General features: G+C 38.1%; 3 protein-coding genes, 2 long non-coding RNA genes and 1 pseudogene across 5 annotated transcripts; 3 read left to right on the top strand and 3 right to left on the bottom strand.

Annotated features, from left to right (window-relative positions):
- The first annotated feature begins 3,059 nt into the window (after positions 1–3,059).
- On the top strand, positions 3,060–5,936 carry LOC132623459 (protein HYPER-SENSITIVITY-RELATED 4-like; annotated as a pseudogene).
- A 14,437-nt stretch (positions 5,937–20,373) lies between these two features.
- Positions 20,374–28,232, top strand: LOC132621695 (proteasome subunit beta type-1-like). Its single transcript, XM_060336049.1, has 7 exons — positions 20,374–20,531; positions 20,652–20,759; positions 24,675–24,756; positions 26,220–26,349; positions 26,436–26,578; positions 27,514–27,600; positions 27,724–28,232. The coding sequence occupies exons 1-7, from the start codon at positions 20,485–20,487 to the stop codon at positions 27,796–27,798; spliced, it is 672 nt and encodes a 223-aa protein (XP_060192032.1). The 5' UTR covers positions 20,374–20,484; the 3' UTR covers positions 27,799–28,232.
- A 1,509-nt stretch (positions 28,233–29,741) lies between these two features.
- On the top strand, positions 29,742–33,865 carry LOC132621694 (AAA-ATPase At5g17760-like). Its single transcript, XM_060336048.1, has 3 exons — positions 29,742–31,221; positions 31,789–32,132; positions 33,302–33,865. Exons 1-3 carry the CDS (start codon positions 30,561–30,563, stop codon positions 33,758–33,760), a joined length of 1,464 nt encoding a protein of 487 aa, XP_060192031.1. The 5' UTR covers positions 29,742–30,560; the 3' UTR covers positions 33,761–33,865.
- Positions 33,866–43,695: 9,830 nt separating this feature from the next.
- LOC132624268 (uncharacterized) lies at positions 43,696–47,346 on the bottom strand. Its single transcript, XM_060339072.1, has 4 exons — positions 46,855–47,346; positions 46,360–46,699; positions 44,540–44,619; positions 43,696–43,836 (listed from the first exon to the last, which is right to left on the bottom strand). The coding sequence occupies exons 1-4, from the start codon at positions 47,344–47,346 to the stop codon at positions 43,696–43,698; spliced, it is 1,053 nt and encodes a 350-aa protein (XP_060195055.1).
- A 14,039-nt stretch (positions 47,347–61,385) lies between these two features.
- On the bottom strand, positions 61,386–63,461 carry LOC132623076 (uncharacterized). Its single transcript, XR_009576090.1, has 3 exons — positions 63,277–63,461; positions 62,444–62,500; positions 61,386–61,675 (listed from the first exon to the last, which is right to left on the bottom strand). It is a non-coding gene; the product is annotated as an uncharacterized LOC132623076 (long non-coding RNA).
- Positions 63,462–69,252: 5,791 nt separating this feature from the next.
- On the bottom strand, positions 69,253–71,328 carry LOC132623011 (uncharacterized). The gene is made up of 3 exons (XR_009576073.1): positions 71,144–71,328; positions 70,311–70,367; positions 69,253–69,542 (listed from the first exon to the last, which is right to left on the bottom strand). It is a non-coding gene; the product is annotated as an uncharacterized LOC132623011 (long non-coding RNA).
- Between the last annotated feature and the right edge of the window lie 761 nt (positions 71,329–72,089).

Here is a 72,089-nt window from a genome sequence, read left to right as displayed (position 1 = left end):
ACTAAATTTTGAAATTTATCATTCCCTTATAATTGTAAAATGTAGGACAATGTTATGGGTACTGGTTAGATTAAGATTTGAAGTATGTTATGTGAATATATATGCTTAAATATTGCCATAAAATGAGAAATTGTTATAACTTAAATAGATATATAGCGGATAATTTTGATATTTATATTTGTACCTATGAGGAAAAAAATTAGTTAGTGTTCAAACCAGATGTACCAAAACTCCTCATAGGAAAATTCGCTATGACGATATTAGTGTTTTCGAAAAGTTTAGCTTATCCATAGGTTGCATATACTACAAACCTCTTGATGCTTAGAAGAAATGGAGACCTCACTTCTTTAACGTGTTCATTCTTTTCATTCATGAAATTTTTTCATTATTCTTTGCATAAGAAACACTTACTCAATGAATTTATTTTAGGGAAATTTACCTTGTTTGCCCATGCGGTCTAAATATTACTCAAAAAATAGCTATTTTAAAAAAATACTATACTGCATATTTATTTAAATAAGATTTTTACAAAATTCGGTAAGTATATGTAGTTGTATACCTTCAAGATGTGCAATTCATTATTTTGTGTACCATTAAATAGCTTGAATCAACTATTTTTATCGTATTTTGTATACATTGCTCTCCATTAAAGCCAATCATCTCTGCTTTTTATTCTATAACAGTATGTGATACATTTTATGAAAGTATTAATAGCCAGGAAAAAATTATTTTAGCGTTTAAATAATAGGTGCAACTAAAAATTAGACACAAATTAAATTAAAGAGTAGACACAAATTAAACTATATCCGAATTCGAAATGTTGAGCCCGTGCTATGACGGGCGAACCTCATCTAGTCTACTATATATAAATGGGATAAGAGGACGAACACATGCAAGAAAACTTGTACTTTGTGTTTCATTTAAAAGACATTCCAATTTTCCATTACTTTCATATCCTTTATCTTTTCCTATAAATACTTTTGTATCCTTCTGCCTTTTCACTGTTAGCACGTGTCTTTCCATAAAATTGCCATCATCTCTATCCCTATCTACGTGTGACCCTAGCATTTAATTTGTATCCCACTCAACATTATCTATGCCACTTCAACTTTGTTTCATATTTTTCTGCCATATATAAGTGTCCAAGAGGGACGAATACAACAACAACAAATTATATAAAAAATTGTTTGAGTTGTACACTAAATTTAGACTTATTTCAATTGTACTTGGTTTCTTTCCTTTTATTTTCATTTGTGGGTCCACTTCATTTAACAAGTACTACTAATTGGTTTGCCACCTGTACACGTGTATTCCACTTTACATTATCATATTTCAAGTGTCCAAGAGGGACGAACACAACAACAACAAATTGTACAAAAAGTTGTTTGAGTTGTACACTAAATTTGGACTTATTTCAATTGTACATGGTTTCTTTCCTTTTTTTTTCCGTTGTGGGTCCACTTCATTTAACAAGTACTACTACTTGGTTCGCCACCTGTACACGTGTATTCCACTTTTACGTTATCATATTTCTTTACTTCTACACTTCATTTTATTACTCTATTAAAATAAAAAGCATAAGATATTGTACTCTAAGCAGGGACTAACATGTGTACATTTCAGAAGATTAACATTAATTCTACTTCTTATGTGTTTACTTTTTATGTCCCCATGTGTCTGCGGTGTCTCAATTGTCCTTTCATTTCCTTCATTTGTCATGTACTCTCTCTGTCTCAATTTAAGTGTCTAAGTTTGACTAGACACAGAGTTTAAGAAATGAAAATATACTTTTGAATCTTGTGATTCTAATTTAAAAATGTGCATAATGTAATAAAATATCCTTTGAATCTTGTGATTATGAACTTGACATGTAGGATATTTGAATTGTCAACTTACTAAATATAAAAAGAGGTGGACATAACCAAAATAAAACAAATTTTAACAACAATTAAGAAATTAAGAGGAAATATAAGAGGAAAAGAAACAAAATATGGAGACTTACTAAGAAGAATCGCAGCATCCTTTGCAAAATATAGAAATCATAAAGACTAACTAAAGTGAGTAACCAAATTAATTATGTTGGGCTACATGTACTACTATACTTGGTTTTCCACATGTGCAAGTGTATTCCACTTTTACGTTATCATATTTCACTTCCACACTTCATTTTATTACTCTATTATAAAAAGCACATGAAATTATACTCTAAGCAGTGACTAGCATGTGTATATTTTAGGCCCCCACGTGTCCGCAGTATCTTAATTGTCCTTTCATTTCCTTCATTTGGCATATACTCTCTCAGTCTCAATTTAAGTGTCTAAGTTTGACTAGACACGGAGTTTAAGAAATAAAAATAGACTTTTAAATCTTGTGGTTCTAAATTAGAAATGTGTATAATATAATAAAATATCCTTTGAATCTTGTGATTATAAACTTGACATATAGAATATTTGAATTGTTAACTTACTAAATATAAAAAGATGAGGACATAACCAAAATAAGATAAAGTTTTACAATAATTGAGAAATTAAGGGGAAATATAAGAGGAAAAGAAACAAAATATGAAGACTTACTAAGGAGAATAGCGATATCCTTTGCAAAATATATAAATCATAAAAACTAACTAAAGTGAGTAACCAAATTAATCATGTTGGATTCCGTGAATCGCACGTGCATGGTATAATAGAAAAATGTCAAAAGTTTGGCCACTTATTGTATTCTAATGGAGTACTACAAGTCTATAACTAAGGCACCAGTAATTTTTTGTTATGTTGACGTTCACATGGAAATTATGTCTATAATCGTTCATTCGAGTCGGCATGGAAACTTCCTCATTAAAGAAATGGCGAGGAAGCTAGATGTGCTTATGTGAATGGCTGACCTGGATATATAGAATCTTCAAAGTCTAACAGTCTAAGCAATATGACTTGGTCTCTAAGCAATGAGACTTTGTCTCCTCTGACTGCATCTTAAAAAAGAAAAATCTGGTTCCAAAAGTCTTTCCACATGTTGTTTTATATTCACATATTCTTTTTTCACTATAAATTAACACTTCCGCTTTAGCCATTTTGCATCCAATCAAACTCCTTCTCCTGCCCCACCCCCAGCTCCTTTCAAAAAAGTTAGAAATTGGTATTCTATATCTTTGATATATACTTGGCTAACTAAACAAATTTCAATAGCAAAATCTTGAATACCCTTAGCCGCAGAGAGACAAGTTCCTGTTAGGAAACATGTCTTCTTCTGCAGAATCCAAAATGGCAATGGCCAAGACCGTTTTATCGACAGTAGGCTCTGTTGCTGCAACAGCCATGATGGTTCGCTCAGTAGCCAATGAATTCCTTCCTCCAGAATTGTATGAATATCTGTTCTTTGGCCTCAGAAATCTCTTCAGCGGGTTCTCAAATTAGTTGACAATGGTAATCGACGAATTTGATGGCTTGGTCAACAATGAAATATATGAAGCAGCTGAAATGAACTTAGGAAACAAGCTGTCACCCAACACCCGTCGAGTTAAAATCAGCAAGCCTGAGAAGGAGAAACAATTCAATATAACCCTGGAACGCAATGAGGAGGTGACAGATGTTTATAATGGGCAGAAATTCAAGTGGATTTGGCTCCGTGGACGAGTAGAGTCTAGAGACTTTTATGACCCCAGAGACATGAACTCCACTCCAAGATCTGAGGTCAGATCCCTTGAGCTCACATTTCACAAGAAAAACAAAGACCTTCTTGTTAATTCATGCCTTACATCATAGAAGAAGCAAAACTGAAAAAACTTGAGGACAGGTCAATCAAGATTCACACTGTAAATTACCTATGTATTTATGGTTTGCATGATATATGGGAGCCATTGAATCTTATCATCCAGCAACCTTTGAGACTCTGGCAATGGACTCAGAGCTGAAAGACAAAATTTTGAAGGATTTAGACAGATTTGTGAAGAGAAAAGATTATTATAGGAAAGTGGGGAAGGCATGGAAAAGAGGGTATTTGCTGTATGGCCCTCCAGGGACTGGAAAATCCAGTTTGGTCGCTGCCATGGCTAATCACCTGAACTTTGATATATTTGATCTGGAGTCGAGTGAGGTGATGACGAACTCCGATTTGAGACGGTTGCTTGTGGCCACGGCTAACAAGTCCATCTTGGTGGTGGAGGACATAGAGCCTGTTTGGATGGGCTTATGGCTTTAAGCTGAAAACAGCTTATAAGTCAAAAAAAATAAGTTGGGGTAGCCCAACTTATTTTTTTTGGCTTATAAGTTGTTTTCAGCTTATAAGCTGCTTTAGATAAGTTAAGTCAAATTGACTCAATTATTTTTTTGAGCTTATTTTAAATACAAAATGACTTTAAGCTGGTCAGCCAAACACTCAAAAAAGCTAAAAACAGCTTATAAGCCAACTTATAAGCCAATCCAAACGGGCTCATAGACTGTATCATTGATTTGCAAAATAATTTGGCTAATCGAGCAGATGATTCTCCTTCAGATAGTTCTGATCAGCAACAAACCAAGGTAAGTCCCTTCGATTTTAGATTGTCTTACTTTAAGTGTGTGTTTGGTATATGGAAAATGTTTGGAAAATATTTTCCCAGAAAATAACAAGGTTTCTTACTTATATTTTAGTCTTTCGTTAGTAAGCAGAAAATGCTATCCCAAAAATATTTGATATTAATTTAGGCAACAATATGGAGGGTCGAGGTGGATGGCAGGAGTGTGGGGATGGTGGGAATGAGCGTGGGAGAACACAATTAATGTGGAAGGTACTTATGGAACTTGGTTTCCTTACTCCTATTAAGAAAGTCATTTTTTTCATTTTTAAGGAATTTATTTTCCAGACCAACCAAACATTTAAAAGTTCGAAAACATTTTTCGAAAAATGCATTTAAAAGTTCAAAAACATTTTTCGGAAAATGTTTTCTTTCATACCCTCAAGGCATTTCGATTCCACCACTAAGCTTCGAGGAAAATTGATTCTGTAGTTGTAGACATAATTAAACAATAATTTGCTGCAAGAAAGAACCAGTTATAGGTACCTCTGTAGTTCGTTCTAAAACTTGAGGCGCCAGAGAATCATTTTCAATTAATGTCTGTTTTTTGGTTTCTGATAAAAGGACAATATTGACTCTCTAGAGAAGAGCCAAATGTAAAAAAGTATACTAGTAATTGGGATTTTAACATTGCCATGTTAGATTTCTTTGCAAGTCGTACCAATATTTTATTGTTTCGTTGCAGGTGACATTATCCGGTCTGTTGAATTTCATTGACGGATTATGGTCTAGCTGTGGTGACGAAAGGATCATAATTTTCACAACAAATCACATAGAAAAGCTTGATCCAGCATTGTTAAGGCCTGGTAGGATGGACATGCACATTCATTTGTCATATTGTACTCCTAGTGGCTTCAGGCTTCTTGCTGCTAATTACTTGGGAACTAAAGAGCACAAATTGTTCGAACAAATTGAAGAACTGATTGAAACAGCAATGGTGACGCCGGCCGAAGTGGCTGAGCAACTGCTGCAAGAAGATGAGGTTGAGGTTTCACTTAATGGATTAATTAGTTTTTTACATGTAAAGATAAAAGAAAAGGAAGATGCCAAATCTAAGAAAGTAGAGGCAACACAAGTGGAGAAGGATGAGAAGAAGGAAAGTGATGAAAATGTAATTGAAGAAAACTTGGAAGAAAAAAAGATTACCAAATGAGGGAAGAGCCACAAAGAGAGTTGACTCTACCTAACATGTTAATATTGGATAATGACTTCATTTTTGTTTTTTTAATTGGTATATGAAGAAGCTTATATGGTTAATCACAAAGTAATTGGTTATTCTTTTTTAGGAGATAATTTGTATGCCATGATAAGAACTGATATGGATTCCACTACCGACTATGGATTTTACCAATCTAAATGTTAAACGTATGGATCTATTGACTTTTGAGTGTTTTTGCTTTTGATTAATCGTTCATGAGCTCTTAACAGGTTAGAAGAGCCAGTTTTCCAAAAGAGCAAAAAGATTTGAGTTACAAATTTCAAAGGTAGGTTAGCTCCGTTTACTAATGACGATAATACTTGTTGGAATACTAATCACATATGGAAGCAAATTAGAAATGAGAAGAACTGCTATAATTTACTGAATTTCTGACACCAAATTTCGCCAGGAGTGAATATGTTGGCATACCACGAGTGTCAAATCACATAGTTTAATTAAACAAGAGAGGGAGTGAATTTGGATATATTATCAAAATGGTTAGCTCCATTTATATTAAAAAAAAAAAAAAGGTAAAAGATCTTATAATAAAGTCAATTCCGCATTTTCATTTTAGAATTATGTAATTAAAGGACTCTTCTTTTTTATGTTTTTTCATATTTTCGAATGTTAAAAGAAGTATAAATATCTTCATATACCAAACGCTCGCGAATAAGTATTGCATCCTTAGATTTGTTACCCTCCCACGGCATATAAGGATTTATGTTTCATCTTCCGTTTCCTTTTCATTTGTTTCGAGAAATCTATCGATCAATTCTGATTCTGATCCGATCCGCAAGGATCATGATTGAGAATTGTTTGATTATCTTTCTCTGAGGAAGCATCAAAATAGAATCAACTTGAATTTGAGACTGGACTTGTTTAGTATTGAATTAGAACCAAGACACAAAAAAAAAGTGCTACTTGTGAAGAAGGTCGTGCTTGTCAAATATCAAGAGGACCAAAATCAAAATTTACCAATAATTGAGGGACTAAAATTAATATTATACCTAAAACATATTTTAATATACAAATATTATCTTAAGAATAAATTAATGTAATTCGATTTTGTTCTAAAATCTTTTTTATATTAACCTTCAATGCATGAAAATTGTGTGCAAATTAGAAATGAGAATATTGTCTTTTATTTTGGGTAAAAACACAAAATGAGACTATAGACAATTTATTTACGCAAAAATACCTCTTCATAAACTATTTACATGAGATGTCCATAGCATTTTTTTTGCGCGGATTGCCCTTCTTTTGGGGTGGTCTTTAAATTTTGCCCCTCATATTTGTGGTCTTTAAATTTTGCCCCCCATATTGCTGGTCTTTAAATTTTGCCCTTCGCGTGGCAACCCTGAGCTTCGCGCAAAAATCATGAGGTTCTGGATTCGAACCCCTGCTCAAGCATAAATTTAAAAAAAAAAATCGCAAGGCAAGGTATGGATCGCGTGTATGCCGGACCCGGCATACACTTGTTAAGGAATAACCAAAGTTATGCCGGGCCCGGCATACTCATGCCTTATGGGCAGACTCGGACGCGACCAAATCGACCGTGGAGGAGCTGGAGCAGATCATCCTGTTCGAGTTCTTACCGAACAGAAAGGTATACCTGGGCACGGGGCTCACCCCGGAGCTCAGGCGCAAATTAATTGAGTTTCTTCAGGCTAACGCCGATTGCTTTGCGTGGTTGCATATAGATATGACAGGTATATCACCAGAGATAGCATCACTTAAACTCAGCTTGGACGGGAGGTTTCCCCCGGTGAAGCAAAAAAGGAGGCCCATGGCGGAGCCAAAACACGCCTTCGTCAAAGACGAGGTAACAAAGCTTTTAAATATAGGTTCCATCCGGGAGGTAAAATATCCGGATTGGCTCGCTAACGTGGTGGTGGTGCCCAAAAAAGGTAACAAATTTCGAATGTGTGTCGATTATAAAGACTTAAACAAGGCATGCTCGAAGGACTCATTTTCGTTACCTCACATCGATAGAATGATCGATGCGACGGCCGGACATGAAATGTTAAGTTTTCTCGACGCTTACTCCGGGTATAACCAGATCCGGATGCACCCGGAGGATCAAGAGAAAACGTCCTTCATTACCCGATATGGGACTTACTGCTATAATGTCATGCCTTTCGGATTAAAAATGCCGGTGCTACTTACCAACGCCTAGTTAGTGAAATGTTCGAAGAACAAATAGGGAAAACGATGGAAGTTTATGTTGACGATATGGTTGTCAAGTCCCTGGAAACAGAGGACCATTTAAAGCATTTGCAGGAAACCTTCGATGTGCTCCGCAGATATGGCATGAAGCTTAACCCAGAGAAGTGTGCCTTCGGGGTAAGGTCCGGTAAATTTCTGGGTTTCATGGTGTCAAACTGGGGAATTGAAATCAATCCGGACAAGATCAAAGTCATCGAGGACATCGAAGTTGTGAACAACATAAAAGGGGTGCAAAGGCTCACCGGAAGAATAGCGGCGTTAAGTCGCTTCATATCAAGGTCCTCCGACAAAATTCACCGTTTCTTCTCCTTGCTCAGGAAGAAGAACGACTTCGCTTGGACACCGGAGTGTCAAGAAGCTCTACGGGAGTTGAAAAGGTACCTGACCAGCCCTCCGTTGCTGCACACGCCGAAGGCCGACAAGCCGCTTTTCCTCTACCTAGCTGTCTCCAAAGTAGCGGTGAGTGGCGTTTTGGTCCGGCAAGAATCAGGTACGCAATTCCCTGTCTATTATGTAAGTAGAACTTTGGGGGATGCGGAAACCCGGTACCCTCATCTGGAAAAACTGGCACTAGCATTGGTGAGCGCTTCCAGAAAACTCAAACCTTATTTTCAATGCCACCCTATATGCGTAGTGACCACTTACCCTTTAAAAAAAGTCATGCACAAACCGGAGCTGTCCGGTAGGTTAACAAAATGGGCTGTAGAAATCAGCGGTTACGACATCGAATATAAACCACGAACGACCATCAAATCCCAAATCTTGGCCGATTTCGTGGCAGACTTTGCCCCAGCTATGGTCCCCGAGGTCGAAAAAGAACTTTTGCTCACCTCGGGAAAAAGCACGGGCATCTGGACCCTGCACACGGACGGAGCCTCGAACCTTAAAGGTTCCGGGCTAGGAATCTTCCTTAGAAGTCCAGCCGGGGATGTCGTTTGACAGTCCATTAGAACTGCTAAATTGACTAACAATGAGGCCGAGTATGAGGCTATGATTGCAGGTTTGGAGTTGGCTCGAAGTATGAGAGCCGAAGTCATCGAAGCTCAATGCGACTCGCTCCTGGTCGCAAACCAGGTGAACGGCGTTTTCGAGGTCAAGGATGAGCGGATGCAGAGGTACCTCAAGAAGACCCAGGTGGTACTTCACCGATTCAGAGAATGGACCGTGCAGCACATACCGAGGGAACAAAACAGCGAGGCCGATGCCTTGGCAAATTTAGGATCCTCGGTCTACGGGGAGGAAATCAACCCCGGGACAACGGTGCACCTGTCAAACACGGCCATAGAAAACGGACACGCCGAGATAAACGCAATGGGCCTAACTTGGGATTGGCGCAACAAGTACATTGACTACTTGTGTGATGGTAAGCTCCCAAACGACCCAAAGGAATCACGGTCGTTAAGGACAAAGGCAGCCCGATTTTTCTTAGTAGATGGTCAATTGTATCGACGATCTTTTCTCGGCCCCCTGGCTAAATGTTTGGGCCCCGGCAAAATGGAGTATGTTATGAGAGAGGTGCACGAAGGAACCTGTGGCAACCACTCCGGTGCCGAGGCTCTGGTCCGAAAAATCATCCGGGCCAGTAATTATTGGAACTGGATGGACGAGGACTCTAAGAATTTCGTCCGGAAGTGTGACGGATGCCAGAAACACGCCCCGATGATTCACCAGCCCGGGGAGCTACTGCACTCGGTGGTCTCACCCTGGCCTTTCATGAAGTGAGGAATGGACATTGTGGGCCCGTTACCACGGGCACCAGGTAAGGCCCGTTTTATTTTGTTTATGACTGACTATTTTTCTAAGTGGGTTGAAGCGCAGGCCTTTGAAAAAATCAGGGAAAAGGAAGTCATCAACTTCATATGGGACCACATCATCTGCCGATTCGGCATCCCTGCCGAGATAACTTGTGATAATGTCCCTCAGTTCGTAGGCAGCAAGGTCAACGGTTTCCTCGAAGGCTTGAAGATCAAGAAAATCGTATCAACCCCGTATCACCCATGTGCGAACGGGCAGGCAGAGTCCACGAACAAAACAATAATCCAAAATCTGAGGAAGAGACTTGAAACATCAAAGCACCATTGGAGGGACGTGTTGCCGGAAGTGCTGTGGACCTACAGAACCACATCCAAATCGAACACCGGGGAAACTCCATTCTCGTTGGTTTACGGGGCCGAAACCCTTATCCCCGTAGAAGTCGGTGAACCGACCCTCCGTTTCAGGTATACCACCGGGGAGTCAAACGAGGAAGCCATGGCCGTGAAACTCGATCTCACAGATGAATTACGCGAAAGCGCGTCTGTCCGCATAGCGGCCCAAAAACAGAGAATGGAAAGGTACTACAACCGAAGAGCGAACTTTCGACATTTCCAAGTCGGGGAGTTGGTGCTTCGAAAGGTTACCTTGCACACCAAGAACCCCAACGAAGGAAAGCTGGGTCCGAACTGGGAGGGCCCGTACAAGGTAACCGGTATAACGGGCAAAGGATCGTACCAATTGGAATCAATGGACGGGCAGCGTCTGCGCAACAACTGGAACGTGGCCCATCTAAAGAGATACTACTGCTAAGGTATGACCCGTACTCTCTCATTGACTTTTCCCTTTTGCAGGGGGTCGAGAACGGGAGAAAAATAGAATTTAGGTCTGAAAAACACGTGTTGCACTCTTTTCCTTGGTGCGGTTTTTTCCCAAAAAGGGTTTTCCGACAAGGTTTTTAATGAGGCAACAAGTACAACGTGTTACTGAACAAACAAGAAGAACATAACAGCACTCACCCGACCTAAAAAGCTCGGATCAGTGCTGGGGGAATACTATGCCCATACCGAAGAAGACACCGATCAAAGTAGACGGGGAGACTCAACATCTGCTACGGTAAAACAAAGGCCCGGCCACTGGCCATAGCCTTCAATATAAGGACCAAACGATCATAATGAATCGTGTCCCATCCGATACTTGCTACGGCAAAACAAAGACCCGGCCACCGGCCATAGCCTTCAATGTAAGGACCAAACGATCATAACGAATCGTGTCCTACCCGATATTTGCTACGGCAAAACAAAGGACCGGTCACCGGCCACAGCTTTCGATGTAAGGACCAAACGATCATAGTGAATCGTGTCCCATTTTTACACTTGCTACGGCAAAAGAAGAAAAAGTCAAAATTCTCATATGAACAAATGTTTTGCAAAATCAAAATTGTCAAAATTTACTAAAGTTAGCAGTTTTTACTAAGGCCGAAACTCGGCAAAGGCAACTGGCCAAAATTTGACAAACTCCCCAAAGGGGGGCTGCCACATCAAAACTTTGCTAAGCCAAGGCTGAAAAGACACCGGTTCTAAAATACAGCCGAAGAAAAATATCGGCTCTAATAAGACGCTCCTCGAACATTCGGAGACGACGGAACTACCGAAACATCGGCCAAGACCCAAACGGGACCGATGGATGAATCAACGACTACGAGTCACCTCGTCCCAAAACAGACCGGCAACAAACAGTCAAAACGAGGAAGCAGAAAGATGCACTTTTCATTTATACAACGAAAGATTCTTTACATCAAAAGAAGAACAAAGCACTATGAAAACAAAAATACCAAAGTACTGGCCCTATGCTACCCGGCACGACTAGAAGAGGATGAATGCTCGGACTCGGTCCGCTCGGAGTCGTCTGACTCGGACCCGAGGGCAAGGTTAGCCTCCTTCTCCATTCCTTTAGCTTCAAGTATCAGGGCCGGAAGATCCTCCAGGCCGAGCTCAGCTTGCTCGAGAGTAAGACGCCGAGACTTCCATTTCTCATATTCAGCGACAATAGCGGTATGAGCCTCGGCCGCCTCCACACTTTTCCAAGCTTCCTCCAAATCGGCCTCAGCCTTGGCCAGTTTGGTTTCCAAATGAGCTCGGTTCCTCTCAAGATCATCCCTCGTAAGATTGGCCGCATCCAGCTCGGCCTTAAGGGTATCATTAGCGTTAATCGCCTCCTCAAGCTCAGTTCTAAGGCCCTCGCATGACCGAGCCCGCTCCTCGACTTTCTCTTCGAGTACCCTGCTGCGCTCGTTGAACAAAGCAGCCTCGGACTCAAGCTGCCGGTTCCTCTCGGTCAAGCCTGTAGCATCAGCCTTCACCGAGTCAAGTTCTCCCCGAAGTTGGGAAACCGTGGTCTCGAGTTCATCTAACCGCAAAGAAAATTGGGTTTTATCCCGGCAAAGGCCGATCTTCTCGGCCTCGAGGCTCCGATTGTAATCAGTCATGGCGGCCAGATCACTCTTCAATCGACGGTTTTCGTCCTTAACCGCATCAAGCTCGGGGCGGAGGTTGGCCAGCATGACCGCCCGGTTTAATTCTTCTTCCTTCTCCCGAAGAAGGTGTTGGTATTTTTCAGTCTCTCGGCCCTGAGCATCGAGTTGGCCCCGAAGATCGTCTATCTCATGTCGGGCACGGATGAAAGCCTCATTGACCAGCACCACACTCTGCAGATGAAACAAACCAAAAGACTTAGGCAAGGAAAGGATGACATTCTCAAAATGAAATGTATAAGAGGGGCTAAGAATCTTACCCGGTTGCCCGCGTGCATGCCCTCGTTAATAAGGCATTCCCAAGTAACCCCGGTCATTTTGCGTCTGTCCGAATCTGATACAAGGGGACGCAAATAGCTCGCTACGCCCACCGGACGTGATAGGAAGCTGCAGTCCTCGGGGACGGTGACCACTGCTGATCGGGTTCTCCTTGGCTCCACGCTCGGGGCTGGGAAAATGTTCACCAAGCTATCCCTGGCACCGGAATCGGAGGCCCGATAAGCCGGCCTCGTGGCTCGAGGGATAGGAAGGTGACCGAATCCCGCTGCTTCACAGGACGCGAGGGGAGTTCTCGAGAACATATCGTCGAACTCATCCACCCGCGTAGCCGGGGCAGATGAACTTGGAGAAGCCTCAACAAATTCGGCAAAGGCCGAGGGCTCCACAGTTGTAGCAGGCTCGTGCTCGGGAGACGGACGCGCGCCTGTGGGGGCTTCGATCTCCAGTACTGGTTCGGTCCTTTTTTCGGTTTCAACAGCAACCGCTTCCCCGGACCTCTTTCTTTGAAGGGGAGCATCTTCCGAAGAAGTTTCACTTGAAATGTCGACAAAGTCAATCGACCGAAGAGGAGCTGGTGAAAGTATTTCTTCCGCACCTGGATGGGGAGCGGGAACCAAGAGGCCTTCGCCAATGGAAGGAAGGGGCGGAACGGAGATCGCCTCTTCCGGCATTGAAGCCACGGTGGGGACGGAGCCGACCCTCCGAACAATGATGTCGAGCTCTGCCTCTTCCCTCGAGGGGCGGGCAACACTCCTTGCTTTCTTTCCTTTCGGTGTCTGCCCCTTTTCGGAGGGCCGCTTCCTTTTTGCGGCCTCGGAGAGGACGCGGGAGGAGCCTGCTGTGTCAAATTCGGGCGCCGATGCTGATGGGGCGGTCACCGATTCCGACCTAGGGGCTACCGAGCCCTTAGGCAAACCTGAAAACACGAGAGGTTAGCAGAAACCAGAGGGCGAAACGAGTAAAAGAAGAATACGGTAGGATAAGAATAGAGGGTTACCGTGATTTTGGGCAATCCATCGGCCACGGGACAAGTGGGCCCATGTCCGGTCTTCGTAGGGATGCTGGGCGAGAAACACTATGACCCAGTCGTTCAAATCCCGGATGACCGGAGGAACGTACCCATTGGCTAGCAAAAGTAAAGAATTTCAAGGAATGATCAAAATTTGACAAAGCAATGCTAAAGCAATTATTCGGGGCTTGGAACTTACGCTTGTTATTCCATTTCTCCGGGAAAGGCATATGCTCGGCCGGAATTATGTCCTCGGTCTTCACCGGGACAAACCGCTCCAACCATCCCCGGTCTCTGTCTTCGTCCATTTTCGCAAAAAAAGGATTCCGGCTGCGCTTGGCCAGTTTCATTACGCCACCCCGGAACATCCTCGGGGAGTATAGGCGTATGAGGTGGGCTAGTGTGAACTCCTTCTCGGCATTGTTGTCCAATGACCGGAGACACGCTACGACCCTCCAAACATTCGGGCCAATCTGGGCCAGCGTAACGCCGTAGGTGCGGCACATGTCAAGAATGACCGGATCCACCGGAGGGTTTAGTCTGAGAGTGAAGGGGTATGTGTAAACGTACAAAAACCCTTCACGGTGGTCGGTAACGGATTCATCAGGTCCGGGAGCGAAGACCCGAACAGGACGCGTGTCCCACCCGCAATCGGCCCGGACTGTGTCAAGCTTCTCCTCGGTGACGGATGAGGGATACCGCCTCACGTCGTATCCCCTGTCTGAAACGGAGGAAGGCTTTTCGACCTCAAGGTCTTTGTTGAAATTAAACTTGGCCGGTATGATATCCGATGCAGTGGGCTCGAATTTAACCGAGGACGCAGGCTCGGCTCCCGAGGACGATATCAATGGGGCATCATGGGAAGTCGATTCGGACGTCCTGAAAATATGAAAGAAAGAAGGTCGAAGAGAGGGATTTAAGAAGAACGAAGGAACTGGTGGTTCAAATAGAAGGCAAAATTGAAACAACAACGCTCGAACAAAGGATACTCGACAGCAGCAGTGATGAGGTTGACTCCTGTGCACACGATATAAAGCAACAGATCAATAGGGAGACCAGATCTGAAGTTAGGTTGTGTGTTGAGCAAGAAGAAAGAAGAACACAGAATTGGAGTAGGGTTAAAGAGGAGGCAAAAACGTGAAAATGGCAAAATAAAGGGGTAGAAGGCCTTATATAGGCATGTTAGGGAAGGAACGGCTCCCGAGGGCGGCCAATCAGATGGCGCCACGTGCCCCATCATTAATTTGAAGCGACTCGAAACGACGTGAAAAAGGCGGTTGACAGAAGCGGACCAACAGGGTTGAGACACGTGGTAGGTAAGGGGCATGCGTTACGCGCTCGTTCCCGCCAAAATACGAAGGTGAGGTCGGGATGAGAGAGCCACCGATTTAGGAACTCATCCACTCCCCGTCACTCCGATAGATCGGGGATCCGGGGAGTGGAGGGGCTATCTGTATACGGTGAAAACCGGATATGAGCCAGAACGGTGATAAGGTAAATTGGTGATGGAAAAGGAGCGAAAACATACCGGATCTGTTCAGTCCTACCCGGAGAAGGCATTTGTACCGGGGCTAAACGAGTCTGTCTTCTCCGTCATCGAAACGGCCAAGTCTGCTGATCCGAGCGTCTGTGGCCGTTGCCCCGAATAGCCGTTTGACCGAATATCCGTTTGACCGAATGGCCGTTGGACCGGGTGGCCGTTGGTCCGCGTAACCGTCGCCCGCGGGCCCCGCACCAGTGGCGTGCTGTCATAGTCAACTACCTACCATGCGTGTGTCAGACGGCGCCGTCAGTCTAATCCCACCAAATCCGTGCAGGGCTGTCATTGTCATGATTATTTTATTAGTCTCCATTTGTATGAGATCCAGAAGGTGGCACTATAAATAGGGCATGTCCTCCTTCCTTAAGGAGATTGGTTCACACATTTCTCCAAGAACTCTTGTAATAGAATAGCCCATATATACAATCTTTCCTTCAATTTCTGATCCGGTCACGACCGTTTTGTTCATGTTTTTAGCATATTTAATCCATCAAGCCTTCTACGCTGTTCATAAGTATTTGTGTTCGTAAACAAACCGTCATTATTAGCCATTTCATTAAAGAACTCTTATATATATATATTTTCTCTATTTCATATATATATTAAGACCCAAGCACATATCCTATACCCGCTTACAAATTTAATTGATTATCCGATTTTGGGGTAAACAAAAGTAATTGGTTATTCTTTTTTAGGAGATAATTTGTATGCCATGATAAGAACTGATATGGATTCCACTACCGACTATGGATTTTACCAATCTAAATGTTAAACGTATGGATCTATTGACTTTTGAGTGTTTTTGCTTTTGATTAATGATTCATGAGCTCTTAACAGGTTAGAAGAGCCAGTTTTCCAAAAGAGCAAAAAGATTTGAGTTACAAACTTCAAAGGTAGGTTAGCTCCGTTTACTAATGACGATAATACTTGTTGGAATACTAATCACATATGGAAGCAAATTAGAAATGAGAAGAACTGCTATAATTTACTGAATTTCTGACACCAAATTTCGCCAGGAGTGAATATGTTGGCATACCACGAGTGTCAAATCACATATTTTAATTAAACAAGAGAGGGAGTGAATTTGGATATATTATCAAAATGGTTAGCTCCATTTATATTAAAAAAAAAAGAAGGTAAAAGATCTTATAATAAAGTCAATTCCGCATTTTCATTTTAGAATTATGTAATTAAAAGACTCTTCTTTTTTTATGTTTTTTCATATTTTCGAATGTTAAAAGAAGTATAAATATCTTCATATACCAAACGCTCGCGAATAAGTATTGCATCCTTAGATTTGTTACCCTCCCACGGCATATAAGGATTTATGTTTCATCTTCCGTTTCCTTTTCATTTGTTTCGAGAAATCTATCGATCAATTCTGATTCTGATCCGATCCGCAAGGATCATGATTGAGAATTGTTTGATTATCTTTCTCTGAGGAAGCATCAAAATAGAATCAACTTGAATTTGAGACTGGACTTGTTTAGTATTGAATTAGAACCAAGACACAAAAAAAAAGTGCTACTTGTGAAGAAGGTCGTGCTTGTCAAATATCAAGAGGACCAAAATCAAAATTTACCAATAATTGAGGGACTAAAATTAATATTATACCTAAAACATATTTTAATATACAAATATTATCTTAAGAATAAATTAATGTAATTCGATTTTGTTCTAAAATCTTTTTTATATTAACCTTCAATGCATGAAAATTGTGTGCAAATTAGAAATGAGAATATTGTCTTTTATTTTGGGTAAAAACACAAAATGAGACTATAGACAATTTATTTACGCAAAAATACCTCTTCATAAACTATTTACACGAGATGTCCATAGCATTTTTTTTGCGCGGATTGCCCTTCTTTTGGGGTGGTCTTTAAATTTTGCCCCTCATATTTGTGGTCTTTAAATTTTGCCCCCCATATTGCTGGTCTTTAAATTTTGCCCTTCGCGTGGCAACCCTGAGCTTCGCGCAAAAATCATGAGGTTCTGGATTCGAACCCCTGTTCAAGCATAAATTTAAAAAAAAAAAATCGCAAGGCAAGGTATGGATCGCGTGTATGCCGGACCCGGCATACACTTGTTAAGGAATAACCAAAGTTATGCCGGATCCGACATACTCATGCCTTATGGGCATACTTGGCATAAGTGTGCCGGGTCCGGCATAACTTTGGTTATTCCTAAACAAGTGTATGCTAGGTCCGACATACTTATGGACAGACTTTTAGTTAAGCCTCAACTAAAAGTCTTTTCCTAGTTATGTCTTATGGGGCAGACTTTTAGTTAAGGCATAATTAAAAGTATACTCCTAAGGCGGAATTTTTCCTTAAGGCATAAACTTTGCCTTTTAAGGCGGAACTTATAGTTATGTTGGGTCCGGCATAACTTTAGTTATTCCTTAAGGAAAAGTTCCGCCTTACAGGGCATACTTTTAGTTATGTCTTATGGGGCACACTTTTAGTTAAGGCATAACTATAAGTTTACCTTGAAAAGTAAAAATATATATATATATATATATATATATATATATATATATATATATATATATATATATATGCCTCAAGGTAAAGTTTGCCCCCATCGGCAGACTTTTGGTTAAACATAACTAAAATTCTGCCGGTGGGGGCATAACGAAATTTAAACTTTGCTTTGCGAATTTTTTTAAAATTTTTGATTGAGTGGGGGTTCGAGCCTGGAACCCATGGGTTTTAGCCGAAGGGTAAAATTTAAAGATTACAAATATGAGGGGCAAAATTTAAAGACCACCCCAAAAGAAGGCAATTATGCGAATGGCACATAACAATCAAAAAATTGCGCGGGTTGGCCTTCTTATGGGCTGGTCTTTAATTTTTGTCCCTCAAATCGCTGATTTTTAATTTTTGACCCAACTCCTCGTTTAATGAAAATTTGTGGGCCAAAGTACCTTATTTGTTGGCGTATGAAGTCAGAGATTCTGGGTTGGTACCCCAGCGGAGTTAAAAAAAAAATCGTAAGGCAAGATTTTCATTGGAACTATGCTATTCGGGGCAAAGTTATGTCTTAAGGCCCTACTGGACAAGGCATAGAAATTATGCTGGACAAGGCATAGTTCTGTAGGATAAGTTAATTTCTACAAAATTATATTGGACAAGACATAGTTTCTATGTAACTTAATTTGTACCGAACTATGTCAAACAAGGCATAGTTTCTATGTAGAACTATGTTGGACAAGGCATAGTTTCTATGTAACTATGCCTTGTCCGGTATAGTGTTGTAAAAATTAAGTTATACTACAAAATTATGCCGGAAAAGACATACGACATAATTATGCCTTAAGGCATAATAACTTTGCCCGAATAAGCATAGTTTTTATGAAAATCTTGCCTTGTAATTTTTTTTCCTATTCTGCCCGGATTCGAACCCAGAATGTCGGGGATATTTTTGGCCACTTTTTTATTACTTAAAGTGCCCAAGGCAAAAATTAATGACCAGCGATTTGAGGGACAAAAATTAAAGACCACCCCAAAATAGGGATTTGTGCGAATGACCCAAAACAATTACCCAATATGGCCATTCGATAATAGGTTGCTGCTTCATTTTGTTCTGTGATGGATTCCGGCGACAGTGTGTTCCCCCCATGATGGGCCACTACTACATCTTATACCCAACGTCCTCGTGTGTAGTTATTTTTTAAAATTTCTATTTTGTCCTTTTTAAAAAAAAAAAAAAAAATGCAAAGATAAAAGTATTAGCTAATTATTTTAAACTAATAATAATTAAATTAAATTAAATAATTAGATTATAACAGAAGTAATTAAAAGAAACGCTAAAGTAAAAATTAACTTGCTAAAATGATATAAAAATTAAAATATTAAAATAAACTTAAAGGAATGAACCTGTCCTTTGTGATACCCTCTCAGTATATATATATATATATTTAATTACACAATAGGGGGTAGGGGAAGGGGATTATAACGTAGGGATTTGAACCTTCAACAACAAGGTGAGAGTTTAGGTAGCTAACCAATTGCGCATGTGAACTATCCTAAACTCCTATCGTAGAGGTAAGAGCTAGAAGTTATGCCTAATGGACAACAAAAGGCTCTTGCCTATAAGGCAAAACTTGTGATCAATTGAGCAGTTCACTATCTTGAAATATCCTGAACTCCTGTCTTAAAGGCAAGAGCTAGAAGTTATGCCTGATGGATAACAAAGGCTATCGCCTATAAGGCAGAACTTGTGATCAATTGAGCAATTCACTGTCTTAAAATATCCTGAACTCTTGCCTTAGAGGAAAGAGCTAGAAGTTATGCATGATGGACAACAAAGGCTCTTTCTTATAAGGCAGAACTTGTGGTCAATTGAGCAGATTTTCTGTCTTGGAATATCCTGAACTTGTGCTTTATAAGCAAAACTAATTTATGTCCCCAACTTATACTCGATGGATAACAAAAACTTTGTCTAGCAAAGTTTCTGAAGCGGATCCATTTTTTAAAAATTTTGTTAAGCGGGGCCAAAAATCAAGACCACCCCTTATGGAGTCCATTTGTGAACTCTACAAAACAAAGAGTGAATAATCTCTTCATAGGGTGCTAGAGCTGTACAACCATAGTATTGTACGGATGGTGAGAGTTCAGAAGAGCCCGTAGTTAGATAACTCTTTAAATACAATTTTTTGCACGGATTTTTTCTTTATACGGGATGGTCTTTAATTTTTGTCCCGCCGGTCTTTAATTCTTACTTCTACTTCTTATATAATGAAATTTTTTGGGCTACAATACCCTTATTCTCTGGTCTATGAAATCAGAGATTCTGGGTTCAATCCCCAGCATAGTCGAAAAAAAAATCACAAGGCAAAGTTTTTTCGGGCAAAGTCGCGTAGAAACTTTGAATTCTGTAGAAACGAAGTTATCCGACATAAGTTGTGTAGTAACTAATTCGCTCGGCATAAGTTACATAGAAACTATTCCATGTCCGACATAAGTTCTGTAGAAATGAAGTTATGCCGGATAACTTAATTCCTATAGAACTTAGGCCGAACAAGACAAAGTTTCTATGTAACTTTGCTGCCTTGCGATTAGGTCATACATAAGGGTAGGCCAATTTTTTTTTTTCGATGTCAGGAGTATTTTCGACCACCCTTTTGTTACTTAAAGTGCCGAAGAGCAAAAATGAAAGACCAACGATTTGAGGAACAAAAATTAAAGACCACCCCAAGATAGGGGGTCATTCGTGCGAATTGCGACAAGACCGACAAGAGTTGGGCTGGGGCGCTGGGCCCAACTTGGAAAGCCCAATAAGAAAAAGGCCATCCAGTACTTACAGTCGGATGTCTTGCTGAAGACGAATCCATCACTCTTCCATCTCCTTTAATCTTCTTCACTCGCAATCACACACACACTCAGAGCTAATCAACATGACGAAGCAGCAAGCTAACTGGTCTCCTTATGACAACAATGGAGGGTAATCTGTTTTTTATTCTATTAATCTATTGTTAGTTTCTATTTTACTTCTTCCTCTCCTTTTTTTTGTTTTTTTGTTTTTTTAAGCCGATGCTAATATTTAATCCGTACTTTGTTACAGAACATGTGTTGCGGTAGCAGGTGCAGATTACTGTGTAATAGCAGCAGATACCAGGATGTCCACTGGCTACAACATTCTAACTCGCGATTATTCCAAGATCATTAAACTGTATGTTCTTTAATTTGCATTCATTTTCTCTACTTGTGCTGGTTTAATGCTTTATCTCCTTGAAATTGCAGTACTTTTGGATTAGCCTTGTTGTATCTTAGGTAGATATCATCGAAGTATCAATATATTAACTCAATCTCCATCCCAAACTAGTTGGGATAACTTATGTAAAGATGATAAGTTGGATCCAGGATTTAAATTTTGATCGGTTCAATCTTACCATTGAACATATGGAATTATGGGTTTGCAATTTAGTATTTGTTGAAGTATTAGTAAATCTTACATAGAAACATATACTACTATGTATAAAAGGTGATGAGTTCTATTGAACCCTAAGTTGCGTGGACTCTTCTTTTTTGGTGCCGATCCTGTCTCGACACGGGTTGGGAGCGGAATACGTCCGGGATATGGTCAACCAAGTTTGGATACTTTGACCGGAGTCCATTGACAAATTTGGGGGAAAATTGAGATTTTGATTTCTCAAAATTAAAGATAAAACAGATCTAAGATAAGGGAAATGACATACCTTAATTATTATAGTACTTTTGTCTCATTTTTGCTGCTTCGTGTTTCAAAGAATATGCATGTAAGTTTTTCATAGAATATCTCTCAACATTTATAGCTTTACGTTTTATAATTTTGAATTTTCTTAGCCGAATCCCCGCACCCGTATCCATACCCGGATCCGCACCCCCGAATCTTAAAATTTAGATTATGCCGAATCCGACACTCTGATCCGTACCCGTATCGGATACCTGCACTCGAGTCCGAGCAACTTAGGTTGAATCCGTAGCAAACATGCTATATCTGCCTTTGTCCTCATATATTCTGCTTTTTTCTGGAAAACCTCGGTAATTTATAAGGCATATATGTATAGTGCATACAAGTTTCTAACCAGTCCAAAAAGACTCCTTCAAACAACAAATTCTAATCCAAGTATAACAACAATAGCTAAGTCTTAAGAAAAGGAATGATGAAGTGATAGATGAAGGGTGTGGCCTAGGGAAATTAAGTTGGAATGAAGATAATGATAGGCGTCGTTCAAACCATTGAAGTAGCAAAAAAAGTTAGGTGATTCCTTTCCATCTACCTTACCGGTGAGAGAATACGAGTACCCTATAAATAATCGAGGTACGCCATGGCTGGACACCACTGTATATAAAAGAAGTCCTAAGTGAAGTAATGTAACTACGAACGTGGGTAGCTAAGGTGTTCATCTATTTGACATGCGCGAAGTATGTCAGCCTTTTGTTTACGCAACACTACTAGATAACAAGAAAGAATTGCTATTAACAAAGTTGAGAATTTGTCTTGTCCGCCTGCTATGCTGGAATGCTTGTAACCATACCCATGTGAAGAAGAGGATTTTTTGAACACCATTGCATGTGTGTGCTATGGATACTGGATGGAGAGAAAGTACAGATGCTTTGAAGGAAAGGCTGAAATCATATGTAAATTAATGTATGGATGTTCCTAACAGTTAGATATGTGGTGTAAGTTCACTGATGTATATTACATAGATGCTCTACTATACCTTTTAGCAAGTTCTCATGAACAGACACGGATAGATCTGCAAATCTTTTGTTCCTCTCCCTACAGTTTATGGTTGATCAACAAAACGTGTCTTATATCAAAAGAAAAGTAAAAAAGAAAACAACAAATAAGCCTTAATCCCAACTATTTGGAATCATCTATATCGATCCTTTGCTTCCATCTTTTTTGTTCTTATCTAAGTCCAGATTGATGACAAAAGATTATATGCCTTTTCGGATAATTTCTACCGAGGTTCAGTTGGGAGGAAGGGATAATGTGGAAGAAAGTATCATGGCAAATAATTGATTGGTTAACCTCTGAAGCACAGGAATCTGTAGATCGACTTATGGTGTTACTGTTTTGGAGGAACATTTGCAATTTATGGCATGCATTGCAGGATTTAGTTAAATTGGGAATATGCAATGGAGGGAAAATAATGATATGGAAGGATGCATGGTTGGAATATTCTCTTTTGATGGTGACCTTCCCAGATTTATATGCTTTGCATTGAACAAAGAAGGAACTTTAGCTGATTGTAGTGTAGGGAACAAATAGAGCCTGCAATTTAGAAGTTTCTTTGATTAGGAGATTAAGAGGGTGTCATAACTCATTGGAAAATTGGAAGCTTCAAAATGATAGATTGATCTCGAATGCAAAAAGAGGATGGAATCTTTATACTACAGTCATGATATAAAATATTAAACAGCACAGTACGGGACAATCGATGGCCATGAAAAACCTTGTGAAAAAGTAAAGCACCTCTAAGTTTCGCAAGTTTCAATTGGAATTTTCTACATAGAGCTTGTTTAACCCAAGGAAACCTACAGGGGAGGGATAAGATTGTGTAGCAGATGTTTTTTTGTGTGAAGCATGTATTTTGCTTTGAATCAGAAGATTAAGAAGCACCTTGAGGAAAAGAGCACCTACCTCTATGCATATTATGGACAATATGGAAGGAAAGGAATTCCAAATGTTTGAAGGCAAAGCATCTGCATTCCATTGTATAAAACATAATAAATAGTACGTAACTGTTTTTGGTGTTTCGGTGTGAGATGAAAAATTAAAATATTTTGATACCTATAATAAATAGGTATTTTCATAGTTAAGAGTTGTTATTCTTCTCTGATAAGCTCCCCCCCCCTACTCCCACGCTCCACCGGCCTCGGGAATCTCTCGGTTATAAAAACAAAGTCCTGCTCCTACACTTTGGCCATGGAATGCTATTTGGAAAAGCAAGGCTCCATACAAGATCAAATGCTTCTCTTGGATGGTAGCATACAAGAGATACTTTGGACAACTTCCAAAAAAGGCATGCTTCATTTCTTTTCAACATTACCATTCTCAGAAAAAAAATAGATGCTCCCTCTGAAGGAGTGAAAAGGAAAGATGATAGTCACTTATTCCTCCATTGTGACTTTACTAGTCAGATTTGGAACTTTTTACTCAATGTTTTTGGTGTCAGGTGGTGCATGCCAAAACATAATGCGGAACTCCTTCCATCTTGGCACAAAATGGATATACTTAAATCCTCTAGCAGCATCTAGTGGTCTATTCCTGCAGGATATGGTTGGTAAATGAGTTATATGGGCAAAGAAATGCTAGAGTTTTTGAAGACGGGAAAGAAAGTGTCATTAATCTTAAACACAAGTGTATAAGATTAGTTTTTGCTTAGTATTTGGTGCAATAGGGCAGCGACAAATGTATTGGACTAGATGCCCTTGTTGACCTTCTTAATTCTTTCCTTACACACACTGTAAAGTTCCTTCTTTTGGATGTGCTCTCCTCCAACATTTCCTTGATGCTGGATATTACATTAATGTAATATTGTTACATTACCTACCCAAAAAGGTGGGTGGTAGGCATACCATTGGTTGCAATTCACAAGATTGATGGTCAGATATATGACATCCTTCTATGGATTGTAGTGATAGGATATGAGTAATTGATATCATTCATTTCACAAGCAGAAACTTTTTCTTCTACCTTATAACACAAGTAGTTCTAGGTTTCCTCCTTGTGATCTTTACACATTGCTGAAGATACTTTTAAGTAAATAAAAGTTTGTTCTCTCACACAACATAAGCTTTTAGATGAGAGGGTCACGCCCTTTAACATGGTATTGAAGAAGGAAGAAGACTCAAGAGGTCTTTGTTCGAGTCTCACTGCCACTTATTATCAAAAAAGAATTATCATGTGATTGGCCCATGAAAAAGAATCAGGCACACAAGTGAGGGGTGGTATCGAAGATATTATTGAGTAAATAAAAGTGTGCTCCCTTTGACAATTTAAGCTTTTAGATGAGACAGTCACACACTTTAACACAGACCAACCATGTTAACTGTGGCAGCCTTTTCTATTAATTAATTCTTTGTCGGTATGCAGAGCGGATAGATGTGTGATGGCCTCCTCAGGATTTCAGGCTGATGTGAGAGCTTTGCAAAAGGTTTTGGCATCCCGGCATCTGGTAAAATGTTGACTATTCTAAATAATCCTCTACTGTATAGATACTTCAATATGGAAAAAAATTCTTGTTTGCAATTCTACTGATTTTCTGTGGTTTGCCTCTTTTCAATATGAATTCTTTTTTCTTAGTTGGGATTACATATGTGGGGTGCCAAAGCCTTCAATTTTTTTGTGGGATAAGTCATGTCAGAGCCAGAGAGCATTTATTATTCTCCTAAACTGGGCTCTTTTATTTTGTTATGTATCAGCAAGACAGAAAGTGTTTATAACCTGAGAAGTTTTAGAACTCTTCAATTTATGGCCATGATTGAGAAATTACTCCTGTAACATGAACTGGTATGGAACTTATGTTTACTAGATAGGACACAGCGGGGAAGGCGCAAACTTGCCTGCACAAAACAGTTTTTTTTTTTTTTTGGGGGGGGGGGGGGGGGGGTGTTCAAGTGAAGAGCAGGACACCTGGAGTAGCAGCAAAGAAGAAAAGAACAAGAGAGGAAAGAAGTATAAGGATAGGGAAAAAGGGATAGCTTAAAGCGAATTCCCCTCAATTTTCAAGTCTAATCGTCCATCTTCTTTGTCCGTGTTTCATATATTAAGGGATCAAAATATGATTAGAAGCCAAAGTTGATGGATGAACAAATGTTCTGAAAAAGAAGGAAACAAGAAACCGACAGTCATGTCCTAGAGCTTATGGGTCTCGCTTCCTTGTAACCTTTCTCTCAAACAATAAAAAAGTATTAAATGAAGAAATAGAGATCCTTTCGTACATTGATATGAAGATAAATGATAGAATTGAAAAGCATGTCATTGTGAAAACAGTAACACTAAAATCACTTGTTCATTAAAAATATTTTGCAATGAAAATGTTGGTACTTATGTTTGACATTTTACTTTTCATTATTTAATTACTTAATGGTTTTAGTTATCCAGAAAAAAAAAAAAAAAAAGGAAGAAAAACTTTCCTTGTAGCCTGCTGGATCTCCTGATACATTGTTTCCTTCTGAATTAAGTAGCAATGATGGCTACTTCTGAAGACTTATCTAATGCAACTTGTTGCTTCATTTCTAAATTGAATCTTTTTTTCATTTACTTTCTAAAGATAACTTTCCTTGAAAGAAAAATCTTAACATTTATTTTCACAACAGAAAAGTTGTGGAGCACCCGTTTTCACTCCTCTCGTACAGTTCCTTCCCTCAAACTAAACTGTAACCTACACCTGACGTGCTCCCTAGAATACCACAATATGCTACACATTTTCTCTTTTTTCTCTTAATATTGTGCAATCAGGAGCAGGTCATCTTAACTTGCAAAAGAGGAGTATTATGTACTCTAGATGTATGGGGCTTATATTTGAATGAATGTGACTTTAATTGTTGAAATCATATGCTATTTACACTTTAGGATTTTAATTTTTTATTTAATGATATTGGAATTAATATTCTACTGTTTGTTCTTTGAGAATAGATCTATCAGCATCAGCACAACAAACAGATGAGCTGCCCAGCTATGGGTCAGCTACTTTCGAACACTCTTTACTACAAACGCTTCTTCCCCTACTACTCCTTCAATGTTTTAGGTGGCCTTGACATTGAAGGTAACTTATTATTGTGGAAATGATCTCAAGGTTCTTATTATGATTCTTGGCTGATAAAGAAGCTTATTTGTAATAAAACCTTGTAGGGAAGGGGTGTGTTTTCACGTATGATGCTGTTGGATCCTACGAGAGGGTAGGTTACAGTTCTCAAGGTTCCGGTTCAACACTTATCATGCCTTTCCTGGACAACCAGCTAAAGTCTCCTAGCCCTCTCTTGCTGCCTGCCCAGGTCTGTTCAATACTGCGTTTGTCAGGCTTTGGATTAAATTAATTTGGTTCCTGGTTTGATTTTAGAGAGCAGCTTTTGAGAAACCAATTGTGAGTGTTTGGATTTTGATAGGCAGTTGGTTTTGGGAAAATTGGTGTTGGGTCTTTTGGGGGAAGATGACATTGAAGCCCAAAGGAGTTCGTTGAGAATTTGGCATGGGTGAAATTAATAACATGCTTTGAATATATTTTCGAGTAATGGTGGTGTTCGGGCCATTTTGCACGCACCCAAGAAAACAAACCAAGTTTGATAACTAAAATGTTTATTCTAGAAGCAAACTTCTTGTACCCGCAAGGGTGGCTTAGTTGGTTGAGCATGGGGCTTTCATAATGGAGGTCTCAGGTTCGAAACCCCCTGCCTACGACAGCAGGGGATTTGCCTTCTGGGTCAAGCTCGTCGCACGGGGCTTGCCTAGTGCGGGTTATCTCTCCTGTGTGATTTGCGAGCTATTGCATAGGAGCTGGGTTTACCCTGTGCGCACCCAAAGAGTAGCGGCTGCGGGTTCCCATGTCATCAAAAAAAAAAAAAGAAGCAAACTTCTTGTTAAGATGGGTAGAGAAGGAAAAAAAAAAAAGAAGGGAAAAGTAGAAATGATTTTCTTGTTTCTTGGAGTCTCAAGAAAATGGGATAATTGCTTACCAGTTTCAAAAAAAAATTCTCTGTCTCTTCCTTAAGGGAGGAACAACAGTGGATCCAAAATAAAATTATGTCCCTCTTCAATTTTATTTCTCTATTCTCTCAAGTCTAACCGAACTAGCAATGAAATGTTTATCACTTTCTACTCTTTACCTAGTTCCTGAGCTAGACTGTCTACCACATCTGTCTATTTCATCCAAAGAATGAGGGGAAAATGAAAAACGTGCTCTCTGACTAATAAAATTTCCATTACCGCACAGGATGCTGTTACACCACTTTCTGAATCAGAAGCCATTGATTTGGTGAAAACATGTTTTGCTTCAGCAACAGAAAGGGATATATACACCGTAAGTCAATTACGTACTCTGCCTTTTTCTATTGGTTCGATGGTTTCCTTGAGGTCTTGTTCCAGATGATTACGGAACAGTTCATTACATCCAATTTCTTGAATGTGTTGCTTCTTATTGCAGGGTGACAGTCTGGAGATAGTCATATTAAATGCCAATGGTATTCGTAGGGAAGAAATGGATCTCAGAAAGGACTGATTTCTCACATCTTGTTCTACTGGTTCATGTTTGAACTAGTTCAAAGGCCAGAAAGCGTAACCGGTGAATTCCTGCAGTATTCATTTGTATGACTATTGCACTTCAGTTAAAGATTCTATTTTGAATGAATGTATTGCACATCAGTTATGGTTCAATTATGAGTGAACGTGGTATGAAGTGTATTTCCTATTAAGTAGAATTGTGTTACTAAAAATAATGAAATTTAGCAAACTTTCTTTGGCTTGAAAAAGAAGGTAAGAAGGTCAGAGGTGTAGGTGGGATTTTAGTTCCCAATGAAATGGGGTCCTTGAATGCTATTTGTGAAGCATTTCAAAGTTGATTTTTATATTCAGTAATCTATGATCACTGTTCAGAAAGTAAACTTTGTGCTAAGTAACAGTATTTGAGGTCACAATCCAAGTTTTTTTTGTTTTTCCTCTTTTTAATTATTGTCATGTATACTTCCAGAGGTTGGTTGATCTCGTTCAAGAAGTGACAATATTGTGAAAAGTATGCGGAAATATGAGTCACTGTTCTCATCAAGGAGTGGTGAAAGTATTGGAGTTTGGTAATTGATGATGACCTTTCTACTAAAGTTGCCAACTAAATTGTATGATTTTTCTTTTGAATTAGTGACCCTTCTTTTTAAAAGAATCAGCCTTGATGGAAATGCAAATCATTATGTGTCGGATGCTTCAGTTTTGGCATATTGCGGTGTTCCTTGTGGAGTACCATCACCAGAACAGGGATGATTGTGATTGAGATCAAGCAATATTTGCTTCCATATAGGGCACTGTACAAGACGCGCAAATCCGCATTGAAACAGTGATATCTTATTTTGAAGTGCAACCCCTCTTCTTTTCAACAATTTTTATTGGATAGAAATAACTTTTTGAAATTTTAAAAATTGTCGTTTTCTTTACTTGGGTAGAATTCTAATCATTTAACCATTGAACTTGTTGGACTTGGAACGTGCATATCTAACCATGTGTTACATTAGTGGTATAGTTTTCAACTAGCAAACGTTTCATCACACAGAGTCTAACGTGTATAGTACTCTTCTTCTGTTCCAATTTATGATATATATATATATTTTTTTTTTAAATTTTAAAGTCAATTAAAAAAGAATGACACTTTTAATTTGTCTTAGAATTTTTGGTTTTAATTTGTCACCAAAGAGCATAACTGTGTTAATTTATACAAGAATGACACATTTTTAAATTTAATGCATTGGTAGGAGCGTAAGGGGTCGCATGGTGGAGCGTATAAGAATGGTGCTGAATAAGGTGTATTAGCAGCGTATAAGAATGGTGCTGAATAAGGTGTATTAGCAATGATGGTATTAGTTATGTTGACATTAGATATGCTGAGATTATTTTTTATCCTCTATTTGGTGTGGTGTATTAAAATGACATGCATTGCATAGTTAAAAAAAATTGATTTGTTTACAAAAATATCCTCCACATTCTTTAGCTTTGAGGGACTTCAAGGGCAATTTTATCTGTAACCATGCTTATGCATGCATTAATAGCCTTGGTATTGCTAATGTCATTGTTTGCCACGAATCAAAGCGACTTCAAGGGCAATTTTATCTGTAACCATGCTTATGCATGCATTAATAGCCTTGGTATTGCTAATCTCATTGTTTGCCACGAATGAGTTATACATAGGATAATGTGTATAACTAATACTTGCGTTAGTTATACATAAGTTGAAAAATTATACCAAATAAGAAATTAGTAATACCAAAAGTTAATGCATGCATTATTTTTTCTAATGCATCCTACCAAATGACCCCTAAGTAAGGTGTGGATCAATTATTCATCGAGTACAGTCCTGGTATTCGATAATTTGCGATAGTAGAAAAAGAGAGAGTAATGCAGCCCGTGATGTGATTCCTCTTGAGCACATTTCTTTTATTAGTGGTTAGGGTACTCCGACATGATTTGGACCACTTCAGGTTCCTTTTTCAATAGTACAGAAATAGTATATATATTAGGACATGTGTCGACCTCGGACTCTATATATATATTCCTTTAAAACATCCAATGGTAGTGAACTTACCAGCTCATCCTATGGCCTCGGCTTCTTTTGCCAACTTCCGAAAATTTCTTTTGCATCTGCTGTCTTTTAAATACGAAGTGGCCTCCAGGATGTGGAGTACTTTTTATGGATTTAATATTCACAAGAAGTGCGAAGAATCATATGTATAATTTAATATGTTGTACGTAACATGTTATTAATCTTATTTTTAGGGATGGTTAAATATTATCGTTTAGGTAATCTGATAATATATACTCGTAACGTATAAAAGTTGATTTTTTTTTTTTAAGTTAAGTACCTATCAATATGTAGTTCTTCACATGGACGGATATAGCATGAACAATACGGGTTCGACATGTTCAATAGTTTGGTGCAAATCTTATATATGTATTGAGAAATTAATTGAATATGAATTTTATTGAAATTTAAATGTTAGACCTATCTTTAATTCTTCTTGATAACGAAAAAAATAAGATAATAAATATGTTATAGTCAATATGAAATTGTAATAACGATTATGCCCCAAACAAGTTAGGATCATATTCCTTCATTCAACTATGCTAATAGTATAAAAAAGTATTTACATGGTAAGTCCATATACCTCAGATCCTTTCTAGATTCCACTAATAGTAGAAAAGGGGAAGTTTCTTATTGTAGTAGCAGAGTACACTACTTACTACCTTGTGAAGGGGTTGCTAACTCAAACACCTTGCAGCAAGATGATGAACTTCTCAGGATTGCCTTCACCTTTCTCAATATTCTCTGCCTATGCTTCAATGTCTGCTTCAATTATGCTGTTTCAAACAATGTTAAATCAAGTGCTTCCCCGTCAAGTCCAAGACTACATTTTCTCAAAAATTCATCATTATTTTAAGCCTCTTTCTTCTTCCACTATTACTCTTGTCATTGAAGAAAGGGATGGCATGTCTAGCAATGAAATCTATGATGCTGCAACAACCTATTTGTACAACAAAGTTAGCCCTGAAATTGACCTTTTCAAACTTAGCAAACGCCCCAAAGAGAAGAAATTACGTGTCAACTTTGCTAAGAGTTGGAAAGCTGTTGATTCTTTTGAAGGTATTGAGCTCATTTGGAGGTTTGTTTCTGAAGAGTGCAAAAAGACTTATGAGGATTTTGAGAATGATAATTTGGTCTCTGAAAAAAAACATTTTGAGCTATGCTTTGATAAGAAGTACAAGGACAAAGTGTTAAACTTTTACATGCCTTTTATATTAAAAGATGCCAATGTCATAAATGCTGAGAAGAAAATTGTCAAGTTGCATACTCTTGGTTGTGTTTCTTCTTATTCATCATCACAGTTTTGGGATTCCATCAACTTTGAACATCCTTCAACATTTGATACCTTGGCCATAGATGCAGGTAAATGTGACAAATGGGCGGATTTGTTCAAATTTGAGCAGGTGATTTACAAGAATGACCTTGGAAATGGTTGGTCTTCAACTTTTGATCTCGCTTGCCCGATGAGCATAACTTTAAGTTTAATAAGTTTTGACTTTTAACCTTGAAGCGGGGTCAAAAAATCAAGTCCGCTTATTCCTAAGGTCATTTGGTGTAATTTCCTGAACTTGAGCGGGTCAAAAAGGGTAGATCAATAATGGTCATGACCTAACCCATCTAATGTTTGGATTGTATTTTGACTCGTTCGGTTATATTATTTTGATCCATTTTGACCCAATAGTTCCATGAGTCATTTGGAGTGGTAATCAATAATGGTCATGACCTAACCCATCTAATGTTTGGATTGTATTTTGACTCGTTCGGTTATATTATTTTGATCCGTTTTGACCCAATAGTTCCATGGGTCATTTGGAGTTAAATTCATTGAGCCAAGTCAACTAACGAGTCATAACCAATTTGTTTAAACTTGAACGGATTAGGCAGGTTACTAAAAATTGAATTAGTTTTTGTGACTTGTATATAATGCAGGGCTGAAGAAGGCAATAATTGAGGATCTTGACAGGTTTCTAAGAAGGAAGCAGTTTTACAAGGAAGTAGGAAAAGTTTGGAAAAGAGGCTACTTATTGTATGGACCTCCAGGCACAGGGAAATCTAGTCTAATTGCGGCAATGGCTAACTATTTAAAGTTTGACATTTTTGATTTAGATTTGGCTAACGTTAAGAGGGACTCTGACTGGAAAAGGTTGTTGTTGAGGACCACAAATAGGTCCATACTTGTCATTGAAGATATTGATTGCAGCATTGAGTTGCCAGACAAAAGAACTACAAGTTTAGATTTGGCTAATGCTGATGCTCGACCTCGTGATCAACAGGTTTTCTCCCTTTGTCACCTAAATTCAAACTCCCGCACTCAACTTCTTTTTGTTGAAGCTAATATGTCCAATTATTACTCCCTCCGTTCAAATTTAAGTGTCTTAATTTGATTTGACATGGAGTTTAAGAAATAATGAAAGACTTTTGAATTTTGTGGTCTCAAATTAAAGATGTGTAAAGTAGCAAAAAGTTATTTGAATCTTGTGGTTATAAACTTGTCAGGTAAGATGTTTGAATTGTCAATTTACTAAATATAAAAAGAAGAATTTTTTAGAGACAGATCAAAAAGAAAAATAAGACACTTAAATTGAGACGGGAGGAATATATCATATAACTTAGTAAAAAGGGCACGTGAACCTTTGGTCACTTTTTGTAGTTTTGACCATGACAAAATCTTTTCGATGATCTTATGGTCGGCTCATATGTAGGCCAGGGCTAGAGCTACATGTAATATAGGCGTTTAGTTGAATTGCTTTAGTCGAAAGACACACACATATATATATATATATATATATATATATATATATATATATATATATATGATTTTGCTAACCTAGAACGCAATGTACTAATTTTTTGAATCATAAAAATTCCCCTGCCAACATTTAATCTTTTCATTAATAAAGAGGACACTTTTGTCTTTTTAAATAAAAACCTCCGATCTCCGGCCCTCCAATCTACGTTTCTATCCTACAACCTTCATGTTGTAGGTTAGCAAAACCCATATATATATATATATATATATATATATATATATATATAGAGTACAGTGGCAAAAAATATTTTAAAACTGCTTTAATTGACATTTTTGAATCTTCTTGTTTGGGTTCTTATCTCCGCCACTAATATATATATATATATATATATATATATATATATATATATAGTACAATGGCAAAAAAATATTTTAAAACTGCTTTAATTGACATTTTTGAATCTTCTTGTTTGGGTTCTTATCTCCGCCACTAATCTAGGCCTTAACAGAGGCAAATCTATGACGGGTTTTGGAGGTTCAACTAAATCAATTATTTTTTGTTCGAATTAGTATACATATGCAAAAAAAATGTCTACATTTAATAAAATCACGTTCATCATGAACTTACTAATTCTACATCTTGGATTTATCTCGGCTCTTACTCCTCTTTTTTCTTTTGATTTTTACATCCAGTTTACACTTGCTGGACTACTAAACTTCATAGATGGCATATGGTCAAGTTGTGGAGATGAAAGAGTTATCATATTTACCACTAACAACAAAGACAAGCTTGATCCAGCTTTGTTAAGGCCAGGGCGTATGGACATGCACATCCACATGTCTTACTTAACTATTGAAGGATTTAAGGTTTTGGCAAAAAATTATCTCAAATTGCATGATCAACAAAATTGGCTTTTTACAGAAGTACAACAGCTGATTGAGAGTGTACAAGTCACCCCTGCAGAAGTTGCTGAGGAACTTATGAAGAGCGATGATACCGGTGTTTGTTTAGAAAGACTAGTCAAATTTCTAAAACGCAAGAGGATCAGGAATGAAGATGTTAAGGATGATGGAAGTGATGTGTTGGAACTCTATAAAACAAAAAAGATGAGAAGTTTTGACCATATGATGAATTCATTAGAAGTGACATAGTTAAGAAACAGGTGTAAGGAAAAAGTTAGATTGTTTATATGAATTTTGAAACATCTTTTCCCTTTTCATTTGATCACATTAATCAATTATATGTGTAATTTTAAATCAGTTGGGATCAAACTAAATGAATCGTTTATATTCTTCGTTTCATTCAGATTCATTTCATTCTAATACTGAATATGAGTATGATTACTTTCTTCATTAGTGTTGATAAGAGAATAATCTCAATCCTTTCTTGTTCACAAAGACAAGTTTTATCAAATTCAGTCCTTTCCAATTTTAAATAGCGCTTTATATACAATTCCTAAAAATGAAGAGAGTATATATATATATATATATATATATGTTTCATCGTCAGTAATAATTTTATATATCGAAGTTCTTTATGAGTTTGTAGACAATTAAAATCGCACCGCAAACATAATATTCAAGACAGGAAAATATCGCAACAATCGTAGTATTTGATTTCAACTATGATGAGTGTTACAATCTCTATGATTCCTCTAATTCTTCTTTACAAATATAAATTCAAAGGCTTTTGAGCTTGATCTTGAACTTGATGGATTTGATCTTGACTTGTACTTAAATTCAAGGGCTTTTGAGTTTAATCTTGAATTTGGTGGTCTTGATCTTGACTTATATTTGAATTCAAGGGCCTGAAGCTTGATCTTGAATTGTAATCTTGAGCTTGATTATGGATTTGATTTATTCGTCCGAACACTTTAATGGCCGCCACGAACAATATTTATCCCACGAACAAGTAACTTTGATCTTGAGCGCCTCGTTCTTGATCTTCAGGTATGTGAAACTTGTAGAGGCATTAAACTTCTCAAATTACCTTTTCCTAAACTCCCCTAAAACGTTAGATAAGGGCTGAAATTTAGCCCAATCTTCTCAACTTTTGGTGATTGAGCACATATTAGGAAGGTATGTACTGGACATTGATAGCTGTCCAAGAGGTAAATGTGATTTTTCCTTATTCTTTATTTTCATGTTTGGTTCCACTTTAGATTTTTGGATTGTTGAGCTTGCCCTAAGTTCATATTTAATTGAGAAGTATGCTTCTCTATGACCTACTGGTAGAGTAACTCGATACTTATGTTGGTGGAAGGTAATAAGTATTCAATGCAATCAAGGGCGTATCTACTTGGAGCCAAGGGGGTTTCCTAACCCCATTCGTCAGAAAATTACATTGTGTATATAAGGTCAGATATATGTGTTATGTGTATATATATTATATGTTGAACCCCTAACATCAATCAAAGACTTAGCTTGGAGGTAAAGGGGTTCCAAATTTTCGTAGAGCATGCACGTTTGAGTCTTGCTTATAACATTTTTTCATTTCTTTAATTTTTTAACCCCCTGGCAAAAAATTTGCCTCCGCCACTGCATGCAATAGTCACTGAAGTTGGCTTATACACTAACCCTTAAAGGGAAGTGATGGAGAAGCATTGAAGTGGCTTGGAAGGTCTATAGTTGATAACATTTAGGTTTTCATTTTGTGCGTGTATATACATATTGCAAAATTGGGAAATCAAACACATTAAAATTATCTTCTAGGGAGGTCTGCTTGATATCCAAAAATTGCTCAGCAACAGCGGGACAATGGGGAATGTTGGGTTGAACCAGAAAAACTCTTTCTTCATCATCAATCGAATCATTGTTTGTGACCTAGGATCCTATTTTACCATCAATTCAATTCTCGTTCATGTTCTTTTATTTTTCTTATCAATTAATATTAATAGATCTCTTTACTTGTATGACTTAGCGGAAGACATTCTACCCAATAAAGACAATACTTCGGATTCTACTTGGACGAATCGAAAGATAATAAGTCTTTAAATAGAAGTGTGTCTTGCTCATTAAGATCTCAAAAATATTCTACCATAGTTAAGACAGTCAAACCAACTCTTATACGAGCTCCGACGGTTCATTCATCTGACAGTAAAGTAGGGCCACTTTTGATACTGCAATATTTTCTTCATTAACCACTCCAGGTCTTTTCATTTCCATGTAACGATCATTTCCTCATACATATAGGCAAAAGACATAGATTTCACCCCTGACAACCTTAAAAGTGAATTTACTCACCCCTTCGGAGACCCAAACCCAAGTTTAATGAATTGTTTGGGAGACACTCGCCCTCTGGCGATGCCACGTATTAAATGAAACAATTAACGTGTTAATTACATCTTTATCTTATTCTTTTACCTAATTTAGTTATCCTAATATTTTAACCCCAAACCCATTTCATTTTACCCAAACCATTATTTCACCCCACCCGTAAAAACCCTACCATAGATGAACCCAATCGACACCATCTAAAAACGTTGAATATTTTGCCTAAATCGACTTCATCTTCTCAATATTTGTTGTATTTCATAGATTTTTTGAGTTCATCTTCTTTTTACACCTATAATTGAAGTTTTTTCACTGATGTAAATCGAAGGTTATACCTATTTCATCAACGAGTTAAAGGTTGACATTTTTGTAAAGTTTGGAGGACAATCTAAAAGGTTACACCTATTTCATCGTCTATATTGCTAAAAGGTCAGCCCCATGTCTCATTTTCTTTCTATGTAATGCGATTAGAACTAGGACTTTTCGTCTTTATTTTTTTTCTCATTTTTACAGTATAAATACTTGGGTAAATGCTTGAATATGTTAAAATAAGTAGTTGTGGCATCTATTGTTGTTTTCCTTGAATATGCTATTAGAACTAGGGTTAAGATGTTTATTTGTTCGTGTTCAAGAGTCTAATTTTACATATAAAATTGAAGTATTTCTACTGTTTTTAGGTTGTAAAATGTCTTTTGAACTGATTAATTTGAGATTTTACCATGGTGGGATTTTAAAGAAGGGAAAAAACCTATATGTTGGTGGAGAAATTACTGATATTACAGGTTGGATTTAAATAGGTTTTGTTACTTTGAATTGAGGGATTGTATAAAAGAACTAGGCTATGACCCTGGGAGATGCCTAGTTTATATGAGATTAGTTAATAGTGTGCCATTGACAGAAATTAAATTAGACAGGGATAAAATGAGAATTTCTGCATGTTTAAGACATGGAGATATTTTGGAGACATTTGTGTATCACATGATTGAGGAGCCTATAGTGGTCCCACCCTTATTAAAATATGTAAGCCATGTGGAGGGAGAAAGTAATTTATATTTTGATAAAGGGAATGGTCAAGACATTGGGGTAGTGGGGGAGCATATCAACTAGGAGATGTGCATAATGCAACTTTTGATGAAGACTTGGAGTCATTCTTTGAGGCTCCATCTGAACCAACACCACATGTCCAAACTACTACTCCTCCAACCCCTACCCCTGTCCAAACTACTACTCCTCCCCTTCTCCAACCTACCACTTCTCCAAATCCAACCCCCTGTCCAAACTACTACTTCCCCAAATCTAGCCCGTGTACATCCTACTACTCCTGAATTATCACAAACTAAGGTTGTACTTGATGATGTTGAATTTGATAGGGATTCTTTAGAATCCAATCTAGAAGGATCATTTGATGAAGGAGAAGTAGATAGTGAGAGTGATGTACATGAGGAGATAAGGGGTTTTAAGGAGGAAATGAGAGCTGGAAAGAGAAGGAAGAGGGGTGAAATACCTCATGTTTCTGGACATGTTAAGCTAAGAACAGGAAAGAAAGGGCCAGATGTGGGGTTTGATGAATCAGAAGGTGGTAATAGAGATAGTTTGAAAGGCAAGTTGGTTGGTGATGAGCCTTATTACCCTTTAGATGGAGCTGACAGTTTTAAAACTGATTCAGATAACCTAAATGATGATGCAGGAGTGGTTCGACAGAGAAAGAAAGTAAGAGAAAGGAAGACAGCAGATAGAGTTGTGTTTGATAAAACCTGCAAGAAGGTAGTGTGGGAAATAGGTCTCTAATTTGAATGTGTTGATGATTTTATAGTTGATGTTACCAAGTATGCAGTTGATTAATATGTTGCTATTGAAAAGTATATTAATTAATCTACAAGGGTAAGGGTTAGGTGTACAGATGGTTGTCCCTGGCTTCTATTTGCTAGCTTTGACTCTAGGACTAACAACTTTGTAGTGAAGAACTACAATCAAATTCAAAAATGTGACCCTACTAATAGGAGCAAACTTTGCAATTCCAAATTCTTAGTCAGTCATTATAATGAGAGGATAAAAGAACAATCAAACATTAAATTTTTTGAGTTTTAACAGCTTATTAAGAAGGGGTGGATCTATATATTGGAAGGAATGTGTGTAGGAGAGCAAGAAACAAAGTGATACAAAAGATGATGGGTGGCCATGTTCAGGAGCTTGGGAGAATTTTAGATTATAAGGATGAGTTGCTAAGATCAAATTCAGGTAGTACATATGTAGTGAAGCTTAGTGGGGAGACATTTGAAGGTGGTCGAAAAATGTTTCAAGGCTTCTACATATGTTTTTATGTAATGAAGACAATCAGATACTGCCACTGGCTTGGATAGTAGTTGAGGTTGAAAACAAGTACACTTGGACATGGTTTATTAAAATTTTAAAGAAAGATCTTCAGCTGGGAAATAGGACAGACATGGCATTTATAACAGATACGTGAAAGGCAAGAATTAAGTGTTCACTTCATGTTCATATGTGTTTTTTTATTAATATTGTATTTTTTACTAACACCATGTTTTTAGTCTTTACTGGGTCTTAAAAGTGACATCACAGAGCAGCTGCCCTATGTTAAACATAGGATGTGCACTAGGTGTGTCTTAGCAAACAGTGGCGGAGCCACAAAATTATATTTACAAGGTTAAAATTATTTTTTATATATATATAGTAGATGTTGAACCCCCTTAGGCTTCTTTGTATGTTTACTTTTTTATATTTTGAACCCCCTCGGCGGAAATTCTAGCTCCGCCACTGTTAGCAAACTGGTCTAAGTAATTCAGAGGCTTGAGAGAAAGAATTGCTTTTGGTAGTATGCAAGGTCTACCTTTAAGGCCGGCTTGAGGAATAACCATAACTACATGAAAAAATTGGGAGAGAAATGTCTTGATAAGTTGTTGTACTACAACCAAGAAAGATGGATCAAGCTTTACTTCAACTTTACCACACAATGTGACAGTGTAGACAACAACATGGTTGAATGTTTCAATGCTTGGATATTAGCTGCAATGCACAAGACTATAATTACAATGCTTGAAGAGATAAGGGTGATAATGATGAAGACAATAGGACAGATGAGACAGTTTTACAGTTGGATCTGTGATGTTTCTCCAACAGCAGTGAAACTTATGGGAGATAACACAAAAAAGTCTATGAAGTGCAACATTGAGTGGAATTTTGACATGGGGAATCTTAGTAGCTTAGTTGATTGGCTACCTGAATTTTCACCTTGTTGATGATGGTTCGATTCCCCACCTTGTAATCCCCTTCCCCTATCCCCAATTTTCCAAAAAAAAAAAAAAAAAAGTGGAATTTTGATATAGGAGATGAGGTGCTTCAGGGACAATATAGGCATATTGTGGATCTGCCTAAACAAACTTATATCTGCAGAGCGTGGATGTTGAAAGGCATCCATGTCCTCATGATGCAATAGCTGCTCTTCACCATATTGTTGCGTTGTGACAAATCTTGCTCTTGTGTGGTCCAAGTTCCCTGCATTGTTTAATTTATTGTTGCTTCGTTGTGACAATTTTTAAATTTCTGATTCTCTTTCCGGATTTTAGAGATAATGTAGACAAAATATCTTTAAAGTAATAAAAAGAAATAGCAAGCTCAGTTGGTTATACCTGAGGAAGGAATTTATGTTGAACTTGTAAACACTCCATCCCCCCCCCCTTACCCCCCCCCCCCACAACTAACCAAGACATGTACTACAGAGTGAAATAGAGTTCGGGTAAAGCAAGAAAAGAGAATAAGAGCCTATTTGGATGGGCTTAAAAAAAGCAGCTTATAAGCCGGAAACAGCTTATAAGCCAAAAAAAAAAAAATTGGTGTAGTCCAACTTATTTTTTTTTGGCTTATAAGCTGCTTTAGATAAGTTAAGCCAAACAAACCCAATTAATTTTTTGGGCTTATTTTAAGCACAAAATGGTTTTAAGCTGGCCAGCCAAACACTCAAAAAAACTTAAAACAGCTTATAGGCAACTTGTAAGCCAATCCAAACGGGCTCTAAATTGGGAGAATTTTGTACATTCATTGATGTTTGGGTTCAATTGTTGAAGAAGAGAAAGCATTACAAATGCCTTTTCTGCTTGCCATATTGCCAAAAGTATATTGGATAATATAAAAAATTCTGCAAAAAGTAGGTAGATTTAGGTTGAAAAGGGAGAATTTAGACAAAATTCTACTATAGTCTCACCATTGATGAGTGAGAGATTGAAAAGAAAAGATGGGAAGGAGAGCTTGAGGGACATGAATTGGTTTTTTTATGAAATGACAAAAAGGTCCCTTATCTTTATACTCTAGTAAAAATAATAAGGGTATTTAGGTGAACTAAAAAGTGGGTAGGATTCTAATCTATTACCTTCATCTAGTAGGTTAGTGAGGCTCATACATATTAATATATGCATGCATGTACTTTATGGTGATACTAAGAGATTGAAAGTGCGAATCACTAAGGGAGGGAAGGAGGGAGGAAATTGTGCGAGAACTCACGGTGAAGAAATAAAGAGGTCCTTCTATATTGAAATCTCAGTTTTTTAATAAAGAGGTCCTTCTATATCGAAATCTCAGTTTAAAAAATAATATGCAAATTCCTGGATCGCCCGTGGAGAAGAACCAAAACAGAATGGTTCCGCCTAAATGTATGCTTGCATATTCGTCCATAGGTCAAATCGGATATGTAATTATTGGAGACTTTACTGATCTATTAACAACAAGTAGATCTATGCCAGAATAATTACTACTGTGTCAGGAGAATTAGTATAAGAAGCCGTGAATACACTTCTTGGTAATGGAATCTGGGGACAACCAATGGCAGACAATCATAATATAAAGTTTACAAGTCATTTTCTGATGTAAAGGCAAAGAAGGATTTGATCAAGCCATCTCCGACAATTAATCAACAATTTGAAGCATGCTTCGTTGCTTTGCTCTTCTTCTTCATTTTTGTTGGTCTTAAGGGGATATTTGGATTTTGGAGCGCGTTGTCTCCCACAATGGAAATAAAAAGGGGATAAATCAAGTAAAATCATTGTTGCATTAAGGGGTCATTTGGTAGCTGGTTAGGACTATGCGGGTATTAGTAATGTAGTTATTAGTAATGCAGATATTAGTTATGCATGTAATAGTTATGCAGGTATTAGTAATGCAAGTAATAGTTATGCAGGTATTAGTTATGTAGGGTTTAGTTATGCAGGGTTTAGTTATGCATAAATTATTTCTTTGGATCTTGGTTTGTTATATTAAAAGTTAATAATATTATATACTTTTTAAATTAAAACATTTATTTCCAAATATTTTTTTTACAAAATATTAAAATATTATATTAAAAATTATATAAAAATATTTGTTTAGTAAAGGAAAGTATTTTAGTTATTCCATCTTCTACCCCACATAAAATAATACATAGATTCCCACATAACTTATACATGTATTAGTTTTACGGGTTTTTAAATTGCAAACCAATTATCGTACTAATTTTATAAATGAATAACTTAAATTCGAACTAGCTACCAAACGCGGTATAAGTATGCAGAAATAAATACATAAAGAAGGTGTCTCTTTATTAGCTACCAAACGTGGTATAAGCTAATGCAGAAATTAATACATAAATAACTTGCCTCTTGTCCAGCTACCAAATGACACCCTAAGTGTTATTCAAGTACTTTGCAAACAACGTATATGAGGGTCTTATTGTCACACCCTACCCTTGGTAAGGCGTGACTAGCACCCGGCACCTTACGGGAACCGAGCGAACCAACTTATAACTTGCATCCTTCTTGTCTCGAATGGTAAAAATACGGCTAAGGGCTAAATATGAACATAATATCATGCATAAATATATGTGCAATGGGCTACGATGCCAACATAACTACCGACACAACATAACTAAGCTATACACAAGAACTGTCTGCAAAGCCTCTATGAACATGAATGAAATATACAAGTCGGGACAGGGCCCACGACATACCCTTAACTCTACTCATATATATATATATATATATAGACTTAGGCTCGGCAATGCTCCAGGAAGAAGTGGAGCCACCAAACGTAACTGGTACCTGAAGGCAACCTACGGTGGAAGATCCTCGTCTCGTCTATTTGCACCTACGGGCATGAACGCAACGTCTACAAGAAGGGACGTCAGTACGAACAATGTACTGAGTATGTAAGGCATGAATGGTAACATGATATAAAAACGAAGATAGTAAAAGATAAGGTGAGTAATTATATCTCGTACACTTTCTCAGACCTCTGTCACGTAAATTAACTTGTCTATAGGGAAAAAAAATTCATACACATCCATACACAATATACACATATTTGCATTCACATACATTTACGATACATACATCTATCATATCCATACCCCACCCTGTCGGGACTTGGTGTCATCCGTACCCGGTCCTTTCGGGACTCGGTGTCATCCCCAACTGATCAGTGGGAGTGCAATGCATACATACATACATATATAAACATAAAAAAAAAAATACATAAATGAAATCAACATCATAATTAGCATTATTATTATCACTATATCATTCCTCGAAGGATCGACCATCGTAAGATGAAATCGATAATGTCATGAGAGTATCGAGAACCATGAACTTAGATAGCATTAGAAATAGAATCGTCATCGCTATATCTAACCTAGAAAGAACAAGTATTATGAGGTGAGATCAATCACAAAGAATAGTCTCAAGATCATGAATAAGCTGAATAATATCGTAAGGATCGTGAGATTGATAGACTTCTAGCAATTAATCTAAACTTTATGTTTTAGGAAATAACTTTTTACCAACTGCGTGTTCAATTTGAACGGAGGATTAAGTGATACATGGACTATTTGATATCCCACTTAAGAAAATGTCTGAATACAAATTTTAATTTCAGTATAATTAATAGTTCACAATGATCATAAAATTTTTCTTAATAACCTCTAACTGTTACTTAGAAAAAAGAAAATATATGTCTGTCAATTATGTAATCCCAATACACTACAAAGACGAAATGAATGCTTATAACCACTTACAATTTGAATAATAAAAGTAATATTTTTCATGGACCAAAAGCCAAATTTCTCCACTACAAAAGAGGCGTATAGCAGGTCATAACTGGCCAAATCAATAGCAAGTATCAAATGGTAACGGCTGAACATTTCTTTTTCTAGATTTCATTGTCTGAGGAAAATATTGACATATCTAAGAGAGTATAGTGACCACTGAGTAGGAGCGTAATAATTAGTACTCGCTCCGTCTCATATTACTTGGCCACATTACTAAAAATATATATTTTAAATTATCTGTTCATTTATAAAACCAAGATAAAATTAATTAAATCTTTCCCTTCTTACCCTTATATTAAATGTTCTTGAAAATAATCAATATTGATTAGAATGTATTTATTGGAGAGAAATGGGGATAAGGTAGTAAAATACATCTTTTATTTATGATTTTTTAAAGGATGTGCAAAAGGAAAAGTGGTCAAGTAATATGGGACTGACGGAGTACACTCCTCGCTCAGAACACTCCCAACATAACAGAGGAAAATCAGCAATCTCAAGTAGGGGTGGGCATAAATATCGAAAACCGAAAAACCAAAAAACCGAACCGAACCGAATGAATTCGGTTTTTCGATTTTCGGTATTTCGGTGTTTCGGTTCGGTTCCGATTTTTTTAAATAGCAAATTCGGTGTTCGGTTTCGGATTTTCGATTTTTCGGTTTAACCGAAAATTTAATATAATTTTTTTATACCAATATATAATATATATCAATATCATTACTTCCATGAATCACAACAGATATCGTCTCAGTCCACTCCTATCGTCACAGATATAATCTGCTGCTGGCGGCTGCGTGCTGGTGCTGGTGCTGGCTGCCGCAGCTGCTGGTTGCTGGCTGCCGTTGCGGGCTGCTGCTGCTGGTGGTGGCTGCTACTAGTTAGTTATAATTTAAGTATGTTTGAAGAAATTAGGAAGATTACAGCTTCGTCAAGGAGTTGAAGGCAAATAGAAACATGCATCAAAATTCAGCTAGCACTACAGGTTTAAAAAAAAAAAAAAAACGTGAAACCCCATATAGATATACAATCAACTTGGTTTTTCTGGTGCCAAGGGTCTGTGCATATAGGTACTATCTATTAGAAAAGTAGCCCGTGTTAGTCCATTCACTAGCTCCACCTAATACCACAGCCATTGCACATCAATATTGAGTGTCTAAGCATGCACTATTGCTTAGACACTCAATTGTAACTAACTAGTCCATGTAAAAGTTAGATGCAGAATGAAACGTGCATCACACTCCATCCAAAGTAAATAAATAACACATAACGTAGCATATTCAGCACAGACAGGAATTGAAGGAACGAAGGATGAAACAAATTTCTGCAATCCTCTAGTATTACCATGAACCTCTTCACCTTATATCCTAGGTTTTTAATTGGAAGAACTATGGAACCTTAACTATGTTTTCATAAGGACAGATGTACAGCAGATATTTAAGTCATATGCAAGTCTAGAGGATTGCTTAACCAATGCCAAAAAAACGAATTAGAAAACCGAAACCGAACCGAACTTCAAAACACCGTACCGAACCGAACTAATTCGGTGCGGTGTTCGGTTTCCACTTTAAAAAAACCGAAATCGAAATATCGAACTGAACTTTGAAAAAACCGAACTGAACAACCGAACGCCCACCCCTAATCTCAAGTCTCAACACTGTGAGGATGAACACACTGTTTTCATACTCACGAAAACAATGAACTCTATCAGAATTCTATACAACATGGAAGCTTCGTAATAAACTTATTTTGAGTTCAAGATTTAATTAAAAAAATATCTATATAATCAATTTTAAATACGAACTCTATGGATAGGATAATTGAGTAAAACTAGCTTCATCAATTTTTTTTTATTTTTAAATTGTACTAGGATTCTATCCCTGGTGGTGATGTACTTGTTATACCCCATTTTAATCGGGTCAAAGCGGAGTACACCATATTGGTGATTCCTAATTATTTAATTTAAGGAGTCGCCACCTAATTATTTTAACGGTGAATTAGGACACTGATTTTAGCTAAGTAAGTGCTAAAATTTAACTCCGATTAATAGCCTACTTAACTTAATGATTCTAGGTAAGAGTTCTTAGTTATCCTAAAGGGAAGGGGTAAGACATCCTTTAAGATCCGCTTAAATACGGTTAACCGGCCAAACTTAGGTTAATTGAAATCAAAATAAATATTTATCTTAAAATATCAAATAGGCGAATAATCAATTTAGAAAAGAACGTTTTTTAACCTCAAAATGAATTAAGAAGTGACCTATAATTAACCAAATGATTTTTCTGTTTAAGAAAAGCGAGATTAAAATATTTAAAATTGAAACTCTTCCTTTCGAAAAAAAAGTGCTTGATCATTTCTTTTAGAATTTGGAAAAGAAAGTCACGTGACCAGTTTTGTTTTAAAACTTGTTTAAAAATAAATAGCAAGAAAGTATTCTAAAATGTTTGTCAACCGAATTAAAATCCAAGCTTTCAATTTGACCAGGGATCAATTAAAGTAAATGAAATTGGTTTTAAAGAGATGATTTCAAATCCCATTTGGATTGCTACTCAATTAAATTAAACTCATTGGGAACTAAAAATCTGGTTGTTGTAAACCGTTTGGATAAAAGAAAAACAAACGTTCCAACAAAACAAACTAGAAAAGAAACTTAGAAAAATATTACGTTTGATAGTCGCTAAAATAATATGCCTATATCTATCCCCCCAAAACTAAGTGTCATAGTGTCGATAAATTTAAATGAATCACACGAACAGTCACAAATAAGAAGAACAAAAACAGTTAGTTTTGGTCAAGTTAAAAATGCAACAGGTGCTCTTTCTTCTCTGACGAGGGAAAGGAGCGAGCGGAGAAATAGACGCGGGTTCATGATATACACAGGTTTCTGGTGCCATTTATAATAATGGAGTACCATACATTAGAAATGGTTTCCATGAATAGCTTAATGACTTCATCAGAAAAACCAAATTTATGTAAAACAGCAGTAATAAAAGGCCAAGACATTCTATCATATGCTTTGGCCATATCCAATTTGCCAATTTGATGACAACATTTTCCCCCATATTCTTACTTTTAGTATTTTGAACAATTTCTTGAGTTAACAAAAAAATTTCAGTAATGAGTCTCCCTTTCAAAAATCCACTTTGATTTTTAGAAATAATATAAGGGAGCAAAGGGTAAGCCTTTTAGAAAGAATCTTAGTGATAATTTTGCTGGAGAAATTACTGAGACTAATAGGTGTAAGTTCAAAAAAAATTAGCACGGGATTCCACTTTAGGGATTAAAGCTAAGAGGGTATGTGAAAAGAATTTGGTAAGTTTTCATTTAAAAAAGAAAAACTAAACAAATTCTATTACTTCATTCTTAATTATATCCCAACAAGATTGTAAAAACTTACCTGAGAACCCATCTGGTCCAGCAGCACTATCAGAACTCATATAAAAAATAGTAGATTTGATTTCAGCTTCTTGAGTGCAACTGCAGATCAAATCACTATCCTCTTGGCTTATGTAGGTTGGAATACAATCAAGGATTCTAGGATCAAGATTTCTAGCCTTGAGATTAAACATATGCTCAAAGTGATTTATAGCAGCCTTAGCAATTGTTGAGTCACCAGAAATCCATTTGCCGTTCTTGTTCTTAATTCTATTGATCTCAAGTCTCCTTTTTCTGTCCCTTATAACAAAGTGGAAATATTTGCTATTGGTGTCTCCTTCTTCAAACCATTTAATCTTGGCCTTTTGTCCATGATAGAGTCTTGCTTATTAAGCCAATAGACATATTTAGCATGCCCTTTGTTAACTTCTGGTCTACTATTCTCTGATCTAAGGATAAGATTTTCATCTTCTAGATATTACATTTTATTTTCCCACATATCAACTTAATCATGCACATCACTAATTTCTTCCCTTGACCATGCAGAAAGTCTTTTAGCCACACTTTTAAGCTTATTTTGAAGAATCCACATAGGGTTCTCAGTAATATTTTTGCTCCAGTCCATTCTAACAACCTCAAGGAAATAATTTTGAGTAGTCCAAAAATCTAGGAATTTAAAGTACTTAGGACCACATACTTGTCCATTTTCACACTTAAAAAGTAATGATCTGTGATCAGGGCCAATTCTAGCTAAATGCCTGACAGAGTTGTTAGCATACTTGGTGGCCCAATCATCATTAATAAACACTCTGTCTAGCCTCATCCAAATCCTCTTGTTTGGTCTCCAATTGTTGCACCAAGTATATCTAGATCCATTGAAACCAACATCTAACATACCACATGAATCGATACATTCTGCAAAATCAAGGCTTCTAGAGTTTCTGTGGGGTAATCCTCCAAGCTCTTCTTCTAGATGAAGAATGACATTGAAGTCCCCACCAATACACATAACTTATTCGGATCTTCCAAGTTGTTCCATAGGTCTTTTCTTTGAGTATTAGTACACTTTGCATACACAGCTGTGACATATATCTTATCACTACCATGGTTCTTATGGATGCTAAGGGTAACATGTTGCTCACGATTTTTTAGGATGGAGACAGTACAATTGTCTCTCCAGAAACACCAAATCTTACCATTTGAATTAGTCATGCAGTGGTTGAATCCCAAAAATCTTTCATAACCTTCCACTTTGTTCATTGCTTATTAATGGTTCTGAGATAGCAACCATATCAACTTTGTTCTTATTAACAAGTCGTTTGAGTCTTTGAATGACCTTTTTAGATCTCACCCCCCTAATTTTCCATATGATTGCACTAATCATAAGAAACATCTTGGTTGGAGTTATTTGTTTTCCTCCCTTAAGCTAGGCGTGGCAGTGTTCTCTTTGTTCTTTTTCTTCTCTCTATTTCCCCTCTTGTGTCTGCTTCTACCCCTTCTAGGAGGTGAGACCCCAGTTTTATCACACAATTCATGAAGATCTTGTTGATCATCAGTATCTAGAATATAGTCCTCAGTCTGAGCCATTTCTGTTGTTGTTGTCATTACATTATCCACATTCATTGCCGTCAACCATATCTTGGGTGCTAAAACTATCCAAAAAATTATGGTTCAAGTCAACATCCAAATTGATACCAGAAAATCTTTTTAGCTGAGATGGTAAATGGAGGATTCACTCTTACCACAATGTAATGTCAAATTATCCCCAGTTCCTTCCTCATTCCCAATATTAGCCTCCTTTTCAATCTGTTGTACACTTTTGTTACTATTTTGTTGGTTTTCTGCAGTATCTCTGGTGCTTTATTTTTGTTGTTAATCCTTGTCCACACTCTTGTTATCCTCCTCATTATTAGAGATTATTTTGTGCCTTACCTCCCGTTTCTTCTATATCAATGCTGCTACCATTTTTATTTTGAGCAACCTTGATCTTAACATTAGTTCTCTTTTTTGGTGGTTTTTTCTACTTTTTCTTCTTGATCCTGTCAAGCTTTTCTTTTAATGTTGAGCTATTTTTACTCTCTGTAGGCTTTTGTTTTCTTTATTCTTGTCTCCTTTTTGCTGGTCTATTTTGTGCTCACAGTTCTCCTGTTGCTTTCTGGCTTTCTGCATCTCTTCCCCTTTCTTAATCTCCTGTTGACTAACTTCTTTTTCCTTTTCCTCCATGATAAATTCTCCATCTGTTATATTGTTGTCTTGCTCGATTTTTTTCTTTTTCATATCTTCCATTTCATCTGCTCTTTTCTTTTCAACCTTTCTACATTGGATTATTGAGTGTCCCAATATTTTGCAATGTGCACAAAATTTCGAAACATTCTCATACTCAAGCTTTTGGTAGAAACCTTTGCGGGGACAATTCGTATCCTAAGTACCCACAAAATAGAAGTTAATTTGGTCTTAGTCAGATTCACCTCAACTCTAACTTTAACCATGCTTGGCCTGGTTCTGTTCTCAGTGACAACATCCATGGTCAGAGGGATACCAATCGGAGCCACAATTTTTTTCACATAATTCCATGAGTGTAAATGGAATGTTAATCCCGGAAGTAAAACCCAAACTGGGACTACTGGAGAGTCCTCCTTGGATTTGAAATCTGGTTCCATTTTTCCAACCACAAAACTTGTTCATCAATTTTGATGGATCGGTTATATCACACGGTCTTAAAATCATCCTCTTTAGAGAAATTAATAAAAATGTGCGATAATCATAAACTCCAATAGTAGTTGTACCTTTAAATGTTACTTTCTTAGCAAATCGTGCTCCGAGTTTCTCAATTTGGGGGCGGGTTCTAACGAACTTTCCGACCAGAGTGAACTTGCATTCATTGGACATGACTCCATAGTATTCACTGGTGTTGAAGAGGACAGCTGCTACACCGTTGTCATTAGTGAATTTGGCTTTAATTTTGGGGTTCGCAAATCGATTGTGTTTAAGGTTCCGCGCAGGAGGAGTTTGAATTGATCTAGCATAGTTGGAATTTGGAGGAATTTCTTCAGTGGTAGTAATCTTGTTAGTATTATCAGTGATGTTATCACCCACACGCGCCATTTCCGACGTCACTGTCGTCCATATGACTTCATCAATTTATAGCAATCAATATTAAAGGATGTTATAGTCCAGATATAACTTACCTTGCATTATAAAATTTACATTATGGCCAGATCATCATTTTCCATGCAAAGCAATTACCTCATTATCCTTCACATACGTAGACTCAGACTAAGGCCTCATTTGTTTTCATTAAGATTAAGACGTCTGAATCTGAATGCACATTTGAAAGATTAAGATGTTGTCTCTAGGTCTGAACACTGAATGATTAAGACTGTTTGTTTTTCAATATCTGAATGTGCATAATGTATTTGTTTAAGCATAATAAATATACAATTCAAATTAAAAAGTAACTAAATAGTAGAAAATAAATACAAATTTAATAAAAAAAATATTATTTGATAAAAAAAATGAAACATTTATGTTCACTAGTGATGGTGGAGATGTTTTGTAGTCATGGTGGGTGGTGATTGGGGGTGGTGAGTGGGTGGTGGGTAGTGGGGGTGGGGTTGGTGGGGAGCGAGGGTAAGGTTGGTGGTGGGAGGTGGGGGTAGTGAGGAGTGGGGGTGGGTGGTGTGGGGTAGGGGTTGGGGGTGGGGTTGGTGAGGAGTGGGGGTGGGATTGGTGGTGGGGGTAGTGGGAAGTGGGGGTGGGGTTGGTGATGTGGGTAGTAGGGAGTAGGGGTGGGTGGTGTGGGGTAGGGGTTGGTGGTAGGGAGTGGGTGGGATTAGGGTTGGTGGTGGGGTGGGGGTGGTGGGGAGTGGGGGCTTAGAGTGGAGAGTGGGTGGGTGGTGAGGTGGGGTTGAGGTGGATGGGTGGGGTTGGAGTAGAGAGTGGATGGGAGTGGGGTTGAGGTGGAGGGTTAGGGTTGGGGTTGAAGCTGGTGATAAAAAATTACATACAAAAATACCTCTTAATAATATTAAGACTTTGTTCAAGATCTTAATGATTAAGACCTATTCAAACCAATAAGTGCTTAGATCTTAATGCAAACAAATGCACTTAATGACTTAAGGTCTGAACCACTCAGATTCAGATCTCGAATAAGTGCAAACAAATGAGGCCTAAATCATTATATATTCCATGAAAATATCTTAGGCAACAGAAGTTAATTAGAAGCAGATGCAACCCATTGCATCGGGCATAAAAGAAAAGAGATAGCAAAGTCACAACAATCTTAGATTTAACGCACATTGATCACCATCTCAGACTCCTAGGTTCATAACATAAATAGGTAAATGAAGAAGAGAAACAGATGAAAAAACACTTCAAATTCCGCAATCACGAGAGGGACAGAGTCTTCAAGTTTCGTAACTCATGCATTAAAAGGTTATAACCGAAAGGAATATTGTTCAGACATGTCCACTAATTCATTTTAAAAGGGAGAAAAAATAAATATAGCGTGCTACTAAATAAATAAAGAACGAAGGAAAAAATGCAAAGAACGAGATAAAAGGAAATAGAATTGTTGGTCATACGAGTAATTACGGGTGTACATGAACCGGGTTTGTTAGAATTTTTTAAATACCAAACCAAACCAATTGCGTCGGATTTTAAAATTTATACACCAAACCAAACCAATAAAATTCGGGTTTTTCAACCTCGGGTTTTCTTGGGTTTTTCGGGTTTTTTTTTTGGAATAGTCTTGATACAAAACATAAAAATTTTACTTCAAATATTATTTAGTCCTAGTAAGATACAATTATACAATTAAGGCGTTTCTCAAGAAAATAACACAAAATGTGAGAAGAGTGATGACATTGTATTAAAATATTCAACAAAAGCTAATATAATCGGTTAAAATAAATATTGCTAAGTAACAAGCCATAAAAGAAAATGATCATAATCTAAAAATACTAAGTCATGCTAAAGTGAGTATTAATTACATGACAAAAAAAAAAACTTAAGTTATGTATTTTTACTCTCTAAATCAATTATGCAAAACTAAAGAATAGATATCCAACATTATTGTCATTCCTAGTGGTAAATTGAATTTCTTTTGTTAGCCTTAGTGTTGAGTTAGTTTTGGTTTGGACTTTATGTCACGACCCAGCTAGGGGCCGTGACGGGTACCCGGGACTAGCCACCGAGCACCACTCGTTCTAATACTCATCTTACTCATTTAATGCCTTTTTACCAATTTTATACACGAATTGTAGGAAAATCATATTTTATATAAAAACATAAATACTTATATACATTTGCCTCTCGGCCATCAAAATAACATATACATAATAATAACATCTTGCGAGACCATCTGACCCACACTGCGTATCTACGAGCCTCTACTGACATACTAAACATATAGACGGAACAAGACTCCGTCATGCCCAAAATATGCATATATACCAAAAGAAGAACCATAAGCACCTCCGGACAATGGAGTGCTATCGATCAGTTGACAGCTACTAAGGGTCTGGACCAAGCTCACCTTCCTGTCTACCTGTGGGCATGAACACAGCGTCCAAAGAAAACGGACGTCAGTACGAACCTTGTACTGAGTATGAGAGGCATAAACAATGAAGAAAGACAGTGATAATATAATGTGAACATCAATATGAAACATCTGAATCTGAATGACAATCATAAAAGAAGTAATGCATGCTGTCTTACTCATACTCATCATAATCTTATATATGCATAATATGCAAGCTGCCCGTCCATATCGGAACGGTGTAATAATCAATAACATTAGTGTTACACCCCGTACTTCGAAGAAACACTGTTAAATTTGAATGTAAGAATGTCGAGTTACGACTAGGTAAAACAACTTTGGAGTATGAGGAATGAGGCATTATTAAGTATATTGTTTAAATAATGGATGATTATGATCTTGTAAGTCGTCATCGGGAAAGAGTATTTTAAAACACAAGAATATGGTCATTATCATAAGTGATAAATATCATGTATGGGAGGTTTCGGAATATTTCGAGATCGAGCAAGTTGAAGAAAATAAGTTCGACGAAAATTTGATAAATGCTGGACAGATTTTTAGTCAACTTTGGAGGGGTATATCTCTATGCATATTTGGAGTTTTAAGGCGTTTCAAAAGCCTAAAATGAAGTTCGTCAAGTCTAGTTTATGATTCAACAAACCACTCATCGATAGGACGTCGGAGTAGAGAATTATAGACGCTACAAACTGAACTGTCGCGCAGAAACAGCACTGCTACAGTACGCTACAGCACTGCTACAGTAATGTAGCTACAGTGACGCAGTTTCAGCCCTTATAAAAAGGGGCAAACCCCCATTTTTATCATCTAAAAACTTCTCAAATTTTCCAGAAAATTCAGCAACAAAAAGGGGCCTAAATCTCACATAAAAGTGAGGATTGTGAGTGAAATTTCAAGCTACGAAGTACTAATCGAAGTCCGGGCAACGCATAATCACGAATATAATTTTGTTTGGAGTTAGAGGAGCATGGGAACAATAAGATGTTGAAGAATTTGCTACTTTCATAAAAACAAGGTAAGAATCAATTCCTTTTTCTTATGTTATGAAGATTTGTTTGTGTTGTAGTATGTAGAAATGAGTAGAATTTATGGAAATATGAAAGTTTGCAAAGTGGGTATGTATATATATTATATATGTAGCCATGGGTGTATATATGTTGTATACATATATGAGTTGAATTTTAAGTTGTATACTAGTTGTGGCTATTGTGGAATTTGTATTGGAAATGGAAGTTGAATGAAAATTGGATGAAATTGGAAAGAAGCCATGTTGGCCGTGTGGTAGATTGTTGTTGGAGATGAATTAGTAAGTAGAAAATGTGTTGGAATGGTTTTGTTGCATATATAAGAATTTTGGATTGAATATGGAAGTTGATGGAATTGTTGAATATTGAATATATAGCTTGGAATACTTTTGGTTTATGTTTGAATGGTCTTATATTAGTATGTGAATATGAAAATATTGATATCGGGTTGTAAGTGCAAAGTTGGATTTGGAATTGTCGCATTATTTGGAAAATAAGACTATTTACGCTAGAATGCGTTCCTAGTCGATTATTGATGTTGTATATATTGTTGTTGGTATGGTTGTTGTTGTTTTAGCCGAGTTTTAACCTCGGGGATGATATATATATAGGGGAGATGCTGCTCAAATTTTTATAGACAAGAATTGGTTAAGGTTGAAATTTTAAGTCTTATGAATAGTAAATTGGTAAATGTGACCATTTGTAGGTTTTGGACGAAACGGGATTTGAGTTTTGACAAGCGTAAAGGGCAAGAAAGGTATGTAAAACTATCCCGATTCTTCTCTTGGCATGTCCTAGATGTACTAGGCTTGGATTTACGCCTCGGGGAATATTCTGTCCATCGGAATCCGCGTTTGAAATCGTCGCTTTTTCATTCAATAGAATTGAATTCCTTAAGTATGCTTTGATGAAAAATTGAAATTTTTTCCCAAATTGCTTAGGAAGTTATGGAATGTCCTAGAACCTTTGTAGGTGACCCCATAAGCTTAAAAATACGTAATTTGAGCCCACCGCTTCATTGGTTCCGAGGTGGGCCCACTATTTCCAATTTTACCCTTTATGTGTCTATGACTTGTCTTCGAGCGTTTTCGTTAGAGATACTCTAACTACCCCTTTATCTACTAAATAAAAACTATTTTAAATATTTCATTAAGTCTTATAAATTGTTTTGAATCTTGAAAACGATCTCGGATAGATTATGCCTCCGTAACCCGTTATGACATCTAAATTTACTTACTATGTTTCCGTCCGATTTCATTGATTTGATTTGACATTCGATATGCCTCATTGAGTCTCTGGAAATATATATATGGTATTTTTAGTGCATTTAGTTTCTCACTACTCCGTTCGTGGATGCCTCAATGTTTCCCCCACTGAGCCCGGGCCAGGATATGTTGTCAAGCGTGATCCTTTGCATTGTTCGCCGTGCCTCGATGTGAGGGGGCAGGTATACGCGTACATGGGTTTGTGGAGTATGCTGTGCCATGTACGCTTGTTCTGATATGATCTGATATGGCCATCTGATATGATATGCTATGTTACGGGGTTATTCCCCTTTTCTGATCCTTATGTGTTGTGGCACCAGTGTCGGGGGTGACCACGTTCTGTCTGCCGAGTCCCTTGGCAGGGGCCGGATATGATATGGCATATGTTTCTGTACATACTCTTCATGTTTTGAAAATATGCATTTGATACTCTGGACATCTCACTCACATTTCTGTACGTTCTGTTCCGGTTATGATTTTGTTCCGTAATGGGACCAGGTATGACATACGTTTCCTGTAAGTACTATTTATGCTTTATGATCAGCATTTTGCTAATCTGGATATTCCGTTCATTTTTCTGTACCTCCTGTTCCGATTATGACTTTGTTTACTACGTTCCATGCTTTACATACTCAGTACATATTTCGTACTGACCCCCTTTCTTCGGGGGCTGCGTTTTCATGCCGCGCAGGTACATACTACAGATTTGCTGACCCACCTGCCTAGGACACCTATTCTGCTATTCTGGAGCGCTCTTTTGTCTAGAGCCTATACTCTGGTACAGTCTGCTGCTGTTGGATATATGTACGCTATTTAGGGGTACGACGGGGCCCTGTCCTGTCTTATGTTTCTGTTATGTTCTGTAGAGGTCTGTAGACATACATGTGGGTTCTGTATATGTTTTAGGTTGTTATGATTTGTGATAGCCTTATCGGCTTCTATGTGTTATATATGTTCCTCTATGACACTAGTAATGTCGACTGACTTTTATATTTATATAATCTGCTAGTCTGCTGGTTTGGATTATTGGGTACGTTTGAGTGTCCAGCACGGACACTAGTCACGGCCTACGGGGTTGGGTCGTGACAAAAGTGGTATCAGAGCAGTTCGTCCTCGGAATGTCTACAGACCGTGTCTAGTAGAGTCTTGTTTATCGGTGTGTTGTGCACCACATCTATAAACAGGAGGCTACAGGACATTTAGGGTGTTACTTTTCTTTGAATCTTAGATCGTGCGATAGAGCCAGCTATAGGAAATGAACCCCTTTTTTTTTACTAACCCTTGATTGCAGCTGGAGAACGGTATCGACATAAGACAGCGACTGATGATATTGGAAGCTACACAGTACACAGGTAAGTAATGGTATGAAAGATGCATGCTGGGTAAGGTGTTTGAAATACGATTGAAACATGAAGCTGAAGATTGAAAAGAAAAAAAAAAGCAGGAAAGTGTAGTAGGTGCAGTTTGAGTTGGGCATGTGAGGTAAGCCTCAGCATCTTTATACTTTTATTTGAAATTATTAGCCCCGTGTGGCTATGAGGCGATATGATACGATATGTATATACGTATATGTGTTGGCCCTGTGAGGCATGGTTGGTATTTCCTGTGTACAGGTTTTGGGATAGTAAGAAATACAGAGGAACCTCTGCCCAATTTTTTCTAGAAATACGGAGAGGAAAATGAGATATAAATTCTTAACGTGTCTTGAAGATCGATACCGTAGGGTAAATCTATTATGTTGGATTAAAGTTTAAGAGATACCCTCCATGTCATTTGTAAGAAGCATTGTCCCTATTTGGAAAAATTTTATCTCGAGAAATCATATATGAGTAGCAAATTCTCAATTTATTTAAACGGACCGGAAATATGTTCCAACCCCATTTTGCTTTAGAACAGCCTAGGTTGAGGGGCAAAAATATGTGGAAGGGCAAAGATGCCCAACGGTTAAGTTTCCTCTAATTGGAAGAATACAAAGTGTATGACAGGCAGTTGAGGATTGAGTGGTCCGCTTACGACTCAAATATATATATATACAAATATGGAGGTAATTATGTGAATTAAGTACTAACAGATTCCGCGAAGTTCGTCGGATTCTAGTTTTCTTTTGCTGGTAGTCGGAAGATGCCTCACAGTAACATTATATCAGTTTTCATCGACTGATTGGAGATGGGATCTGTGGAATAAAAACTTAAACTCGTGAGCTGTCTAAAATTACATATATACAAACATGGAGGTGAATATTGAGGATTTACAGGGGCGATACGGTAACTATATAGTTAGAAAAGTAAAAGAATCCCCTCTAAGTCGGGGTGGGACCCGCTACGAGGCCGTTTTGAAAGTTGTTAAGACCCCAATTTGCCTTAAATTACGTGACCAAGGTCGCGCGGGGCAGTTGACGTGATTATACCGGCCTTAACGCACCTAAATGTATTGAAGTTTTCGAGGTTAAGCGTGCTAAGGTGGGAGGATGGGTGACCCCCCTGGGAAATATGTACGAAATCCCAAAGATTCAGCCACAAGAGACGAATGAAAGAATGAGATCAAAATTGGATAAGGGTGTGTGGTAAGCACGAAATGAAAGGGGCATACAAGGATATAACGACGAAGACTGAAGAGACGACAGACTAAAGAGACGACTAAAGCGATAAAGCATGGAGAGTTAGTGGACAGACAAATAACAAGAAAAAGGGATGACCTTGAGTACAGGCGTAAATCTTGGCTACAAAAGAAGAAGAATGGATTGCATAGTTTGGATAAGTTCAGTTTTACCGGGCAAGCAATACTGAAAGTAAGTAAAGTAAATACTGATAAATACGGGAAAAAACATTGATATCTACCTCGGGGAGAACTCTACCTCAACATTCGAGGACAAATGTTTTTAAAGGGGGGGAGAATGTTACACCCCGTACTTCGAAGAAACACTGTTAAATTTGAATGTAAGAATGTCGAGTTACGACTAGGTAAAACAACTTTGGAGTATGAGGAATGAGGCATTATTAAGTATATTGTTTAAATAATGGATGATTATGATCTTGTAAGTCGTCATCGGGAAAGAGTATTTTAAAACACAAGAATATGGTCATTATCATAAGTGATAAATATCATGTATGGGAGGTTTCGGAATATTTCGAGATCGAGCAAGTTGAAGAAAATAAGTTCGACGAAAATTTGATAAATGCTGGACAGATTTTTAGTCAACTTTGGAGGGGTATATCTCTATGCATATTTGGAGTTTTAAGGCGTTTCAAAAGCCTAAAATGAAGTTCGTCAAGTCTAGTTTATGATTCAACAAACCACTCATCGATAGGACGTCGGAGTAGAGAATTATAGACGCTACAAACTGAACTGTCGCGCAGAAACAGCACTGCTACAGTACGCTACAGCACTGCTACAGTAATGTAGCTACAGTGACGCAGTTTCAGCCCTTATAAAAAGGGGCAAACCCCCATTTTTATCATCTAAAAACTTCTCAAATTTTCCAGAAAATTCAGCAACAAAAAGGGGCCTAAATCTCACATAAAAGTGAGGATTGTGAGTGAAATTTCAAGCTACGAAGTACTAATCGAAGTCCGGGCAACGCATAATCACGAATATAATTTTGTTTGGAGTTAGAGGAGCATGGGAACAATAAGATGTTGAAGAATTTGCTACTTTCATAAAAACAAGGTAAGAATCAATTCCTTTTTCTTATGTTATGAAGGTTTGTTTGTGTTGTAGTATGTAGAAATGAGTAGAATTTATGGAAATATGAAAGTTTGCAAAGTGGGTATGTATATATATTATATATGTAGCCATGGGTGTATATATGTTGTATACATATATGAGTTGAATTTTAAGTTGTATACTAGTTGTGGCTATTGTGGAATTTGTATTGGAAATGGAAGTTGAATGAAAATTGGATGAAATTGGAAAGAAGCCATGTTGGCCGTGTGGTAGATTGTTGTTGGAGATGAATTAGTAAGTAGAAAATGTGTTGGAATGGTTTTGTTGCATATATAAGAATTTTGGATTGAATATGGAAGTTGATGGAATTGTTGAATATTGAATATATAGCTTGGAATACTTTTGGTTTATGTTTGAATGGTCTTATATTAGTATGTGAATATGAAAATATTGATATCGGGTTGTAAGTGCAAAGTTGGATTTGGAATTGTCGCATTATTTGGAAAATAAGACTATTTACGCTAGAATGCGTTCCTAGTCGATTATTGATGTTGTATATATTGTTGTTGGTATGGTTGTTGTTGTTTTAGCCGAGTTTTAACCTCGGGGATGATATATATATAGGGGAGATGCTGCTCAAATTTTTATAGACAAGAATTGGTTAAGGTTGAAATTTTAAGTCTTATGAATAGTAAATTGGTAAATGTGACCATTTGTAGGTTTTGGACGAAACGGGATTTGAGTTTTGACAAGCGTAAAGGGCAAGAAAGGTATGTAAAACTATCCCGATTCTTCTCTTGGCATGTCCTAGATGTACTAGGCTTGGATTTACGCCTCGGGGAATATTCTGTCCATCGGAATCCGCGTTTGAAATCGTCGCTTTTTCATTCAATAGAATTGAATTCCTTAAGTATGCTTTGATGAAAAATTGAAATTTTTTCCCAAATTGCTTAGGAAGTTATGGAATGTCCTAGAACCTTTGTAGGTGACCCCATAAGCTTAAAAATACGTAATTTGAGCCCACCGCTTCATTGGTTCCGAGGTGGGCCCACTATTTCCAATTTTACCCTTTATGTGTCTATGACTTGTCTTCGAGCGTTTTCGTTAGAGATACTCTAACTACCCCTTTATCTACTAAATAAAAACTATTTTAAATATTTCATTAAGTCTTATAAATTGTTTTGAATCTTGAAAACGATCTCGGATAGATTATGCCTCCGTAACCCGTTATGACATCTAAATTTACTTACTATGTTTCCGTCCGATTTCATTGATTTGATTTGACATTCGATATGCCTCATTGAGTCTCTGGAAATATATATATGGTATTTTTAGTGCATTTAGTTTCTCACTACTCCGTTCGTGGATGCCTCAATGTTTCCCCCACTGAGCCCGGGCCAGGATATGTTGTCAAGCGTGATCCTTTGCATTGTTCGCCGTGCCTCGATGTGAGGGGGCAGGTATACGCGTACATGGGTTTGTGGAGTATGCTGTGCCATGTACGCTTGTTCTGATATGATCTGATATGGCCATCTGATATGATATGCTATGTTACGGGGTTATTCCCCTTTTCTGATCCTTATGTGTTGTGGCACCAGTGTCGGGGGTGACCACGTTCTGTCTGCCGAGTCCCTTGGCAGGGGCCGGATATGATATGGCATATGTTTCTGTACATACTCTTCATGTTTTGAAAATATGCATTTGATACTCTGGACATCTCACTCACATTTCTGTACGTTCTGTTCCGGTTATGATTTTGTTCCGTAATGGGACCAGGTATGACATACGTTTCCTGTAAGTACTATTTATGCTTTATGATCAGCATTTTGCTAATCTGGATATTCCGTTCATTTTTCTGTACCTCCTGTTCCGATTATGACTTTGTTTACTACGTTCCATGCTTTACATACTCAGTACATATTTCGTACTGACCCCCTTTCTTCGGGGGCTGCGTTTTCATGCCGCGCAGGTACATACTACAGATTTGCTGACCCACCTGCCTAGGACACCTATTCTGCTATTCTGGAGCGCTCTTTTGTCTAGAGCCTATACTCTGGTACAGTCTGCTGCTGTTGGATATATGTACGCTATTTAGGGGTACGACGGGGCCCTGTCCTGTCTTATGTTTCTGTTATGTTCTGTAGAGGTCTGTAGACATACATGTGGGTTCTGTATATGTTTTAGGTTGTTATGATTTGTGATAGCCTTATCGGCTTCTATGTGTTATATATGTTCCTCTATGACACTAGTAATGTCGACTGACTTTTATATTTATATAATCTGCTAGTCTGTTGGTTTGGATTATTGGGTACGTTTGGGTGTCCAGCACGGACACTAGTCACGGCCTACGGGGTTGGGTCGTGACAATTAGCCCGCGTCCAGGCCTCCCGCGTCCGGGGTACCATCTCATGCCACCCACTAGTGGTGTCTGCCCATGCCAAAAGGTCATGGTGTATCCGTATAGCTGCCCGCCTTGGCGGTGACTGCCCGGCCAACTAGGCGCGGTGTAATATGATCATGACATGCTCATAAAAAATACTTGTAATAATATGTTTATCATAATATGCTTATCATAGTACATGCATAAGACTCAAGATCAACTATACTCTGTCGGGGTGGCGTAAGGTCGTGATCCCCCGATTTCATTATGGAGCAATTATTGACATTCTGCCTCACCTTGAAGGAATTAGTACATAAGGTGAGTGTAAGAAATAAATAGCATCATTATCAATATGGCATCATCATATCATATCTCTTATCTCTTATCTTATATAGACATTTATGGACTTAGGCTTCTAGCTTTCCGGAAAATAGGAACTCATGAAGAGGAAAAGAACTTATGCTATAGGATTCATGCCATTCGAAAGAAAGGACTAGCCTCACATACCTTTGTCGTTTAGCTATGTTATCGTTCACTTGCTCTCCTCCAATGTCACGTCGTTACCTTCACGGGAGAATTCATATTAACATTAGTTAATAGATTATAAGGACGCGTCGTAAATTAAAGATTTCTACTTCGTGCCCGAAAATGATCCCGTCTTTAACTTGAGTCGATTCTTTTGCGAATAACTCGACGTATAAAATTACGGGATATAACACATGCGAGGGAGTGGCACTCTGAGACTCACTATGTCCTAGTTCAACCGGGGGCTCTCGGCTGGTGCCTTCTCCCGCAACACCTAGTATTGTGCTGACTTTCTTCTTCTTTCTCAAAGGCATTGCTGAAAATTAAACAGAAAAGATTAGATAGTTGCATCCTTAACTTGGCTCTATCGCACGATCTCTTAAGATGAAAAACGATCATTTTTCCTAAATGCCCTATAGCCTCTTGTTTATTAGCGTGGCGCGCAACACACCATAAACAAGACTCTACTAGACACGGCTCGTAGACACTTCCTAGGACTGAACTGCTCTGATACCACTTTTGTCACGACCCAGCTAGGGGCCGTGACGAGTACCCGGGACTAGCCACCGAGCACCACTCGTTCTAATACTCATCTTACTCATTTAATGCCTTTTTACCAATTTTATACACGAATTGTAGGAAAATCATATTTTATATAAAAACATAAATACTTATATACATTTGCCTCTCGGCCATCAAAATAACATATACATAATAATAACATCTTGCGAGACCATCTGACCCACACTGCGTATCTACGAGCCTCTACTGACATACTAAACATATAGACGGAACAAGACTCCGTCATGCCCAAAATATGCATATATACCAAAAGAAGAACCATAAGCACCTCCGGACAATGGAGTGCTCTCGATCAGTTGACAGCTACTAAGGGTCTGGACCAAGCTCACCTTCCTGTCTACCTGTGGGCATGAACACAGCGTCCAAAGAAAATGGATGTCAGTACGAACCTTGTACTGAGTATGAGAGGCATAAACAATGAAGAAAGACAGTGATAATATAATGTGAACATCAATATGAAACATCTGAATCTGAATGACAATCATAAAAGAAGTAATGCATGCTGTCTTACTCATACTCATCATAATCTCATATATGCATAATATGCAAGCTGCCCGTCCATATCGGAACGGTGTAATAATCAATAACATTAGCCCGCGTCCAGGCCTCCCGCGTCCGGGGTACCATCTCATGCCGCCCACTAGTGGTGTCTGCCCATGCCAAAAGGTCATGGTGTATCCGTATAGCTGCCCGCCTTGGCGGTGACTGCCCGACCAACTAGGCGCGGTGTAATATGATCATGACATGCTCAAAAACAATACTTGTAATAATATGCTTATCATAATATGCTTATCATAGTACATGCATAAGACTCAAGATCAACTATACTCTGTCGGGGTGGCGTAAGGTCGTGATCCCCCGATTTCATTATGGAGCAATTATTGACATTCTGCCTCACCTTGAAGGAATTAGTACATAAGGTGAGTGTAAGAAATAAATAGCATCATTATCAATATGGCATCATCATATCATATCTCTTATCTCTTATCTTATATAGACATTTATGGACTTAGGCTTCTAGCTTTCCGGAAAATAGGAACTCATGAAGAGGAAAAGAACTTATGCTATAGGATTCATGCCATTCGAAAGAAAGGACTAGCCTCACATACCTTTGTCGTTTAGCTATGTTATCGTTCACTTGCTCTCCTCCAATGTCACGTCGTTACCTTCACGGGAGAATTCATATTAACATTAGTTAATAGATTATAAGGACGCGTCGTAAATTCTAGAGAAAATTGGGCAGCATTTCCCCTGTAAACTTAACAATCCTCGAAATTCCAACTTAGCCAAACATCAATCAAAATACCAACAACAACAATACCAACAATTTCATATCAAACTAGACTTAAATCCATTCTTAAATTACTCCCAAAACAGCCCAATATACATTCGGATGCCAATGCTTGTATACACTTCTTTATTTCCGTATATCCATAATATAACAACAACAACTACAGCCAATCCCCCGATATTCCAGCCTACAAAACAGTCCATAACGACCATAAAACAGTCCCCAAAATATCATCGCAAAACAGCCACAAATATTATACCAAACAGCTCCAAAATATAGTCACAAAACAGCCACAAAAATTACATAAAACAGCCCCAAAATTTTGTCATAAAACAGCCACGAAAATTATATAAAACAGCCCCAAAATATCGGCACAAAACAGCCCGGTATACGCTTTGTATACAATATCTTTATACGCTTTATTCTCCCAAATTCAAGAACAACAACTTATCAACAACTTCAACAACAATGTCAACAATTATTATACATCATAACTCAGCTAATTCCATCCATTTAATCCACCTAAAACAGCCCCTTAATCCATAAATCCCAACAAAACAACAAACGAGTTTATAATGCTATTTTCTCCGTTCTAATCCGTTAAAACTCTAAATAAACTTGTTAACAATGAAAACTGGACCTTAATCTTACCTTAATTATGCAGCAACCACTTCCACCCTCTCTTTCTTGGCTGATTTTTAGCTCAAATTGAAGGCAACGCGACGTACAACACTTTTCTCTTCAGGAGCTTCGCGATTCGGGGCTTAGATTGTGGTCAAAATTTGGTTTCTTTCTCTATCCCTCCTCTCTCTCTCTACCTCTGAAATTTCTGGGTTTTTTGAGGTCTGAAAATGAAAGAGAAGGCCGAATGTTTTCATTAAATGGCAAAGAAAATGGGCTGACCCGACTTGGAATCGGGTTGGGCCGAATTCATTGCCCAGCTTGACCTTTCTGCCTTAAAATGTTCATATCTCCTTATCCCGATGTCACATGAAGACCCACGACCTATGGTTGGAAAGCTATTTCAATTATCTACAACTTTCATTCTGGGAGTTTTCCCAAATTCCCAAAGGACGATAAGGTTATGACCTCCCGAAATCAAATCACCCGAAAACGTATCTTAAAAATATTATTTTGGAGGGCTTTCACTTTGATTTGGCTCAAGGGTCCTTCTTGGGTTGTGTTTAACTTCGCATATATTATTCATATAACTTGTCATATGTTCTAAAAAAAAAATCTCGACATGTGGACCCACCTCAGCTTATGAATAATTCATCGTACGAAAATACGGGATATAACATCCTTCCCCCCTTTGGAACATTCGTCCTCGAATGTTAAACTATGCGGGAAATTTACAAAAATTTCGCCAGAGTTTCGCCTGTAATATGACACTACCATCCTGTCACAACAACCCATAGTAACTGTGCCTCATAGGACCATGATACAATAGAACTATAAATTGGCCCCAAACGACCAAAAGCAAGAAAGAAAGCACACATACCTCATAGTGCTAGCGTTTCATCTAGAATCTCTCCCGGGGGTTGGAATAAGTGCGGATACTTAAACTTCATACTCTCATCTTCATAAAACATATTGACAATATATTTTACATGATAAGGGAGCTTTCATTCATAACTAAACATTGTTAATATCACAAATCGTACTTTATCGATTACCGTCGCTACATAGAATAAAACCTCTCAATTCATACTTGCTTAATATTACAAATATTCATTTCTCCTTTCACACATTATCAAAGGTGCAGATGTACCTGTGATGGCATCAGGCTATGACTCTGGATCCTGTCGCTCCGTTAGAGCATATATACGGGGCTGAGTGGCACCTGAAGTAGATGCTCCCCCTCTGCCTCTACCTCGGCCTGCTGTTATCTGGGGAGTTTGTGCTGTCGGGCGTGCTGATGAAGAACCAACTGCTGAACCTGTGGGCTGAGTCCCAACTCTACCACTCATCGACGGGCAATCTCTCATAATGTGCCCAACCTGGCCACAGGCGTAACAAGCATCTGATCCCTGGAGACACCGTCCGGAATGTAGTCTACCGCACTGACTGCACCGCGGTGCTGGGGGTCTTCTCTGGCTATAATCTCCCCTATACCGAGAGCCTGACTCTGTAAAACGCTGATCCGGTCCGGGATGACTAGAGAAATCGTACCCTTGACTTGCAACTCGTGGAGGTACACTAGTCACCGATTGACCTGAGTGACTAGAATAGTTTTGCCTTGATCCCCCTTTATATTCACTGCTTGCTCCCATCGATCTAGCCCTCTTGTTTTGCCTTCGATCAACATCCCAGTCACCCCTTTGCGGAGGTTGCTGTCCTTCTAGATTCTGAGCATGAGCTTGTATATGGGCAATATCCATCCCCGCTTGCAACGAGGCTGTCAGACAGTCTTTGAATAAGTGTGGCTCCAAACCACTCACAAATCTATGCACACGATCCCCCATGTCGGCCACCATAGTCGGGGCATACCGGGCTAAGGAATTAAATTGCAGGCTATACTCTCGAGCACTCATGGTTCCTTGCTTTAGATTCAAGAACCTGTCCGCTCTAGCTCGGCGGACCTCGGGCGGCAAGTAGTGACGAATAAAAGCATCCACAAATTCCTGCCATACAGGTGGAGGCGCATTCTCTCCTCTTGACAGCACCCAGTTGTTATACCATAACACTGCCACGTCCCGGAGTCTATAAGACGCCAACTCCACGGACTCAGTCTCGGAGGCATGAATAATTTTCAATGTCCTCAACATCTCATCAATAAAACCTTGCGGGTCTTCATCCGGCTTTGACCCAAAAAAATCCTGAGGCTTCAGACTTATAAAATCACGAGCTCTAGTACTAGCTGACTGATCACGTGAACTCGCATTCTGCCGTTGTGCCTGGGCAGCAACCAACTGTGTCAGTAAATGGATGGCCTCGGTCACTTGTTGACCCGAAGCAACCGGTGGAGGGACTGGATGCACTGGAGCTCGAGTGGAGACCTCTTCATGCTCTTCTGCTACTGGTGGAATAGAGGTAGCATGCTGTCACGACCCAACCCCGTAGGCCGTGACTGGCGCCCTACTTGGACACCCAGACAGACAAACATATCAAATCGTAACACACTTTCCAAATCGAATCACAAACAGATAGCATATACGGCCATAAATACTACATGTCGTCTCAAACTGTATCAGACACATTTCAGCGCAACCATATACGTATGCATATATCAAAAAGCCGGCAAGACTGTCAAATGTATCAAAAGCCGACAAGGCTATCAAATGGCACAACGGCCCAAAACACATATACGAATGCACGCCGACAAGGCTGCCATAACGAATGGGGTCATACCAAACACACCCGTACAGAAGTAGGCACACACACCCACAAATACGTCTACAGACCTCTAAACAGACCAAACGGATCATATGGCGGAACAGGGCCCCGCCGTACCCCTGAACAAATATATACATATGCATCAAACAAGTATATATACCAAAATATATGCTCTGAAATGAGAAGAGCACTCCAAACAGCAGAAGAGTGTCCTAAACTGGTGGATCACCAAACTGTGCGTCTGTACCTGCGGGCATGAAACGCAGCCCCCCGAAGAAAGGGGGTCAGTACGAAATATGTACTGAGTATGCAAAGTAGAAAATACAGAAACAAATCTGAGGCATAAACGAAATAGTAGTACAGAACATAAGTATAAATCCAACATATCAAAATTTGTTTACTTTCAAAAATATGTAAGTCATGCGTAGGGTACAGAAGAATATGGTCGCCCGCCCGTCGATGGCGCCATAACACAGCATAACACCAGAAAGTTTCAAATCTCCGTATCCCCGTCACATATCATCTCACAACATAACGCCATACACAGCATAACACCAAATATATGTGGAACCCGACCCTCTTTTGCGAGTAGCTCGGTGAACCATAAACACAGCATAACTCCAGAGTATAACAAAGTGCGCACGATAACAGAACCGGCCCGGGAACCGGCGAAAGATATAACAGAACGCACGAGCAGAGTCATGAGTAACCATATGCATAAAATCATTATCATAGACTCGAATATAAGTAAATGACCATACTTGAAATTCGAAATAATAATCATAACAAGTTCTTTCAAAATTTCTCCGAATTACATAAAGGAAAGTCGCGGGACCCACGGACGGGTATCGACCCGAGTCGGGCCCGCCTATGGAAAACATACTTATCATATGCCATACAAACTTCTACAAAAATATGGAAGCAATCCGAGCCTTTCTGTGAAAGCTATGGCGTTCACAAATTTCAAAATTCTTTAAAGTGAAACCTTTTTATGGAAAGTTCGGAAAACGATTATTTCAAAGACATAATGGTTCATATTTCATCAAATCATACATAAGAGTGCCAAGGAATATTTATAAGGCTCATAACATGCTCGGATTTCTAATCTTAGAATTTTCCTCAAGGCTTATAATCTAGCCTATTGAAAACTAAGGCATGCCAAAAGAAAGAAGGGTTGCGCTTTACATACCTCGTACGCACTCCAAGATAGCCAATCTAGAGTAAATCTCAATCTACGTCTCGGGCTCCCCAAGGTCTACAAATATGCCAACGGATATCCAATATTAAACATAGACACTTAAGCCATTCATTCCAAACTAACATTAAATTCTACAGAAAATTCGGCAGCATTTCCCCTGTAAATAGGCCAACCCGAGAATTTAACTCGCTCAAAACCAACAACAACAACCACAATAACCAACCTAGAAACTCCAATAACCAATCCGAAAGACAATATTACATTAATACTCTCTTTTTCATCATTCAACAACATTTATAATAATTAACTCGACGGCTTACATTCGAGCCACATTATCGCTCATACATTCAATTATCAACCCGAATCTTTACCAACAATATTCAAGGACATTCTAAACAATTCACATAATATTTCCAACGATCCAACAATTTCTCCAAATTGGGCCGAAAACAACCCCAAAACCGTGAGCAGCCCCTTTATCACATTCCTCATTTTCAAGTCATGATTTGTATCAACAATCCACACTATAACGATATAATTCTCATAAATATAAAGATTGCATTAATTTCACAAAATTCTCCAAATCAGTCCGCAACATTCACCATATCGATTTGGGACATTAAACTCTCATTTCCAAACTAGAATTCATAACGACGACAACTAAAACACTAAGCGATATTGATTCATCCTTTGCCAAACATTGGGGCTATACACGGCCACACTACACATATATACATATATTGATGATTTTTATTCTCTTCTCCACTCTACAACAATCAAACATGCTACAAAAATTTTATTCATTAACCCAATCACACACCCATTTACACGGCTAGCTCCCCAAGCACACAACCCACTTCCAACATACGATATTTCACCAATTTCATCCATATTAACATACCTCAATATGCATAAAACATTTATATCCCATAAAACAATAGAAATTTTACCTTTGTTCTTTACTCCACAAGAAAGTTAGGGTTTGCGATTTACAAAACTGGATGGTTTGATCGCTCCAAAAATGCTTCCACGCTACTTAGGGACCTCCAAATAGTGGGTTAACACCAAGGAATTATTTTTGGGAAGGCTAGAAATGGGGTTGGATTTTTCTCCTCTTGGCCGTGAACAGTGCGCCGTGAACAGTGCTCCGTGAACAGTTCCGCCGTGAACAATAGCCGCCGTGAACAGTGACGGCGTGAACAGTAGTCGCCGTGAACAGTGGCGGCCAGCCTTCTCTCTCTTTAGGTTTGAGAGCTCCTCTCTCTATCACTAAGTTTCTCAAGTTTGAAAGATGATAAATGAGTTCCTTAGTCATCAATTTGACTTAAATATCATGCCTACTAGTTGGACACATGTCCCACTCATGGCTTGAGCCAATCAAATTTGGCCACATGTCTTGGTGGGGCCCACACGACCACTAGTGCCTAATTAGTGAATAATTAATTTTTAATCCCCACTTAATAATCTAATCATGGTAAATTAATCCCAATTTTCCATTAATATTTTTACACTAAGTAAAATTTATAAACAATTCATGTTCTAATAGAAACCGGAAATTAAAGATTTCTACTTCGTGCCCGAAAATGATCCCGTCTTTAACTTGAGTCGATTCTTTTGCGAATAACTCGACGTATAAAATTACGGGATATAACACATGCGAGGGAGTGGCACTCTGAGACTCACTATGTCCTAGTTCAACCGGGGGCTCTCGGCTGGTGCCTTCTCCCGCAACACCTAGTATTGTGCTGACTTTCTTCTTCTTTCTCAAAGGCATTGCTGAAAATTAAACAGAAAAGATTAGATAGTTGCATCCTTAACTTGGCTCTATCGCACGATCTCTTAAGATGAAAAACGATCATTTTTCCTAAATGCCCTATAGCCTCTTGTTTATTAGCGTGGCGCGCAACACACCATAAACAAGACTCTACTAGACACGGCTCGTAGACACTTCCTAGGACTGAACTGCTCTGATACCACTTTTGTCACGACCCAGCTAGGGGCCGTGACGAGTACCCGGGACTAGCCACCGAGCACCACTCGTTCTAATACTCATCTTACTCATTTAATGCCTTTTTACCAATTTTATACACGAATTGTAGGAAAATCATATTTTATATAAAAACATAAATACTTATATACATTTGCCTCTCGGCCATCAAAATAACATATACATAATAATAACATCTTGCGAGACCATCTGACCCACACTGCGTATCTACGAGCCTCTACTGACATACTAAACATATAGACGGAACAAGACTCCGTCATGCCCAAAATATGCATATATACCAAAAGAAGAACCATAAGCACCTCCGGACAATGGAGTGCTCTCGATCAGTTGACAGCTACTAAGGGTCTGGACCAAGCTCACCTTCCTGTCTACCTGTGGGCATGAACACAGCGTCCAAAGAAAATGGATGTCAGTACGAACCTTGTACTGAGTATGAGAGGCATAAACAATGAAGAAAGACAGTGATAATATAATGTGAACATCAATATGAAACATCTGAATCTGAATGACAATCATAAAAGAAGTAATGCATGCTGTCTTACTCATACTCATCATAATCTCATATATGCATAATATGCAAGCTGCCCGTCCATATCGGAACGGTGTAATAATCAATAACATTAGCCCGCGTCCAGGCCTCCCGCGTCCGGGGTACCATCTCATGCCGCCCACTAGTGGTGTCTGCCCATGCCAAAAGGTCATGGTGTATCCGTATAGCTGCCCGCCTTGGCGGTGACTGCCCGACCAACTAGGCGCGGTGTAATATGATCATGACATGCTCAAAAACAATACTTGTAATAATATGCTTATCATAATATGCTTATCATAGTACATGCATAAGACTCAAGATCAACTATACTCTGTCGGGGTGGCGTAAGGTCGTGATCCCCCGATTTCATTATGGAGCAATTATTGACATTCTGCCTCACCTTGAAGGAATTAGTACATAAGGTGAGTGTAAGAAATAAATAGCATCATTATCAATATGGCATCATCATATCATATCTCTTATCTCTTATCTTATATAGACATTTATGGACTTAGGCTTCTAGCTTTCCGGAAAATAGGAACTCATGAAGAGGAAAAGAACTTATGCTATAGGATTCATTCCATTCGAAAGAAAGGACTAGCCTCACATACCTTTGTCGTTTAGCTATGTTATCGTTCACTTGCTCTCCTCCAATGTCACGTCGTTACCTTCACGGGAGAATTCATATTAACATTAGTTAATAGATTATAAGGACGCGTCGTAAATTCTAGAGAAAATTGGGCAGCATTTCCCCTGTAAACTTAACAATCCTCGAAATTCCAACTTAGCCAAACATCAATCAAAATACCAACAACAACAATACCAACAATTTCATATCAAACTAGACTTAAATCCATTCTTAAATTACTCCCAAAACAGCCCAATATACATTCGGATGCCAATGCTTGTATACACTTCTTTATTTCCGTATATCCATAATATAACAACAACAACTACAGCCAATCCCCCGATATTCCAGCCTACAAAACAGTCCATAACGACCATAAAACAGTCCCCAAAATATCATCGCAAAACAGCCACAAATATTATACCAAACAGCTCCAAAATATAGTCACAAAACAGCCACAAAAATTACATAAAACAGCCCCAAAATTTTGTCATAAAACAGCCACGAAAATTATATAAAACAGCCCCAAAATATCGGCACAAAACAGCCCGGTATACGCTTTGTATACAATATCTTTATACGCTTTATTCTCCCAAATTCAAGAACAACAACTTATCAACAACTTCAACAACAATGTCAACAATTATTATACATCATAACTCAGCTAATTCCATCCATTTAATCCACCTAAAACAGCCCCTTAATCCATAAATCCCAACAAAACAACAAACGAGTTTATAATGCTATTTTCTCCGTTCTAATCCGTTAAAACTCTAAATAAACTTGTTAACAATGAAAAATGGACCTTAATCTTACCTTAATTATGCAGCAACCACTTCCACCCTCTCTTTCTTGGCTGATTTTTAGCTCAAATTGAAGGCAACGCGACGTACAACACTTTTCTCTTCAGGAGCTTCGCGATTCGGGGCTTAGATTGTGGTCAAAATTTGGTTTCTTTCTCTATCCCTCCTCTCTCTCTCTACCTCTGAAATTTCTGGGTTTTTTGAGGTCTGAAAATGAAAGAGAAGGCCGAATGTTTTCATTAAATGGCAAAGAAAATGGGCTGACCCGACTTGGAATCGGGTTGGGCCGAATTCATTGCCCAGCTTGACCTTTCTGCCTTAAAATGTTCATATCTCCTTATCCCGATGTCACATGAAGACCCACGACCTATGGTTGGAAAGCTATTTCAATTATCTACAACTTTCATTCTGGGAGTTTTCCCAAATTCCCAAAGGACGATAAGGTTATGACCTCCCGAAATCAAATCACCCGAAAACGTATCTTAAAAATATTATTTTGGAGGGCTTTCACTTTGATTTGGCTCAAGGGTCCTTCTTGGGTTGTGTTTAACTTCGCATATATTATTCATATAACTTGTCATATGTTCTAAAAAAAAAATCTCGACATGTGGACCCCACCTCAGCTTATGAATAATTCATCGTACGAAAATACGGGATATAACATCCTTCCCCCCTTTGGAACATTCGTCCTCGAATGTTAAACTATGCAGGAAATTTACATGTAATTCTAAGTTCAAGCTTGAATAATAAGATAATAGATAAAAAAATTACGAAAAAATTTAAGAAATATTTATAAATTACATTACAAACAAATATTTTATGTGTGAAATATTTTTAAAATTGAATACATGTAATGTCGGGTTAGTTTGGTTCGGTTTGACTTTTTTTATTTAAAACCAAACCAAACCAATTATGGTCGGGCTTTTTTTCCAACACCAAACCAAGTCAAACCAAACCAC

The sequence above is a fragment of the Lycium barbarum genome, chromosome 12 (assembly GCF_019175385.1).
Source record: "Lycium barbarum isolate Lr01 chromosome 12, ASM1917538v2, whole genome shotgun sequence".
Classification (NCBI taxonomy): Eukaryota; Viridiplantae; Streptophyta; class Magnoliopsida; order Solanales; family Solanaceae; genus Lycium; species Lycium barbarum.
This window is presented reverse-complemented; position numbering and strand designations above follow the sequence as displayed.

Bases quoted from the DNA above. Each gene is read 5' to 3' on its own strand.
- LOC132621695 (XM_060336049.1), top strand. From the start codon at position 20,485: ATGACGAAGCAGCAAGCTAACTGGTCTCCTTATGACAACAATGGAGG. The intron at 20,760-24,674 runs GTATGTTCTTTA...GTCGGTATGCAG, and splicing joins TATTCCAAGATCATTAAACT to AGCGGATAGATGTGTGATGG. The intron at 26,579-27,513 runs GTCTGTTCAATA...ATTACCGCACAG, and splicing joins CTCTCTTGCTGCCTGCCCAG to GATGCTGTTACACCACTTTC.
- LOC132621694 (XM_060336048.1), top strand. From the start codon at position 30,561: ATGATGAACTTCTCAGGATTGCCTTCACCTTTCTCAATATTCTCTGCC. The intron at 31,222-31,788 runs GTAAATGTGACA...TATATAATGCAG, and splicing joins TACCTTGGCCATAGATGCAG to GGCTGAAGAAGGCAATAATT. The intron at 32,133-33,301 runs GTTTTCTCCCTT...TTTTACATCCAG, and splicing joins CTCGACCTCGTGATCAACAG to TTTACACTTGCTGGACTACT.
- LOC132624268 (XM_060339072.1), bottom strand. From the start codon at position 47,346: ATGTGTATTGGTGGGGACTTCAATGTCATTCTTCATCTAGAAGAAGAG. The intron at 44,620-46,359 runs GTAAGTTTTTAC...TCATCCTCACAG, and splicing joins TGGACCAGATGGGTTCTCAG to TGTTGAGACTTGAGATTAGG. The intron at 43,837-44,539 runs GTTTTTTTAAAG...ACTAACTAGTAG, and splicing joins AGTTCGATATTTCGATTTCG to CAGCCACCACCAGCAGCAGC.